The sequence below is a fragment of the Dendropsophus ebraccatus genome, chromosome 5 (genome assembly GCF_027789765.1).
Source record: "Dendropsophus ebraccatus isolate aDenEbr1 chromosome 5, aDenEbr1.pat, whole genome shotgun sequence".
NCBI classification, from domain to species: domain Eukaryota; kingdom Metazoa; phylum Chordata; class Amphibia; order Anura; family Hylidae; genus Dendropsophus; species Dendropsophus ebraccatus.
In genome coordinates, this window is record NC_091458.1 from 120245608 (window position 1) to 120299644 (window position 54037).

The window sequence follows — 54037 nt, forward strand, 5'->3', positions numbered from 1 at the left end:
TATTTGGAATTCCATCATACATGTTATGGTAAAATGAATGACGCCATTACAAAGTACAACTATTCCTGTAACAAATAAGCCCTTACATGGCCTGTAGATAAAAAACTGAAAGTGCTGGAGCTCTTAGAAGGGGAGGAGGGAAAAACGGAAACACTAAGATCAAAATTTGCGCGGTCCACTGGGTCATTTTGGGCCTGGTCCTCAAAGGGTTAATTGCAGGTAATAAATTCACTTTACCCCTTAGTGACTACCAAAACTCCTTTTTATAGCGGTCACTAAGGAGGCTTATTTCTACCTATTGACTATGATTGCTGTCTCATCCCCGGTACCATGCTGACTCTCTCATTGATGCCAGCTGCTACCCACACCAGAACAACACTAGTAGAGTGACCTGGTGTCTTTTGGTTGAAGAACTCCAGCTTCTACACCCTGAAGTGGAAAAAAAGGGTGAAAACCTAGAAGGTATTTAGACTGTACTTCTTGGTGTGGCTCAAAGCCAAACTATCAACAGCAAATCCAAATCCACTGCCTGTTACAATTGAAATGACCCAGATGTTATGTTATTTTTTTACTGCACACTGAATAGTGTACATTTAATATGCAAAAAAAGAAAACTAAACAGCATTTTTTCACTAGGCCCCCAAAAAAGGTTAATAAAAATTGGTCAATACGTTACATTAATAAAAAAAAAAATAATTTGTCCTTCAAAAAACAAGTCCTCTTATGCCAACAAAAATGAAGGCCCAAAATAGGCCAGTCCCTTAAGGGTGAAGGATAATGCTGCGTTTACACGGAACGACTATCGTTCGAATTTTCGCAATAACGATCGCATTTGAGTGATAATTGTTCCGTGTAAACACAGCAAACGATCTAGCGATGAGCGAAAAATCATTCATTTTGATCTTTCAACATGTTCTCAAATCGTCGTTCATGGTTTGCTAAAAATTTTAAAATCGTTTCGTGTAAACAGTCTTTCAAAGATTTACCCTATGTAAAAGATGGGCTTAAGCAATCGCATTAACGATTTTTCTTACAAATTTTCTTACGATTTTTCTAACGATTTATTCGTCTAAACGCTGATCGCTATAAAAACCAAATCGTTGCTTCAAAATCGGTAAGCGATTGATTGGGCAAATTATCGCTTCATGTAAACGCAGCATAAGGAGTTATTATTAATTTAAACCATCAGGGCAAAATATACATTGCAAGCAATTAATGTGTAGAGCAAATGTAATTGGAAACTAAGATTTGCCTAAATGGATACATTTTGTGTACTTATTACAGCTACCACTCCTGGTCTGACCACGTGATTAAAGGACAACTCCCGTGGGACCCCCCCCCCCCCCCAAAAAAAAAAACACAGACACACACAGACACCATACTCACCATCCCTCCGGTGACGATCGCCACTCCATTCTCCCGCCGTCCGCCTCACCGTCACCGCCGTCCGCTGTCCAACGATGTCTCTGATTTCCGGGTCCTGGGGATGGAAAAGGCTGCCAGTGCGCTTGCTTTTCATTGGCTGGAGCGCATCACATGACTTCCAGCAACCTCAGCCAATCAGGGCTGACGAAGCTGGAAGCCATGTGATGCGCTCCAGCCAATGAAAAGGCTGCTGGTGCGCATGTGCACCAGCAGCCTTTTCCGTCCCATTTACTCTCTATGAAGACGCCGAGGAGGAAGAAGACCCGGACCGCCCCCCGGCTCTGACGTCGTCGTCACCAGATGCCGCCCGGGAGAAGAGGACCGTGACGATCGTAATAGGTAATGTATATATTCTTTAACTTCTGGGCGGGGGGGTCGGGGGTCCGAAAGTGGGGGAAGGGGGCCAGACCGGGTATTTAACCACATTACACAGTTATATAACTTTGTAATGTGTGTTAAATAAGCTAAAAAAAAATTTCGTGGGAGTTGTCCTTTAAGGACCAAACTAATGGTGGACAGAGCCTTAAATGGCCTTAAGAACAGAGACAAATTTTATGAATATGACCAGTGTCACTTTATTCATTAATAACTTCGGCATGCTTTTACCTATCCGGACGATTCTGAGATTGTTTTCTCGTGACATATGGTACTTTACATTTCTGGTAAAATGGAGTCGATACTTATAACGAATCTTTATGAAAAACACCAAAATAACTTAAATAAAATAATAAATTGTGAAAAAATGCATTTTTCCAACTTTGAAACCTTTCTGCTTATACAGAAAATGGTTATACCACATAAATTATATATTAAATAGCATTAGCAACATGTCTACTGTATGTTGGTAGCTTTTATTAAACTATATTTCTTTTTTTTTTTGACAATAGAAAGCTTAAAACATTCGCAGCAATTTTCAAAATTTTCAGTAAAATTTCAAAATCAGATATTTTTAGGGACCTGTTCAGGTTTAAAGTGTATTTGAGGGGACTGTATGTTAGAAAGCCCCACAAAGCACCCCATTTCAGAAACTGCACCCCCCAAACTCTGCAAACGCACATCCAGAAAGTTTTTTAACCCTTTAGGGGAGTCACAGAAATAAAAGATAAGTGTGTAAGAAATTTGAAAATTTTTATTTTCTGTGCAGAGATTTTATTGTAATCCAATATCTTTCATAATGATAAACCTATTAGCACAGAAATGCACCCCAATATTGATTGCCCCGTTTCTGCAGTTTATAGATATACCCCATATGTGGCCCTATTGCGCTATTTGACGCAACCACAAGCCTCAGATATAAGGGAGCGCCTAGTGAATTTCAACGCCTCCGTTATATTTGGTCATTTTTGACTGTACCACTTCAGGTTGGCAGAGGTTCTGGGGTGCCAAAACCTAAAAAACACCCCTAAAGGGACACCATTTAGAAAACTACACCCCTCAAGGAAGGTAACAAGGGGTGCGGTGAGCATCTGGACCCCACAGGTGCTTCACAGATTTTCAGAACAATGTGGTGTAAAAAAGGAAAAATTTATTTTTTACACTAAAACGTTGTTCTAGCCTTCATTTTTCATTTTTACAAGGGGATAAAAGAAAAAAAAAACACCAAACGTGTAGCGCAGTTTCTCCCGAGTACAGAAATACCCCACATGTGGACATAAAGTGCCAAGCGGGCGCAGGACAAGCCTCCAAAGGGAAGGAGCGCCAATTGGCCTTTGCATATTGGATTTTACTGGAATGGATTTCAAGGGTCATGTCGCATTTACAGAGCCCTCGTGCTGCCAAAACACTGGAAACCCCCCACAAGTGACCCCATTCTGGAAACTACACCCCTCAAGGAATCTAACAAGGGGTGCAATGAGGATATGGACCCCACTGGTGATGGGCACAAATGTGGAACAATGTGGCGTGAAAGTGAAAATTTTCATTTTTTCACTTTCACGGCACAAATGTGCCCGTCATCAAGGGGTCCATATCCTCATTGCACCCCTTGTTAGATTCCTTGAGGGGTGTAGTTTCCAGAATGGGGTCACTTGTGGGGGGTTTCCAGTGTTTTGGCAGCACGAGGGCTCTGTAAATGCGACATGGCGTTCATCATTCATTCTGGCCAAATCCAACCTCCAAAATCCAAATGGCGCTCCTTCCCTTCGGAGGCTTGCCCTGCACAAACATGGCGCTTTATGTCCACATGTGGGGTATTTAAGGACTCGGGGGAAATTGCTCTACACATTTTGTGTGTTTTTTTCTCTTTTAACCTCTTGTGAAAACGAAAAATTTAAGACTAAACCAACATTATAGTGTAAAAAATGTAATATTTCATTTTCATGCCATATTGTTCCACATTTGTGCCCGTCACCAGTGGGGTCCATATGCTCACTACACCCCTTGTTACATTCCCTGAGGGGTGTAGTTTCCATAATGGGGTCACTTGTGGGGGGGTTCAACTGTCTTGGCAACACAGGGGCCTTTTGAATGCAACATGGCCCCTCAAAATCCATTCCAGCCAAATCCAGCCTCCAAAAGCCAAATGGCGCTCCTTCCTTTTGGAGGCTTTCCCTGCACCCGCATGGCGCTTTATGTCCACATGTGGGGTATTTCCGTACTCAGGGAAAATTGCTCTACACATTTAGTGTTTTTTTTATCTTTTAACCCCTTGTGAAAATGAAAAAATCAAGACAAGATCAATGATTTAGTGTAAAAATTAAAAAAATTTTACACTGTTAGTCTAGCCTTGACTTTTTCCTTTTCCACAAGGGGTTAAAAAAGAAAGCGAACACAAAACGTGTAGGGTAATTTCCCCTGAGTACGAAAATACCCCACATGTGGGCATAATGTGCCATATGGGCACAGGGCAAGCCACCAAAGGGACAGAGCGCCATTTAGAGGCTGGAATGGAAGCCATGTCGCAATTAAAAAGCTCCTGTGCTGCCAGGACAGTAGAAACCCCCCACAAGTGACCCTATTCTGGAAACTACACCCCAAAAGGAATCCAACAAGGGGTACAGTGAGCATATGGACCCCACTGGTGACGGGCACATATGTGGAACATGTGCCGTGAAAATAAAAAAATACAATTTTTTCATTTTCACGCCACAAATGTGCCCTTCACCAGGGGGCCATATTCCCGCTGCCCCCTCGTTAGATTCCTTAAGGGGTGTAGTTTCCAGAATGGGGTCACTTGTGGGGGGTTTCTACTGTCCTGGCCGCACAGAGGCTTTGTAATTGCATCATGTTACGCCACACTCTGCACTTCTTCTGGTGTCTTCTGTTTTCCAGTGTGGGGGACGTCACCTGGAAAATGTTTTCCTGGTGCGATACGGGGTCCTTCATATCCAGAAGTGCTGGGTACGCTCCATGGCTGCTAAATATTAGGGCTTTATTACTGCTTCTGATATTTTCGGATCGTGCCGCAAGCTACAGTAGCTCGGGCAGCGAGGGACCGGAAGAGGGGGTGCTGGTATAAAGGTTATAACCTTTATCCAGCAGTGGGAAGATCAGTTCCCAAATGATCTCCCCACTAACTCCGAGGATGGGGAGGGACATCTGGGGGCTGGATTCGGGTGTCCCTTCCTTCATACACTCTAAGGGTGGTATTACACGGAACGATAATCAGCCGAATTGGCCCGATTCAGCCGATTATCGCTCCGTGTAATAAATGCAACGATCAGCCGAGGACAACGATCATCGGCTGATCGTTGATATAGGTTAGAACCTATTTTCGTCGGGCGCCGACCGCGCACCACTGCGTGTAATAGCGGTGCGTGGCCAGCGACTAACGATATACATTACCCATCCACGTTCCAGGGCTGCTCCTGCCGTCCGCTTCTCCCTGCGTCCCGTGCGCGCTCTAGCGTCACAGAGGCCTGTCAGCTGATAGGCCGCTCAGCCAATCACAGGCCGCGGCGGTCCCGGCCTGTGATTGGCTGAGCGGCCTACCAGCTGACAGGCTGCTGTGACGCTAGAGAGCGCGCGACCCCCGGGAGAAGCTGACGCAGGAGCAGCCCTGGAACGTGGATGGGTAATGTATGGTAGTTTAGCAAGGGCTGCAAGGACATCGGTAACGATGTCCTTGCAGCTCTTGTCAAACGATTATCGGGCCGTGTAATAGGTCCAGTAAACGAGCAACGATCTAGCAGATCGCTGCTCGTTTACAGGTATTATCGGGCCCTGCTCGGCCCGTGTAATACCACCCTAAGGGTACGTGCACACTGCAGAATGGAGAAGGATAACCCTTTGTGCATTCCGCAGCTGGCACCCACCGGCGGACTGATGGAGGCGCGTGACTCCGTCCGTGTCATAGACTCCATTCTATGCACGGGCGGATTGCGCCCTCTGTCCAAAGAATGAACGTTTTCATTCTTTGGACGGACAACGGAATCCGCCCGTGCATAGAATGGAATCTATGACACAGGTGGAGACGCGCGCCTCCATCAGTCCGCCGGTGGGTGCCAGCTGCGGAATGCACAAAGGGTTATCCTTCGCCATTCCGCAGTGTGCACGTACCCTATATCTGTATGTGTACCCTGAGGTACGCTCACAGAGTTTGTAGAATTTCACGCCATACCATGATCTCTTATTGGGACGGTACTGGCGGAAAAGACGTGTCTGGGGGGCAGCGTATGCTACGCTACCCCCAGACACGTCACTGGATGATGAGGACGATGAGGATGAATGGAGGAACGAAGGATCCCCCCATTCATCCTCACTGGCTGCTTCGGTGTCGGAGGCAATAATAACGTATGCGTCCGACCCCGAAAACACCCTGGGGGCCATCTTTATACGGGGACTAGTATATGGGGTATGCAGAGAGGCGGGGCTTGACTATGGCAGAGTGAGGACGCGTCTCTCAGGAGCTCCGTGCCTGAACCCGCCAGACCGACATAAAAAACGAACTCGCATAAACAAACTATGCTCTCCAAGCACCAGGGGAACTCACCCGACACCCCGAGCGGACCGGTGACCCGATCAGCTGCCTCCACGCACAGCATAGACCGGTTCTTCCTCCCACAGACTCCGGCCTCACAGGCAGGGCAGAGCGGCAAGATGGCGCCGACGGTCCGCACCCAGGACAGAGCTGCACCACAGGACGCAGCGCCGAGAGCCGGGGTAAGTGTCACGGCCGCGGCGGCGTCCCGCGTTCCGGGCCGCCGCCGCGACCGCTTCCTGCCCCATGCAGCAGCCGGTGTCCATAGTCGGGGACCCGGCGCTGCTATCAACTCGGCCCCGGGGGGCGCCTCACCTCTCCACGCTCCTGTCTCCCGCTGTGCCGGCCGGCGCGCGCGTCCCCGCCTCCTAGGGCGCGCGCGCGCCGGCTGTCTCAGATTTAAAGGGGCAGTGCGCTCCTAATTGGTAGTTGCACCTAATCACTCCCCTATAAATCCCAGCATGCCCTGTCCCCTGTGTTGGAGCCTCTACATGCTTCCCATAGCGTTTGGCCCAGCTCCCTGTTGTTCCTGTGTCCTGTCCGTTACCTGGTCCCTAGTCCCTGTTCCTGGTTCCTGTTCCCCTGTCACTCCACCTGTTCCTGTGTCCAGCCTGTCACGTGCTCTCTCATCTGCAGACTATTGCCTGTGCCATCTCCTGCCACGCCTCGCCTGCCGACACCAGCAACCAAGCCAGGGGTAGCGACCTGGGGGTCGCCTGCCGCAGCAAGTCCATCCCGCCTTGCGGCGGGCTCTGGTGAAAACCAGCGGCCCCTTAGACTCCGCTCCCTGGTGAGGTTTGTGCCATCGCTGGTGCCGGTCCAGTGGATCCACTACTCCGGGCGTTACAGTAGGCTCCAACCATGGATCCCGGCGAGGTGCCTGATCTCCGTGATGTCGCCAGAGTGGTCACTCAGCAGGCGCAACAAATCCAGAAGCAGTCACAGCAGATCCAGCAACTCACTGCCGCCTTACAGCAGCAGACTACTGCCCAGCGCACACCACCTCCTGACGCTTCTTCTTCACTCCGACTGGCCCTCCCAAGCAAGTACTCTGGGGACTCTAAGTTGTGCAGAGGATTCTTGACTCAGTGCACCATGCACATTGAACTTTTGAGTAGTCAGTTTTCCACCGAGCGCTCTAAAGTGGCTTTCATCATCAGCCTATTAGAAGGTAGAGCCCTGGCCTGGGCCACGCCACTGTGGGACCGTGATGATCCAGTTGCTGCCAATCTCCGGGCCTTCCTATTTGAGTTTCGCTCCGTCTTTGAGGAACCTGCCCGTGCTTCTTCAGCCGAGACTGCTCTCCTCAACCTCTCTCAAGGCAGCTCCTCTGTTGGTGACTACGCCATCCAGTTCCGCACCCTGGCAGCCGAATTGGACTGGAACGAGGCCGCCCTATTGGCCACCTTCAAGAAGGGCCTGTCTAGTCGTGTGAGAGACGTGCTCGCTGCCCGAGACCTGCCTACCTCCCTGAACGAACTCATTCTACTGGCCACCCGAGTTGATACTCGTTTTTCGGAGAGGGAGGAGGAGGTTCGGCATGAACATTTACTAACCCGTTCCCGTCGCCATCCCCAGCTGGCGCCGGTTTTCCAGAATCCTGACCTTTCGATGTCCCAACCCTCTCCTGAGATTCCTATGCAGGTGGAACGGGCTCACCTGACGCCTGATGAAAGAATCCGGCGCCTGGAGCAGACTCTCTGTCTCTATTGCGGTGGTTCCGATCACTTCCGGCTGGGATGTCCCCTACGTCCCCAAACATCCGGAAAATGCTCGCACCTAGGTCCGGTGGGACAGGTGTCCCTAGGTGTGAATGCCACCATTCCAAGTCTGTCTATGCCAGTTTCCATCCGGACTCTCTCAGGACGAAATCATCAGACTACTGCCTTCCTCGATTCTGGGTCAGCAGGCAGTTTCATTGCGGCAATATTGGTCCAAAGATGGCGGCTACCCGTGACCCGACTAGCCAGGCCCCTGTCTATCTCCTCGGTCACAGGCGAAATTCTTACCGACCGTGTGTACTACCAGACCGCACCTTTAGTCCTCCAGGTGGGTCCTTTACATCAAGAAGAGATATCCTTCTACGTCCTGCCCCATTCTTCCCCCGCGGTCCTCCTGGGACTCCCGTGGCTGCAAGAACATGCCCCTCAACTGGACTGGAGAACCGGGGAGATTCTCAGTTGGGGTCAGGACTGTTCCAACCAGTGTCTCAGGTCACCTCAGACCAAGTGTACTATGTCGTTTCCTGTCCCAGCCAAGCCTCTACCCGACCTACCGGCAGAAGACCAAGACTCGGCGGATGCCTTCTCTGCCGAGGTGTACCCTCTCTCCGTACCCAAGACTAAGGTCGTGTCCTCTCACCACCGGGAGAACTTACAGAAGGTCCTCGTCCACAGACCCACAGTCCCTTGCCATGTTTTACCGCCTGATCGCCTAGCACCAGTCGTCACCTCCTCGCTTCAGAGAGTACCCCCCGGAAAGACTCATGTTCACCCTGCGCTTCGAAGAGGTATTTTGAAGTGGGGTCATTCCTCGTTGGAGGCCGGGCACCCTGGAGTCCGTAAGACCGGCCAACGGATCTCTCGCCACTACTGGTGGCCTAGTCTGTTTCAAGATGTCAAAGACTTTGTGGCTGCCTGTGCCATCTGCAGGCAAGAAAGAGGGGGAGGCCAAAGGGGGGGGGTACTGTCACGGCCGCGGCGGCGTCCCGCGTTCCGGGCCGCCGCCGCGACCGCTTCCTGCCCCATGCAGCAGCCGGTGTCCATAGTCGGGGACCCGGCGCTGCTATCAATTCGGCCCCGGGGGGCGCCTCACCTCTCCACGCTCCTGTCTCCCGCTGTGCCGGCCGGCGCGCGCGTCCCCGCCTCCTAGGGCGCGCGCGCGCCGGCTGTCTCAGATTTAAAGGGGCAGTGCGCTCCTAATTGGTAGTTGCACCTAATCACTCCCCTATAAATCCCAGCATGCCCTGTCCCCTGTGTTGGAGCCTCTACATGCTTCCCATAGCGTTTGGCCCAGCTCCCTGTTGTTCCTGTGTCCTGTCCGTTACCTGGTCCCTAGTCCCTGTTCCTGGTTCCTGTTCCCCTGTCACTCCACCTGTTCCTGTGTCCAGCCTGTCACGTGCTCTCTCATCTGCAGACTATTGCCTGTGCCATCTCCTGCCACGCCTCGCCTGCCGACACCAGCAACCAAGCCAGGGGTAGCGACCTGGGGGTCGCCTGCCGCAGCAAGTCCATCCCGCCTTGCGGCGGGCTCTGGTGAAAACCAGCGGCCCCTTAGACTCCGCTCCCTGGTGAGGTTTGTGCCATCGCTGGTGCCGGTCCAGTGGATCCACTACTCCGGGCGTTACAGTAAGTGACCGGACCCCGGTCTCACCCCTAAGAGACTTTCCACCTATTCTATGGGGCCCTGGACCGGCGAACCCCGGCACTGCATCCCAAGGGGACCCGCTGCCCTCAGCCACGCCATTGCTGGACTCCCCGGTGGCAGTAGTACAGAGCGAGCTGCAGCTCCTGAGGGGACTTATTCAGGCTCTGCCCTCTAAACAGGATCTGGACACGGTGGTCCAGAGGATTGAGGCGGCACAGCAGCAAGCCTTGGAGGCCGTGAGGGAGGATGTGACGGCCCTCACTACACGTGCTACCCATACAGAGGACGCCATTACTGCCCTCACCTCCCGGGTGATAAGCCTTGAGACAGAGTCAGCACGGTCCAGGCAGCATGTGCAGACTATGGCACTTCTCCTTGATGATCAGGAGAACCGGGGCCGTAGGAACAATATCCGACTGAAAGGTCTGCCTGAGAGAGGGGCCCAAGAGGACCTGCTGCACAGGGTCACCACCATCTTTAATCTGATCACACACAGGGCGGCTGATGCCACGTTTATGGTCGACCGGGTTCATAGGGTTTCCAGGGCGCAGACGATGCAGACAGGGGGACCCAGAGATGTGTTATGCAGACTGCACCTGTATGCTGATAAGGAACGTATACTAAGGGAGGCGAGGGACTGCGGTTCGCTTACCTTCGAAGATGCTGAAATCAGGCTGTTCCCCGATGTCTCAGCGCGCACCCTCTACATGAGGAGGCTAATGCAACCCTTATTGGTCTTGATCCGCGGCTGTGGAGCCACCTATAGATGGGGTCATCCGTTCCAGGTCATTGTGAGGAAGGAAGAACGCACGTTTTACCTTAAGACCCCCGAGGACTTGCCCAGTTTGTTTGCCTTTTTGGATGTCGTCCCTATCCAGGTCCCGAATTGGCTTGCTATGGACCGCATCCTTATACCGCCTGCCAGATCACGCCGCATCTCCACAGCGGGCCAAAGGAGATCTATCTCATCATCGCCCCGGAGGGCTCCGGATCTTTCAGTGGCGATGCCCGAGGTGGCCTAAGCAGGGCCGGACGTTGTTACTGCACCGGCTGTACAGGCGAGACTCTGAGACGTACAGGGGGAGTGCATGGCTATATATGGGATGGGATGGTGTAACACGGGCACAGTCTAAGGCCACAGCAACACAAAACACTCCTGCCCTTCTGTAAGGAGATGATCCCAGGAGGCACATTTATTTGTTGTTCCAGTTGATAACCAGTATGGGTGGTGTACTTTACTCGTACTGGAGGTATTAGGTTTCCTAGGCAGTCATCCCCTCATGTTGATAGTTATGCCTCCCTAGTATAGACGCATTCTACCTGAAGTGTTCTTCCCACACACCTGTATATTTACAGTTTTCTGAGTTCAGGGGTACTGGATTTTCCCCTGGTTGTACACGATACGTTAGTTCATGTGTTTTTCATTCATATAGTCCGAATTAAGTATGTTGCCCTGGAGGGTACCGGCGGTCACCCTCCCGACCAGTTCGGGGGAGCCCGTTGGGTGCTCTCTAGAGATTTACCTATGGTCTGGCGGGGGCTGGTTATGGGCCTCTTCCTTGGTCTTGCACACCTCCTTTTCTTTTCAGTCTCCCTGGGGGTGTCCCTGCGGGCCTCTCTGGGTGAGATTCTTCTGGGCATAGCCCTCCTACCCCCACTTTTTTCTTAGCTCACGCTATCTCTCTTTTTCTGTCCCCCCCTCCCCCTTCCCCCTTTTTTTTTTTTGTTGTCTGTTTGTTTGTTTGTTTAGTTTTGTTGTCTGTCTTTGTTGTCTGTGCAGCGGGTCAGGAATGTCGGTCCAACAAGCAGATCTACGCGTCGGGTCGCTCAATGTTAAGGGCCTCCATGACCCCGGGAAAAGGTCAATTCTCCGCAATTTTCTGAAAAAACAAAAACTCCATATAGCCTTTTTACAGGAGACCCATTTGCTAGAGTCTAACCTGATCACGTTATCTAACACTGTCTTTCCTTCCGTCTACCACAGTTACTCGTCAAATTCCAAATCTAGCGGTTCCTGCATTATGATCTCTAGGGATTTACCGTGGGAGCACATTGAGACTCGTACGGACGGAGAAGGTAGGATGGTCCTTCTGAAGGGCCGCTTTGCCTCACACCTGGTCACACTTGCATCACTCTATTTACCAACCACGGGTCAACATCAGTCTCTCTCTGCTCTCCTTGAGACCTTACACGAGTTTACTGAAGGCACCTTGGTGGTGGGGGGCGACTTCAATCTGGTGCTGAACCCAGCCTTGGACTCCTCCACAGGTACTTCTCACCTTAGTGCGGCCTCATTGCGTAGAATAGGTCGGACATTGAATGAACATAGACTGGTTGATGTCTGGCGGGTGTTACACGGGGGAGAACGGGACTATACGTTTTATTCCCAGGCCCATAATATGTACTCTAGGCTGGATTATTTCTTTCTACGGCAACGGGATCTCCCTCTAGTTCAGTCGGTGCGGATAGACAACATCACCTTCTCGGACCATGCCCTGATTGTAATGAGTATGACTATGCCCTCTCTCCAACGTTCACAATTTCAATGGCGTTTGAACGCCTCCCTATTGCAAGATGTGGTTGTACAGGGGAAAATAGAGTCTGTTATAACTAATTACTTTCAGACAAATGTAGCCCCGGATACTTCACCGCTCTCTGTATGGGAGGCGCACAAATGCGTCGTGCGGGGAGAACTGATCCAACATGGGGCACGGATAAAACGGGAACGGCTTTTAAAAACAACGCGGCTACTGGAACAACTTAGGGAATTAGAGGCGACCCATAAAAGGTCACCATCGGGGGACCTCACAGGAACCCTGATATTAAAACGGGAGGAACTGCGGACACATCTTCTGCATAATGCTAAAGCCACCCTGACAAAATGCAGGAGATATTACTATGAGCACGGACACAAACCGGGGAGGGCTCTGGCTAGAGCCCTGCGGACACAACAATTGCGTTCCTATATACCCACGGTAAAAACGACGCAGGACAGGTCGGTGCACACCCCGGCTGCCATCGCTGAGGCTTTTAAAGACTTCTATGCAGGTCTCTATTCCATTGACTCCTCCAACCCCCACACGGTGAATACTGAGTTCAGGACTCGCATCCAGCATTACTTGGAGAGTTCGGGTATGCCCAAGCTTGAGGAAAATGCACTGGAGGACTTAGAGCGACCTTTGTCAGAAGTAGAACTCTCCCTGGCGGTTAAAACTTCCCGGACGGGAAGAGCACCTGGACCAGATGGTTTCTCACTCGCCTATTACAAAACCTATCTGTCCCACTTAGGTCCCCACTTCATAACGGCGTTTAACTCCGTATCAACATCAGGTATACTGCCAGTGGATACCACGTGGTCCCACATCTCGGTGATTCCAAAGGAGGGTAAGGACGGCGCGCAGTGTTGCAATTACCGTCCCATTTCATTGTTGAATGTGGACCTGAAACTATTCACAAAAATTTTGGCCACACGGCTAGCGCCACTGTTGGGGGAGACCATTCACCCTGACCAGGTCGGGTTTATGCAGGGACGTGAGGCTAGGGACAATACAATTCGCGCCATCAACCTAATTCAGAAAGCCAAGATATCGGATGTGCCTCTGCTGCTTCTCTCTACCGACGCTGAAAAGGCGTTCGATAGGGTGAACTGGGCTTTCCTCTCCGAGACACTCCGCTATATTGGACTAGGCCCCAGCTTTCTGCACTGGGTGTCCGCCCTGTACCGCACTTCGATTGCCAGGGTGAGGGTGAATGGTCTCTTATCCGACGAATTCCACATATGGAATGGTACCAGGCAGGGCTGCCCACTGTCCCCGCTGATCTTTGTCCTTACCCTGGAACCACTGTTATGTAAAGTACGGTCAAATGTTGACGTAGGTGGGATACGAGTGCGAGATGTCAGCCATAAGGTAGCGGCCTACGCCGACGATTTGCTCTTTTTTGTATCGAACCCCCGGATATCGCTCCCCTCTCTGATGAAAGAATTGGAGGCGTATTCTCATCTTTCCAATTTTAAAATAAATTTTCTTAAATCAGAAGCTCTCGGTGTGGGCCTGCCGGATGATCTGACATCCGCACTTCGTTCTTCCTTTCGGTTTCGATGGGCTGCGACGGCGATTAAATACTTAGGCATCTCACTGCCGGCGGACCTGAAGAATCTGTACGTACTGAATTTCCCCCCCTTACTAGCCAAAATACAAACACAATGTGAGACCTGGTCCAGGGGCTATTTTTCATGGTTTGGGAGATGCTCCATATTTAAGATGACAATCCTTCCTAAGCTGCTGTACTCCTTTCAGTGCATTCCAACTAAGATTCCTCCATCATTTTTTAAAACAATCACGACTCTCCAAGTAAAGTTTATCTGGAATGATAAACCTCCCCGTATCCGTAGAACACTGCTTACCCGCCCGAAGAGGTGCGGCGGAGTGGGCTTACCAGACATCCGCCTGTATCACATGGCGGCCCTCCTCACTAGAGTGATAGATTGGTGCCGACACGAGAAGAGTAAAATGTGGGTAGGGATAGAACAATCCATGTCCTCAGTTCCTCTTACCTGCTTGCCGTGGCTTCACCCCTCTAATGTCCCGACCTTGCGAACCCATCCAACTATTGGCCCCACGTTGGCTGCATGTGCCAACCCCACTAGCCGGGCATACATCTTGCCTCACAGATCCGCTTGCTACCCGGTCCTGGGTAACCCAGCATTCCCTGCGAGTTTACAGGATCCGATATTCAGGGTATGGTCCAAAGCCGATAAATTTAGGGTGGGTACATCCTGGCTCACGTCTGCGTCTCTAGGGGCTATATCGGAACCTTCACCGTTGGGCACGTGGAGAATAATCCAGCTCCGCCATTATCTAAACTCCCTACCCTCCCCTTCTTCGTTCAACACTACGAGTACCTACTTTGAGGCCCTATGCCTTGATGAAGGCCCACTGCACCACTCTTTATCGTTGACGTATGCAGCTTTGCAGTCGCCACCTGACCAACCACCGCCGGACTATCTGCTCAAATGGGAGTCTGATCTCAACCTCTCATTGTCTCCCCGACAACAAGAGAAAATACTTATCCTTGCACACAAATCTTCAGTAAGCTCGTCCTTTCAGGAGACTGGTTATAAGATCATGACCCGTTGGTATAGAGTACCATCTAAGCTACACGTTATGTGGCCTGATGTGGACCCGGTGTGTTGGCGATGCGGTGCGGCAGAGGGAACACACCTCCACATATTCTGGTCCTGCTCAGTGCTCACCTCCTTCTGGGAGATGGTGCAACAGACTATCAGACAAGTGACCAATACCAATAGGGCCCTTACCCCCGCCCTGTTTCTTTTGCAACATTGTGGGATCCCCCTCCCTGCATATAAGAAATCCCTTCTTCGCTTTTTGATCATGGCCGCACGGGCCTGTATACCATTGTATTCAGGGCCGTCTTAACAGCATTATGGGCCCCTGGGCAGAGGTGCCAATTGGGCCCCCCCCCAACCGCCGCCATCAAATCCCCCACATCTTTGCATAAAGTGCCACACATAGTAGCCAATGCCCACATATAGTGCCCCCCATAGTAGCCAATCCCCCCATAGTAGCCAGTGCCCCACATAGTAGCCAGTGCCCCACATAGTAGCCAGTGCCCCCATAGTAGCCAGTACCCCCATATTAGACAGTGGCCCCCATAGTAGCCAGTGCCCCCATAGTAGCCAGTGCCCCCATAGAAGCCAGTGCCCCCATAGTAGCCAGTGTCCCCCATAGTAGCCAGTGCCCCCATAGTAGCCAGTGCCCCTCATAGTAGCCAGTGCCCCTCATAGTAGCCAGTGCCCCCATAGTAGCCAGTGCCCCCCATAGTAGCCAGTGCCCCCATAGAAGCCAGTGCCCCCCATAGAAGCCAGTGCCCCCCATAGTAGCCAGTGCCCCCCATAGAAGCCAGTGCCCCCCATAGTAGCCCATGCCCCCATAGTAGCCAGTGCCCCCCATAGTAGCCAGTGCCCCCCATAGTAGCCAGTGCCCCCCATAGTAGCCAGTGCCTCCCAAAACAACAAACCAGTTACCTGTCCGCCGGCCCCAGCAACTACTCTCCCGTCAGCGCGCCACTCCCGGCATTCTCCGGCACAGGCAGTCTCTCTGTACCCCGCTGCCTGTGCCGGAGAATGCCAGGAGTGGCGCGCTGACGGGAGAGGAGCTGCTGGGGCCGCCGGACAGGTGAGTTCCTGGACCGCCCGCCCCTTCTATCGCCGCTTAGCTGAGCCGATCAGAAGCCCAGAAAAGTGATGCTCATTGCACTTTCCTGGGCTTCTGATCGGCTCAGCTGAGAAGCGATAGAAGGGGCGGGCGGGGCGGGTCGCTCAGGGCCGCTCACTATGCATATGCACAGTGAGCGGCAATACAGGGGGGGGCGGGACGGCTTCCTTGCGGTGCTCAGCACTGCTTGGGAGCCGTCTTCACTTTATAGGACGCACTTAGTTTTATAAGTGCGTCTTATAAAGCAAAAAATACAGATCACAGAGGGCAGGGGCCCCCTAGGACACAAGGGCCCCCGGGCAGCCGCCTACCATGCCCAATGGGTAAGACAGCCCTGATTGTATTGGAAACGGACTGCTCCTCCGCCGATTTCCCTGTGGATCTCGAAGGTGAACGACATTATGCGAATGGAGGACCTGACCTCTTCATTGCATAATACCAATGACAAATTTAGGAAAACTTGGTTTGCCTGGATGACCTTTCAGTGAGACAAACTGATTCGCTGCGCTACCCCCCCTTCCTTTTCCCCCTTTTGTGTTCTGTGTCCGTTTTTGTGAGTGTATGTATATGTATCTATATGTTTACTATTACTTTTTACTACTTAGTTGATTTTACTTTGGTTTATATTTTACCCTTCCCCTTCCTTACTGCCCACAGATCCTACCCTTTCCTTTTTCTTTTTCTTAACCCTTACCTTTTGAGTTCTTCTCCTCTATTCTTTCTCTGTCTGTTGGACACCTTCTTGGTGTTGTTAGCGGCACCGTCTGGTGCGGCTTTGTTATGTTACATTGAAAAGTTGGATGACGGTGGGGGGGCCGGGGGACACTGGAATCCTCTGTATATAACTGGGGTGCATTGTCTGACGGGTTCATGACCGATTGGTCACTTGCTCTTACCTTGCAATGTTATTCTGACGATGTGTCATGTTTTACTTTTGCATCTGCACTTTCCGTTATTGTGAACTATATGCAGGAGGATTGGCGGGTGTGTTACCGTGCCACCTCCCTGTTGTCTTTAAAATAAAGAATTAAAAAAAAAAATATGGGGTATGCAAATGTGTAATGTAGTGTAGTGTAAAACTTTATTCCATGTAGTGTGGTGTAGTGTAGTGTTTTCTAGGTGTTTTTTTGACAGTAAGAAAAAATATCCCTATGCCAGGAAAGGATCTGCTGATAAATGCCGCACTTATGTGCGGCACTTATCAGCAGACAGTGGCGGTAAGATATAGGGGGGAAAAAACGCCCCAACGCCAAAAAGGAGGAGTTGCTGATCAGCGGCGCACTTATGTGCGATGCTGATCAGCACTTAGCGGCGTTAGGGCGCAAAAAAAAAATAATAATTTGGAAAAGAAAAATAAAAATCTTTTTAACCCAAAGCAACTGATCAGTGAATGATATTCACTGATCAGCCGCTAGGGGGCAGTAGAGCGACGCTGCCGGAGATTGGCGAGGCCCGCCGAACCCGAGCGTTTCCGAAGATTTCCGACGCTGGACGACCGAACCCGGAAGTGACCCGAAGAAGACGCGAGGACGGCGCGGACCGCAGATCGTCGCTCCGGATGCCCAGATCAGGTGAGTATGGTACACCTGCACCACACACACCTGTTCTGCACCCCTCAGCTACCTAGCTACCTACCTAGCCCGTTTGAGTTAAAGCCCACCCTGCGGGGGCGTATACTTACGCCCGATGTCATTAAGGGGTTAAAGCAATAATTCGCCAAATTGATTGTTTAATGATTTTGAAGGAACAATTTGGTTTTTATAATGATTAGCATTTAGACTAATAAATCGTTTGAAAAATTGTAAGAAAAATCGTTATAAGACAGCTTAAGCCCATCTCAGACATAGGGTGATTGTTATTGTGAAAATTCAAACGATACTCGTTTCGCGTAAACGCACCATTTCATACATAGATCCTGATGATGCTATTACTTTATTAGACCCGCAGATGAGTGCAAAAACGGGTGGGATTCAAACTTTTTTAAAACAGAAAATCAAATATACCAATTGTTAAGTAAGGTTAAGACACTGTCTTTACCATGTAAATCTATAGCTCTCAGTAGCCTGCAGGGCATGCTTGGAGGTTTTTTTTTTTACCCATTATTGAGTCAGACCTTACAAGTGAGCACAGCACTGATAGGATCCAGTTGGGCAGAATAAACATTCAGATAGCCATGGGGAATGCCTTCTCTGAAGTCTATTCTTTTCTTCTTCATTTGTTCAATTCAGAGTGTGCCACCTCAGCACCTTTTGGCTCCTCTATTCTAAAACAAGCTCCCCACAGTGCCACACACTGCCCCCCTAAAGAGAACACTTCCAGGCAATGTGTACCCTAAAAACAACAGTTTTTCACACCGTTCCCCTTGAATATGATGATGTTGTCACACACTCTACTTTGTTAATACGATACTGCCATATACTGTACCCTCCGGACACAGCTCCACTTGCTTTGCCACCCGGAATATAATGGTCTTACAAACTGCACCCATTGAAAACTATAACATCTCACGCTCTGTGCCCTGAAAATTGGGCCTCCTGAAATAATTTAAAAATAAGTAAATTGACAGTACAAACTAAGTTAATCATTTTGTTAATTCGGCAATCGTTTTATCAGCCGTCTGCCTTTGAAGTCTGCGCCGCTCCACCCTGGGTGTCTGGAAAAGCTGGATCTAGTCCTAAGAGAAGTTTCCTGGGGTGGAGCAACACGAAGCAGCATGGACTTCAAAAGCAGCAGGCTGATAAGCCGACTGCCGAACTAACAAAGCGATTTGCTTAATTTGTACTGTAAATTCCCTCATCTCTAATAAAAATATACCCCATAACCCAAAATTGGATAATATTACTCACTGTGCCCCCTGAAACTGAATATATTACACCCTGTTCACCTATATTACACATGGCTGGTGTCAACTAGAAATAAATTCAAAAGGAAAGGAAAATACAAAGGCTGATCTGATACTTTTCCTTTCTGATGAATTTACTTCTGGCTTTGGCTCAGACACTATTATCGCAGGTTTCCAGCCTATAGCAGGTAATATACACTGACTGTGCATCCAGAGGAAATATAAATATACTGACTTCATCACTTGCCTCTGGTAGCCAGGCCTAGCTCCTGTGGAGGGTTGCACACAGCATCATTAGCTACCTGCATTGTGTGCTTAAAAAATACATAGGATGTACTACCACTCATCTCAAGGCTGGCATGAGGTGACACTTGGAGATACAATGGCAGAAATACATTAGATTACAATCAATTCATAGATAGAAAGAGTCGGCACTACTACGGCTTCTAACACGTTAATAGCCTCACCAGCTGCGTGCATAGCAAGTATTCACTCATACATCCACCATCTCGTGTGGTGCAACGATCGGGCAAAGTTCAGTAGTAACTCATGAAGTACTAGGTAAGATAAGAAAAAATCCGAGTGCACTCACCGGTGGGTGAAGAAAAAGTTTCCTTTATTCGCGCATAGGAGCGCGGTGCGAATTCATGGGGAGAGGGACGCCAACACCTTCCACCAGGGATGACAGCTGTTTCATGCCTACTAATCGGCGCTTCTTCAGATCCCGCCCCTTCGGTCACGTCACTCCATATACTCTCATGGTGTGACGTGTCAGAATAGTGGGCGTTACAATGTGGTTTTTTTTAAAAAACAAGAAAATATCTCTGTTATACATACAAAAAGGTGATATATATACAAGACAGGTGATCATAGGAACATACTGAGGTCGGTGCGGTCATTTAGACCTATCTGCCCTTGTGCATTAGTCGCGAGTATCAGCCGCGATTCACATTGGAGTAACTGCCGATTTGCATCTCCGTACCCTTTTGGATGTATTCGTTTTAGTCCCAGGAACTTGAGATCTCTCACATCTCCTTTATGTTTTTCATTCATGTGGTCTACTAAACGTGGTGCCCCCTGTAGTGTACGTAATGACCTGACATGTTCACTGAACCGTTTGTTCATGGGACGGATGGTTTTTCCTATGTAGAAAAATCCACATGTACAGACTAAAGCGTACACTACGAATTTTGTTTTACAGCAGATCATGTCAGGTATATTACAAGTGTGGCCACCCAAATTTATCGTTTTACATTGTAGCAAATTCGAGCACCATTTACAGTTACCACATTTGTAATTGCCATGTAACATATTACCGAGCCAGTCATCTTTCTTTTTCATTTCTTTACTGGAGTATTTACTACGTACTATGATATCCTTGATATTCCTGGTACGTCTAAAGGTGATCATGGGTTTAGTGGTGTATAGCTCGGCATAAAGAGGATCGTGCCGAACGATATACCAATTATCCAAGATGGCCTTTCGTATCGTATCTGCTAGTGGGCTATATTTAAAAGAAAAAACAAAACGTGCCTTCTCATCTACCTTGTTTTTGTGTTTTTTATGACGTTTTTTAGGACCAAGTAAGTCTTTTTGTTGTTGTTTAAATGCCCTATTGTTGGCTTGTTGCAATATGTCTAGTGGATAACCTCGTCTATTGAGGCGTTCAGTTAGTTCATTTGCCTGTATTGAATACATCTCATCAGAGCTGTTAATTCTCCGAAGTCGGAGATATTGTCCGTATGGGACAGCTGTCTTAGTATGTGGGGGATGGTAACTAGAGTAGTGGAGGATAGCATTAGAAGCTGTGGGTTTTCGGTAACTGGTGGTGTTAATCTGATTATTATGTATGGTAACAAGTACATCCAAAAATTCTATCTGTGTGTTGTGATGTTTACTGGTGAATGTCATATTCATATTATTATTATTTAAGTACTGGATGAATGAGGTGAACTCCTCAGTGGTACCCGACCATATGACAAAAACGTCGTCCACAAATCTCTTGTATTTTCTAAGAACAATCCCTATCTGATATACTTGAATTGTTACAAGAGATTTGTGGACGACGTTTTTGTCATATGGTCGGGTACCACTGAGGAGTTCACCTCATTCATCCAGTACTTAAATAATAATAATATGAATATGACATTCACCAGTAAACATCACAACACACAGATAGAATTTTTGGATGTACTTGTTACCATACATAATAATCAGATTAACACCACCAGTTACCGAAAACCCACAGCTTCTAATGCTATCCTCCACTACTCTAGTTACCATCCCCCACATACTAAGACAGCTGTCCCATACGGACAATATCTCCGACTTCGGAGAATTAACAGCTCTGATGAGATGTATTCAATACAGGCAAATGAACTAACTGAACGCCTCAATAGACGAGGTTATCCACTAGACATATTGCAACAAGCCAACAATAGGGCATTTAAACAACAACAAAAAGACTTACTTGGTCCTAAAAAACGTCATAAAAAACACAAAAACAAGGTAGATGAGAAGGCACGTTTTGTTTTTTCTTTTAAATATAGCCCACTAGCAGATACGATACGAAAGGCCATCTTGGATAATTGGTATATCGTTCGGCACGATCCTCTTTATGCCGAGCTATACACCACTAAACCCATGATCACCTTTAGACGTACCAGGAATATCAAGGATATCATAGTACGTAGTAAATACTCCAGTAAAGAAATGAAAAAGAAAGATGACTGGCTCGGTAATATGTTACATGGCAATTACAAATGTGGTAACTGTAAATGGTGCTCGAATTTGCTACAATGTAAAACGATAAATTTGGGTGGCCACACTTGTAATATACCTGACATGATCTGCTGTAAAACAAAATTCGTAGTGTACGCTTTAGTCTGTACATGTGGATTTTTCTACATAGGAAAAACCATCCGTCCCATGAACAAACGGTTCAGTGAACATGTCAGGTCATTACGTACACTACAGGGGGCACCACGTTTAGTAGACCACATGAATGAAAAACATAAAGGAGATGTGAGAGATCTCAAGTTCCTGGGACTAAAACGAATACATCCAAAAGGGTACGGAGATGCAAATCGGCAGTTACTCCAATGTGAATCGCGGCTGATACTCGCGACTAATGCACAAGGGCAGATAGGTCTAAATGACCGCACCGACCTCAGTATGTTCCTATGATCACCTGTCTTGTATATATATCACCTTTTTGTATGTATAACAGTGATATTTTCTTGTTTTTAAAAAAAACCACATTGTAACGCCCACTATTCTGACACGTCACACCATGAGAGTATATGGAGTGACGTGACCGAAGGGGCGGGATCTGAAGAAGCGCCGATTAGTAGGCGTGAAACAGCTGTCATCCCTGGTGGAAGGTGTTGGCGTCCCTCTCCCCATGAATTCGCACCGCGCTCCTATGCGCGAATAAAGGAAACTTTTTCTTCACCCACCGGTGAGTGCACTCGGATTTTTTCTTATCTTACCTAGTACTACATTAGATTACATGTGCTGGGTATAATAACACGTACTTGCAATCAGGAGTGGTAATATGGAGAGAAAGCTACTGGATGTTTGTTTTATAATCATGGCAACCACAAGGCCTTAAAGGGAAATTATCAGCAGGTTTGTACATACAAACCTACTGATATGTACCTGTAGCGGCAGAACTGCAGATTCCAACACAGGTCTTATTTTCTTTCATGACACCATTTTTGAGAAGTTAGATCCAAAGTTAATCCATCTGGTGCAATGGGGGCGTCCCACCTGTCCGAAGTCTTGTAAGTCCCCTCTGCCGACTGCCGCTATGTCCAAACTCAAGTTTCTCTTTCTTTTATGGCAAAACCTGATACTCATGTACTGAATTATATGGTTACTGGGTTCTTTTTTCTGGCATGTTGTTTTATTGATGGTGTATAGAAGAACAGGAGATGGTGTATAGGAGACCAGGCAATGTTTAATATATTTGCTATATCGCTGTTTGCATTATTAGCAGAAACACGATATTTGTGCTTCTGTATTGTTGACAAAGCTGTTAGTCCTGTACTTTTATGTATCTACTGGAGTGTCATGTATTTCCTATTTTTGCTGTTACCATTTGTGTATTTTCCTATTGTTTACTTGTTGTCATGTGTATTTGTAACCATTCATGACCCATTGCGTAATAGTCACATGATCGGCCTTAAGGGTGTTAAATATAGATGATCTTTGACCATGTAGCCCAAATGTGTCAGATCTTTTCCGATGCATGTTTTAGGGATTTAATTTTTTTTAAAAAAATTATTCATTAAAGGAGAAGTCCGGAAAAATTTTTGTTAAAGTATCATATTGCCCCCCAAAAGTTATACATATCACCAATATACACTTATTACGGGAAATGCACAAAAAGTGCTTTTTTCCCCTGCACTTACTGATACATCAAGGCTTCACTTCCTGGATAAAATGGTGATGTCACGACCCGAGTCCCAGAGCAGTGCGGGCTGTGGCTGCTGGAGGGGATGATGGCAGAGGGATGCTCAGTGTCCCTCCAGTGCCCTGTGTCCCTCAGTGTCCCCCTGCCATCATCCTTTCCAGCAGCCACAGCCCGCACAGCTCTGGGAGTCGGGTCGTGACATCACCATGTTATCCAGGAAGTGAAGCTTTGATGCAGTAGTAAGTGCAGGGAAAGAAGCACTTTATAAGCATTTCCTGTAATAAGTGTATATTGGGGATTTGTATAACTTTGGGAGGAAATACAATACTTTAATAAAAAATATTGCCGGACTTCTCCTTTAATGTAATAATTTTTTATAGTCCTTGCTTTGTGCACTTACGCAGGGCAACATTTACCCCTAAGCAATGGTGGTCCAGTGCCTTACAGGGGGGCAGTACCATAGGGCAGGATGCAGGGGTGCAAGAACAAATACTAGGGAGGGGTAGGGGCAGCAGAATGGAGCAAGTGCAGAGCAGGACACTGGGTGGTTATATGAGACATCAACCTAACAGACCACTCAGCAGTGAACTCACCATCTACTGCTGATGTCTTATGGGGCTGTACAGCATCCTGTTCTGCTGTCATATGCGCCACTAAGTGAAAGGAAAATTCTGCCTCCCATATAATGCTTACCCTCTCCTATTCCTCCGGCGCACTTCTGCCTGCTTCTTTGGGTCCTGGCTCACTGACAGTCCGGTCAGCCAATCACCGACAGTGGTGGTACAGCGCAGTGATTGGCCGAGCAGGCTGTCAGCGAGTCAGGACCCGGAGAAGCAGACAGGAGTGCACTGTAGGAACAGGAGCAGGTAAGCATAGTGTCTTTATTATTTTTACCAGCCTGGCATAGAAGTAGCTAAAGAAAGTTGCCACTACACTCTCACAGCAGAATAATTAAAATCTGCTGCGAGAATGCAGGGCTCTAGACTCCAGTATCGAGTATTGTTGTGGATTTGATGTGATATGCGCAGCGTAAAATCCGCTGCGAGTTTGTTACATGTGAACGTACCCTAAGGTTATAGCCACACAGGGTAATGTGCTGAGATTTTTCCACAATAGAGCAGATATTCCATTCACAGCTGTTACGCAGAAATGCTGCAGATTTATTGAACATTTATTGGGGATGTCAAAATCCACAACAAATCTGCAGTTTTAGCTGTGGATTTTGGTGCATTTTGCTATGGAAATTCTGCAAAATGCAGTGAAATCCATAACTGTAATGTACCTGGGAAACACTGTGGGGAACATTTGTCAAGATTGGTATACTCGTCGTACGCCAGTCTTAAACAAAGCCCCACTCCCTTTCCGTGGCCAGACACCTTATAGTACAGCCGGCCCTCTGGTGAGCAGGGGATACGGCTGGCTTATGCCGGGGAAAAGGTAAGAATCTGCACCTTCTCCCTAACGAATGCCAAGGGTGCAATGATAATAAATCTCCCAGTGTGTTTCTGTTATGGAAACAACCTCTAATTTAGTCTTGGTGCCTATGTCAGAATAAGCAGTAAGTACACATGCTGGAACAATAGAGGGTCATTGCTAAAGGATGAAAGCTTATAAGTGTCCAAAATGTCTGAGTACCAAACAGCTAGCACAACATGGTCAGGCAGGTAACATTTTTCTGGCATTTACCAAACCAAGCCTTATCCATCAGACTGCCAGATATAGAAGTTTCCATCGCTCGGAGTCCAGTGGCAGCATGATTTACACCACCTCACCTGACGTTTGGCACTGTGCTTGGTTATGTAAGGCTTGCATGCAGCTGCTCGGCCATGGAAACCTATGTCATGTACCAGCTGCTGTGGTTCCTTAACAGCTCTACTTTTCAGTATTACCACTCACAGTTCAAGAGGAAAAAAGTGAAGCAACTTGTGGCAGTGATGGCATCCTATTGCAATACAACCCCGGAATTCAGTGAGCTCTTTAGAATGGCCAATGCATTACAAATGTACAACTGCATTGGTAGATGCTATACACCGGTGGTCAGGGCCAGCCTTAGGGGCCGGTGACTTGTGCAACGGAACAGGGCGCATCACCCCATCAATCAAAAGGGGGCGCCAGCAACCTGCCAACCCTGGGTAAGAGCCTGGCTACTGCCCTGACCCCAACAGCAAATTCTGCACAGGGTGACACATTCCCTGTGGTAACAGGATAATACAACACCTGGATTGATTAGGAGATGGGGCCCAATCCTTTTCTCCTGTGTTCTTGTCTGCCATTTGAAGACTTCTTGGCCATTCTGTTGCCCTGTCTAACATTTGAACACCAGGCCCTCGCCCTGCCAGCTAACATACAGAGGAATCTGATTCATTGACCCCAAACACAACGTGACTCCCAGTAGAGCCAGCAGGAGGTCACAGCCCAGTGACTGGAATACGGGTCTCATGACAAGTGAAGGCAACTTCCTGCTCTGCCCACTAGGCGGAGCTGTGGGCGGTGTTCTGTCGGAGCCCGTTAATAAGTAGCGTTCTCCTCATCTTCTTGCTTGCAGCATCTCTGTATACGTCCGCTGTACGGGCCGCTATGTCTTACGGACCCTTCTACAATCCGGTAAGTATAGCCAGACATGATACTGATAGGGAGATAGGGAGGGGAGCGGCTGCTGCGGGGACCTAGGACGGGGTTATGTCCATTACAGCCCGTTATATATGTATCTAGCTGGAGCCGCCTGATGTGTGTACAGGACATAGCGGTGTATATACTGTATACAGTGCTGTATGCGGTGCTGGGGACGGGGGGCGCATCTGGTTAGGGTCACGTGAGCTGTGCACTCCTTCCTCTTGCAGCTCAGTGAGTGTTACAGGGTCCTTTCCTGTTTTCCTGTTCTCAGCACAAGTGCAAACGTGTGTGTGTGTGTGTGTGTGTGTGTGTGTGTATATATATATATATAGAACAAGCCAAGGGAAGTGCACAGCTAAGTGCTTCTCCGCAGATTCTCCGCCATTTTCATCTTGTGGAGTGGGACAGACTCCATAGACTTATAATGGAACTTGTCTCCTGCAGTGAGCTGGAAATCTCAGGAAGCCAGAGAGAGAAGCACTCAGCCCTGCACTTCTCTCTGGTCATCTTAGAGATCAGTGTTGGTTTGAGCACCCAGACCCGACCATTTAAAACGTTTGACATGGTTCTGCAACACAAACAGTTTTTTCTAATGACGGGGACATTAGGAGATTCAAGGTAGAGGGCCTACTTATTGGATGGTTGAGAATATGACTCCCCCTTCAATCAGGTGATCAGTGGGAGTGATGGCAGACGGACCGCATCAGTCTGATACTGGTGGCCTATCCTGAGGTTACACATCACTAGGTTACAGATACTCTAAGCCCCAACAGTTAGGAACGGGTCTGCAAGTTTAAAAGTTGTTTTTTAGGACAATAACTGCATCACCTGCCGAATGGACCCCAGGACAGATCTTGGATTAAAAGCAGCTATCCGAAGGTACAAGCGGTTTGGGGGGGTCAGATTTTGGGTACAGAGTCGCTTTAAGCTCTGACAACTACCACCTCCCCTTCAAGGATTACAGAGATGTTCCTGATATTACAGCTGGGTTCCATACCCTTGAAAGGCCATCAGTATCAAAGTCTTGGAAACCATTAGGCTGATTTTAGAAAGACACTGTATTAGTTACTCACTGGTATACGGCGCTGTCCTGTATAATGCTGCATTTACACGGAACAATTATCGTGCGAATTCGAACGATTATCGTACGTGTAAACGCTGCGAACGATCAAACGACCAACGACAAATCGTTCATTTTGATCTTACAACATGTTCTAAAATCGTTGTTCATCAGTCGCAAAAAATTTGCAGATCGTTCCGTGTAAACAGTCGTTCACCGATTTAACAAATGTTTGAGATAGGCTTAAACGATCGCAAAACGAATTTCCGTATGATATATCGTACCGTCTAAACGCTGATCGCTATGAAAAAAAAATTGTTACTCCGACATTGTTAATCGAACGATTGGGCCAATTATCATTCCGTGTAAACGCAGCATTAGAACACTCAGTTACGCAGCCCTGTGTGCCGTGGAATAAAGCTCTCATCCATAGATGGCGGCTGATGGAGGGACATGTGACTATACTATGTCACCCTGCCTTCTTCTATGCACCTGTGCCTGTATCCTGAGCTCAGTGTACTGCAATGGAGGAGGCCGAGTGACATGTAAGTTACATGCCCCTTCATCAGCCACCATCTATGGACTGGAGCTCTGTACAATGTCACAGATAAGGGGAGCAGGGGGGATGGAGCTGCATAATGGAGCATTTCTGTGCAGAAGAGGCACTGTATATCACTAATACAGTGTTCTTTCTAAAATCCAGTTAAAGGTGGCCGACCCCTTTAAAGGAAACCTGTATCCCCCCGTGCTGTGGTGACAGGCTCCCGAGCCCCCTATACTTACTTCATTGCGCCGTGTCCCGCTTCCTGAGCCGGTCGGGTGACTGAGATTTCAGCGCCCGAAGCCCGGAGCGCGCTCACAGAAGAGTCCGATGCCCATAGAGAATGACGGAGCATCGGACTCACCATTCATTCTCTATGAGCATCAGACTCTTCTGTGAGCGCACGCGCCGGGCTTCGGGCGCTGAAATCTCAGTCACCCGACCGGCTCAGGAAGCGGGACCCGGCGCAATGACGTAAGTATAGGGGACTCTAACGGGGGGTCGGGAGCCTGTCACCCCGGCACAGGGGGTGACAGGTCCTCTTTAAGTCATAAGTTGTACTGGGAGGGGGGCATGACGTATACTTCCAATATATACTACTACTGTATAGGCAGAACATGACACATATAGTAACTTAGGGGGAGATTTATTAAGTCTGGCGTTTTTTGCGCCGGACTTAAAAATGCCCCCGCAGCTCCGGCCTCCGCCTCTACATAAATCCCGTGCTCGCCGGTGCGCACAGCCGGAAACCTACGCCAGCTGAGGACTGGAGTAGGTTTTCGGCGTAACTTTAACAGAAAAAGATAATGAACCGCCCCCGTTCCGTCCCCTCCCCACCCCCCTGGCGTACCCGGTGGAAAGCGCCGTTTTGCGACTATTTTATTCGCAAAATGGCCGTTTTGCGAATAAAATCGGCACTTTCCGCCGAAAATCAAAGATACGCCAAATGATACATGTCCCCCATAGTTTGTAAGGCTGAAAAAAGACATGCATCCATCCAGGTTAGCCTATTACTCTATAGTGTTGATCCAGAGGAAGGCAAAAAAAAAACCTTTGAGGTAGAAGCCAATTTTTCTCATTTTATGTTACAAAAAAACTCTTCCTAACTCCAAATCAGACAATCAGAATAAATTATATTATTTATATAAAAAATAATATTATTGCATTCCAGAATATGTCTAGGAACGTTTTGAACTCTTCTATGGAGTTCCTGAGTCTCCCTGCTATTACAGTATACAATGCCTTTCTGTGTCTAGAAATAATAATAATAATAATAGTGTAGAAATAATAAATAATTGTGTAGAAATAATAAATGTGTAGAAATAATAAATAATTGTGTAGAAATAGTAGTGTAGAAATAATAAATAATAGTGTAGAAATAATAATAGTGTAGAAATAATAAATGTGTAGAAATAATAATAAAAAATAGGGGGACAGAATAATAAGTATATAAGGCATAGACCCTTATTTTCAATATCATGTGACCCAAATTTATCTGGAACCAATCAACATCATCACAGTAAAGTCTGGTACTATGCTAGAGTATGGTTTTTGCACAAGGCATAAAATATTTAAGCAACATTTATCAAGGCATTTGTTCTGTTTTTGAACAGTTTGCGACGTCTGCGCCTTTTTAAAAATATTTTTGTTCACTCGGTGGGGGCTTGGTTTCATGTTAGCTACTTTTTAACATGTGCAATTTTTTATTTTTTATTTTAAAAAAAATGCACAGCACTATTCCCCCCCCTACCCTTGCGTAGTTTTTTTTAGCCAAAAAAATTGCACGAAGAAATGTGAAAGATTCATCAAGGCCTGTGGATGTAATGATACATTTTGAAGATGGTCTGTGAATTTTTGCACAGCACGGGAAAATATTGCACTGATGATAAATGTGTAAAGGATAACTCTGACAGGTTTCTGTTCACAACATGCTTGCACTGGCGTATACACTGTGCACACAATTTATACAGTGTTTGGCTATGTTCACACTGCGTAAAAGTACGGCTGTTGTTGCCATCGGCAACAACTGCTGTACTTTGTATGGTGTGGAACACTGCCTCATACGCTCTGGCCGGGATCCCATACGGCGCCGCAAATAACTGACATGTCAGTTTTCTGCGGCTGCAATTTAGTAAATTGCGGCCGTAGAAAGACCTGTCAGTTCACACAATGAACAAGTTCACACAATGGAGCCACTCGCTTCATTGTGTGCTATGGGGAGTTCTGATGTGGGCGCGCGCTGATGCGCCCGCATCAGAACACTGCGGGCGGAAAGATTATCCGGCAGGTACTGCACACGGAACAGCCCGTCTCTCACGTATTGTGAACATAGCCAAAGCGTGTATTACTGTTACATTCATCTTGGTCCTAATGTAACAGCTTTTCTCTTGGGCAGCTTTGTTACTTGTACTGACCAGTGTTTGGCAAGTACTGAATATTACTACATTTCTTTAGAAAAATAAAGTTGATCTCTATACTTTTTTACAGAAATGTAACCAAAATAATTTACCATACCTGTACATACTTAGAACTTAGGGCAACAGTTTATTAGACACTTTGCTTCCTAAAAGCTGAATGTATGTAATAGTAACTGGATATCCTTTATAATTGTGCTCTTTCCTTTCCAGCCTGTCCCATTCGTCACCCAGCTTTACAATGGCGCCTACGACGGCCTCCAGGTTGTTGTCAGTGGCATGGTCCTGCAGTCAGGCGAAAGGTCTGTAATTGTTTTAATATATTTTATGAAAAATTCTAGCAGACAGACATGCAAGGATAAAAGGGAAAAAAAATTGCCCTTGTTCTTGTCGGATTGCTGTGGCCATGGCTTCTTGTTGCTGACATGGAAATGCTGGTGCCCCTGTGATATACAAGCAGCAGTGTTGCTTTGCAGGTGTATTATGTATGGCTGTAGTTATAACAGGCCCAATTATTCAGTACAATGTGGTCATTTTTCTTAGCCTGTGCATGTCAAGTTTGTTTTTTTGCTTTTTAGCATGGCCAATATTTAGCATCAGTTTTTGGAAGCTTCAAACTAAAAGAGATGGTCTTTCCACAATATTAAACATACAATGGTGGTCCTGGAACCAGTTAACATTGTAACTTGATGGACAACTATATATTTTTTTCTCTTAGGTTTGCTGTGAATTTCCAGTGTGGACAAGGTGGAAACGATGATATTGCCTTCCATTTTAACCCACGTTTTGATGGATCATATATTGTTTGCAACACAATGGAACATAAAAATTGGGGGAAGGAAGAACGCAAGCACGAATTGCCGTTTCATAGAGGACAACCTTTTGAAATCCGGATCCTGGTAACAAACCACGAATACAAGGTAGGTTCATAAGCTGTGGACTAGTGATGTCACGATACCAGAATTTTGAGTTCGATACCAATACCAACATTTTTTTTTCAATGCTCGATACCAATTCGATACTTAATAAATGATATTTAAAAAAAAAAACAAAAAAAACTCAATATTAGAAATGCCCCCCACCCCAACTGTCAGGTCAGATGGAACCAATTTATGTTCCTTTAATTTTTTAACTTTATAAATAAAGTTGACATTATTTACATTAAGGGACATTACATTAAGGGCTCTTTCACACGTCCCATAAAATTGTCCGTGGTCGCGGATCAGCAACCACGGACAATTTTACGGCCCAGTAAAGTGAATGTGGCCATTCACACGATCCGTGCCGCGACCCGCGCCGCGAAAAAATAGGACATGTCGTAGTGCGGATCGCGGCACGGATCCCCCCCACCGCCACCCAGCCGCAGAGATGACAAGAGAGCATGATGTGCTCTCCTGTCATCTCATCTACTACTCACCTACTCCCTGTGCTGACCAGCTTCATCTTCACCAGAAGTGGCCTGGACTATGATACCTTCTCCTGGCAGCTTAGTCCCGGCCACTTCCAGGGAGCGCGTGTAGCCGGTCAGTGCAGGGAGTAGGTGAGTAGTAGATGAGATGACAGGAGAGCACATCATGCTCTCCTGTCATCTCTGCGGCTGGGTGGCAGGGGGGGAATCCGTGCCGGGTCAAGGCACAGATAGTATGAAAGAGGCCTAACACTTCATCTATCAGGGAGATGATGGGGGCTGTAGTCATGTAACACACACACCAGCTGTCAGGGTGATGATGGGAGCTGTAGTCATGTAACACACCAGTTATCAGGGGGATGATGGGAGCTGTAGTCATGTAACACACCAGTTATCAGGGGGATGATGGGAGCTGTAGTCATGTAACACATACCAGCTATCAGGGGGATGATGGGAGCTGTAGTCATGTAACACACCAGTTATCAGGGGGATGATGGGAGCTGTAGTCATGTAACACACCAGTTATCAGGGGGATGATGGGAGCTGTGGTCATGTAACACACCAGTTATCAGGGGGATGATGGGAGCTGTAGTCATGTAACACATACCAGCTATCAGGGGGATGATGGGAGCTGTAGTCATGTAACACACCAGTTATCAGGGGGATGATGGGAGCTGTAGTCATGTAACACATACCAGCTATCAGGGGGATGATGGGAGCTGTAGTCATGTAACACAACAGTTATCAGGGGGATGATGGGAGCTGTAGCCATGTAACACACACACCAGCTATCAGGGGGATAATGGGAGCCGTAGTCATGTAACACACCAGTTATCAGGGGGATGATGGGAGCTGTAGTCATTTAACACACACACCAGCTATCAGGGAGATGATGGGAGCTGTAGTCATGTAACACCCACACCAGCTATCAGGGGGATGATGGGAGCTGTAGTCATGTAACACACACACACCAGCTATCAGGGGGGATGATGGGAGCTGTAGTCATGTAACACACACACACCAGCTATCAGGGGGGATGATGGGAGCTGTAGTCATGTAACACACACACACACACCAGCTATCAGGGGGGATGATGGGAGCTGTAGTCATGTAACACACACACGCACACACACACACACCAGCTATCAGGGGGGATGATGGGAGCTGTAGTCATGTAACACACACACACCAGCTATCAGGGGGGATGATGGGAGCTGTAGTCATGTAACACACACACCAGCTATCAGGGGGATGATGGGAGCTGTAGTCATGTAACACACACACAGACACACACCAGCTATCGGGGATGATGGGAGCTGTAGTCATGTAACACACACACACAGACACACACCAGCTATCGGGGATGATGGGAGCTGTATTCCTGCTGTCAGGGCATGGTGACCACTGACCCAGCAGGGTGACCTGGATTTGGGCAGCAAGGTAAACTGCAGGCTGCAGACCCCCCTCCCCCATCCCAGTGAGAGCCAGGCCAACCCCCTCTTCACCTCTCTCACATAGCTGATGTCCGCCCCGGGAGTGTCTTGCCGGCCCCGGCCTGCCGCCCCCTCATAGTCCTGTGGCCCCCACCTTACAGTGTAGTGATGTAGTGGCTGCATCTCCTCCCCGCCCTCAGCCTTCTCTTCATGAAGCGCCGGCCGCTGTCCCTCTGCAGCCGCCGACCCTGCTCTGACCCTTTCACTAAAGGGTAAATGACTGCCGGCCGCAGTCATTAGTAGCGGGGGTCTGCTACACACAGTAGCCGACCCCTGCTACATAGGGAGCAGGTAAGGAGAGGGGGATAATGTTGCTGTCAGTGTGACAGCGGCATCTATACAGTTAAATAGCCGGCACATATGATCGCTGTGTGCCGGCTATTGGAAGTTAGCGCCGCCGGGAGCGGAAAGAGTGAGGGCGGGTGGACAGAGGAGGTGACACCAGGGGGGCCACGCAGAGCACATGGCAGGCACTCAGCTCACTGCCTGCCATGTCTTCTGCTGTGTACTTTATGATAAGCCGCACTGCTGCGCGGCTTATCATAAAGTTTCGAATACCAGGAAATCCTGGTATCGAACCGAAAATATGCCCCGAAAATCGATAGTAGAATAGATTTTTCGGTGCATCGTGCATCCCTACTGTGGACTAGCCCATCCACCCACAGTTGTTTCACATCTTTTATGCTATGCACAGTAATGGCAAGAAAGCTGGTTATCAGTAGTGTGTGTGGGGGTGGAGGCAGATGGGTGGGCCGCCACGTATGAATTGATGAATTCAGGGATTGCTCCACCGCACAGTGCTTAGATCACCATGCACCTGTTAAACTGTGTTTTTAAGAAAATGAGACCGCTGTAATCACACTGTCTGTCACTACCTTATGCTGTAGCCTAAACCTGCTGACAGATCTGCTTGAAAAGATAACACGTGAACATACTGCAGCCACTGGTTTCCTACCTAGGCTTACAGATACAGCCTTGACCATTTTATGTCCTGCACTTATGCCTCTTCCTCTATCTAAAATGGTCTTCTCTTGCAGGTTTCTGTGAATAGGAATCACTTTTTGGAGTACCATCACAGAATTCCTCTGCAACGAGTCAACACTATAAGTATAAATGGATGTATTAGTCTAACAAGTGTTGAAATACAAGGTCAAGGGGTAAGTGAGATTGTAAATAAGAATGTCACCATAAAACATTATTTCTCAGTAAATAACAATTTGTTTCTTTTTTAGGGTGGACACCACCATCACCATTTCCCAAGTGATCAAATGCAAAATGTAAGGTTCACAATTAACAAAATGGTTATTGCCAGTGCACCCCAAAATATTTCAGTATACTTTCTGTATGGTTATACAAACTCCTATTTGACAGGTGTCCATGTTTCAGTGTTTTTAATTCCTGGTGTGGCGGCCCAGGGGAGGGGTTATGGTTTTAACTACAGGCTGGCTGGGATGAGTGCTTCGCAGCCAAAGATGTCAATGTCACTTCATGGCAGTGAGGGCATTCACAGGGCAGTGGCTCTCCTACACTTCCCCTTTGAGAGCCAGTACAAATGCTAGAGGGTCTGCACTGAGGTGTTGATGGCATGGACTTGTCCCCTAGGGTAGACCCAATACTGGGTCTGGCCAGTGGTAGATGGTGGAATTGCCCCAGAATGATGTTTGTGTGATGTAAACCTGACACAGACTAGGAGGAAGGTGGTGCAAAGGACCTTTTACTAAGAATCTTGAAACACTTTAAGCAGGTTACAACCCAGTCCTTTTAAGCTTTCAATCCAGTTGGCGTTGAATAGGTTACCTGTGTGGGTGTCAGTTGCAGTACGTTGATGAGTTTGGTTAAAATTTCATCAAGTACGCTGCTACTGTAGATTACAATGGGTTAGGGACTTGCCAATTCAGTATACCAAGTCCAGTATGTAAGGGACAAATCACACCATAACCACTGCCATTGCCACCATGTTAGTAACCTAAATCCTATACTATACCTCACTAAACAGTGACCCTATATTGGTATGTATCAGTTTAGCCCTGGCTCTGCACACTGTACAACTGATGACTCTTAACATATCAGGTGACTAAAGGGGGTGTCTTCTCTGGTTGGAGTTGGTCCCTTTTTTTTCCTTTTCCTTCTGGCCCAGGCCATGGCTATTTTCTGCAAAATCTTCCAGAGAAACATTTTAGTTTCCTTAAACCAGCACATATTGTGTTAGGCCCCTCTGTGCCACCATATAGTATTTAGGTCTCCTCTATGTCCCCATATAGTGGTTAGGCCCCTCTATGCTCATTAGGTCTCCTATATTTTATATATATATAGGAGCAGTCCAATTAGGTATGTTGTACCTCCATGTAGGCAGTTCCCTCCAGTAGGTAGTATCCTTCGTGTAAGCATTCCCCCTCAATAGTGTAAACAAAACACCCATTATCGCTGTACATTTCATCATAGTTTCCTCTTCCTGTCCACTCTGCAAGCACTCGATTGGTATTGCTTAAGTGTCAGTGCACAGGGGAAGAAAGCAGTCTCTTCTTCAGGAATAATGCTGCTTGTGGCCACAACAGTGATTGGCAGGACTAGAAACCAATGGCTGACACTTAACTGTAAGCACTCATTAGCTAAACACAACACCCAGCATCCGAGTGGGCTACCCCCAGGGTTTAATGCCTCATAATGGGAAGAAAAAGCACTATTCTTATACTAGGAAAAGAACACATCCAAACATTTAGTTGTAGTTGCCAACAAAATGCTGTCTTTAGTTTAGTTTTACACATTTTTTGCCTGTTTTTATTTTGCTCAGTGACTTAACAATGGCTTGGGAAATGTAACTTTTCTTTCCTTTTAGCCAGCATATCCACCTCAGCCAGGATTTCCAGGACAGCCAGGATACTCCCCTCAGTTTCCGCAAGGTGCTGGATGCAATGTAAGCTCTTAGTAGACAACCATTTGTTAACTCTAAAACTAACTGGCCTTGTGCACCAAACCACCTCATTTGCATAGGGAATAAACTACAAATTTTACAAAAATGGCACTGAGGATTAAGGTAAGGAAAACTATCTTCATCCTCAGCACCCTGTGCGCTATAGGGACATAACGGCAGGTTAAATGCATCTGTAATTTTGAGTCACAAAATTTTCCTTTAGTCCAAAGCAGCAGCATCAATGCGGAAGATCAGGTGTACTTTATAACAATTTTTTGGTGGGAAATATATATGGGCTGTCTCTCTCCTTTGGACTAAAGTTAAGAGAAATTATGTTGAGTCAATATTACACTTCCCTTAGTGTCCAAAGCAGCACTAATGGGGAGTTAGCACTCTACTGAAAGCTGGTTATCTGGATTCTCCGATATCCATCCTGTAGTACTTCACAAATATGGGAGACAAAAACCAAAGAGCAGTACCACAAGTCTGGTCAGAAGGGATACCTTATTTTTCCATCTAAGAAATAGACACTCCTGTGAATGAATTACCTATTCTTGGTTGTGGTGCTTGTAACCCAGTTTGCGTAGAGCAGATAGAAATTGACACCCTTAACCAGGTGAATAAAGCAGCTTAGATACGTTAAGAACTTTGTTAGAAAAAAATGTTCTGACTTTCTTATCTCTTTGGTGCACTCCACATCAGTGTTTAGGGCTCTGACTAAATTCATAGGGTATAGTCTCTTAGGCTCTTTAGTAGAGAGATCATGAAAGAAATCTCATGGATTCAGTCTCGTGGTTAATGTTATTGAAGGAGAGCACCTTGCGAGTGAATGGGATTAAAATTCTCGTAAGTAGGTAAGATAAATGGCTGCTAAAGCCTGGGCCTCACTAATGCACTTGGCAAAAGTTTATGGAAAGTAGTCCTTGAATGATAATTGTTTTACCTCAGAATAAGCTTAATGAGACTTTACAGAGTTGGCCTAGCAAGGGTCCCATTTAGGAACTGGAGTAAATCATAAAAAATCTGCCTTTAGGGTACAAACCCACTTGACGTATTTTCTGCGTGAATCAGTCTTAAAAATAAGCAGGCAAAACGCAGGTTGGCTTTATATGATTGTTCTGCGTTAAAATACGCAATTGCGTATTTTTGAAGCGTGAAGCTTGTTGTTAGCAAAGCATCAGTTGTTAAAATACGCAATTGCGTATTTTTGAAGCGTGAAGCTACATGCGTTTTTCGCACAGGTTGTTAACAACTGATGCTTTGCTAACAACAAGCTTCACGCTTCAAAAATACGCGATTGTACCCTAAGTCTCGTTGGCTCCTGCAAAAAAACTTTACAAATGTGTTTTCTTTACAGCAACCTCCATTTAACCCTGGCCAGTTCCCAACAGCAAATTATGTAAGTATACAATGTAGGGCTATGTTCAGACTACGCATGAGAATGGCAGTGTGTGCACTGACAGGGTGTTCTGCATCCGGGTCACAGAACGGCCGGTCTCTGAAAAGATCATCCCGGCCAGTACTGCAGTAAAGGCCGGATGATCTTTAGGGCCGCTAAGTTCTGATGCGGGTGCATCCATGCGCATCCGCATCAGAACTCCCCATTGCACACAATGGATTGAGCGGCGCCGCTCGCTCCACTGTGTGTGCTCTGACAGGGTTTTCTGCGGCCGCTATTCAATGAAATCTATGTGTATACATTCTGGCCGGGATTCCCTCAGAAGGAAGCATTACGTAAGTTCCATGGAAATCATGGTCGTTGTAACAACAGCTGTGATTCCCACTGAACCTACGTTGTGTGAACATAGCCTAGCGCTGTAGCCATTCCTAGCCTGATCAGTTTTAGTAAATCTGAAAACTTTATATGAATATTTGTTTTATTTACTGTGACTAGAGTCTACCACCTACTGTTTATTTTGCCTGCAGTATTACGGAACAAGGAACTTTCTACTTGGTCTAGATCTCTTGGCCTGCTTTGCAAATCTCTTTTTTTTTTTTTAAACTCCGTAGGGTTTTATCACCTTTATCTATCACCACTAGTACTTTCAAATATATGTTAATTTAAGGGCTTTTTCCCATGTTCTGTACACACTTCATATATATTATACGGATGGTGTGCTGCAGAGCAGATTATTGGAACTCTTGGCATCACGCATAATTATGTTGCCAAGAGCTCTGAAACTATTTAAATCTTCACTGTACTGATACAGCAGCATGGCTGAAAAAACATTGAGGCCAACTCACCACTTTGATTGACAATGGACACAAGTCCACATCCCAGTTAGGTGCAGTATGTACAAGAAGACTCATTATGAACTCTGTGATCCATTAGAAGCAGTATATCCATGTTTTTTGAGACTTCTAAAATAAACACCTTGTTATTACTGTAAATTCGCTCATCCCTAGTTATCTCCATCTCCCAATGTTTGAGCTTTTCTCAGTACCATTTTATAATAAATTTCTGTTAGAATTAAATACGGAGACTTTGAAGGACATCCTAAGCTTACTACCTACTTTACTTTCTGTGCAGGCAATCCCATACCAGACTAACATCTATGGAGGCCTGTTTCCATCTAAGGTGATTGTCATCAGGGGAGCTGTTGCTGCACACCACCCAAAAAGGTATTCATTTTGTGTTACTCATATAGAACTGGTAGGATTCTAAAGTGATGTCACTCACATCTGTTACAGTAGAACCCATAAATAAATTTCCACGTTAATCCACATATTGATGCAGATTTAATATAAATCCTTTCAATGTGTTGTTGGAGTCTGGAAAGAAACTGGAGAACCTAGAGGAAACCCACGCAAACATGTGGGAACATACAAATTCATTAGTAGATTGGTTTACTTTGTTAAACAGCCCATAAAAATATATATTTTTTCAATATAAGCATTGCTTTTAAGAGTCATTGTCATTAAAATAATTTTTGTCATGTCATCAGCAGTGAGACCCTCTGCGATCAGGAGTAGAGATGAGCGAACCTGCCGAGGTTCAGGTTCGTTTGAACCTCAACTCTCGGCGTCTGATTCCCGCTGTCTGCAGTCTCCGTGAAGAAGGTGGATACAGCCGGAGGACCGCCTGGAAAACTGGGATACAGCCATAGCCATAGGCTGTGTCTAAGTTTTCCAGGCGGTCCTCCGGCTGTATCCACCCTCTTCACGGAGTGGGCAGACAGCGGGAATCAGACGCCGAGAGTTCAGGTTCGCTCATCTCTAATCAGGAGATATAGCTGGGGAGAGAGCGCAGTGGCTGTGTGATCCACTGCCCGGCTGCTTACTAATGCCGACACTTTAGCCTCATTATAGTCTAGTATATAGTATCAGAGAGTGCACTGCCATATAACTGTGACCAGGGATTGGCTATGCTGGCAGGAGAACAAGAAGTGCAGTTCCCTGAGACACTTTTTTTCAATCCAAAAAGCCACAAATGTGTGAAGTTGTGTACTGATATATTAGAGATGAGCGAATCTACAGTGGAAATAAAGCAAAGCATTTCTTTCCTATCTGTATTCCGCTCATCAGGCTGCAGGCTTTATAGTTTTGCTCTGCTCCGTGCCGCTCCTCTTTTCCCAGCACCCGGGGAGGAGCGGCACTGAGCAGGGCAGACTTCAAAGCCCGCAGCCTGATGAGCGGAATACAGATAGGAACGAAACATAGATTCGCTCTATATATATCTATATTTATGTGTATGTATACATAACTTCTATAGAACTAAATAATCCTTAGCCCTTTAGTAAACTCCTGACTTTTCATTGTGGTTCCTGCAGGCAGCAATATTCTGTATGGCGGTAATTGTATTCACATACTTTTTGAAAACCTATCCACAGATTCCACGTCAACCTGAGGTTTGGTGGGGGAATTGCCTTCCATTTCAATCCAAGGTTTGATGAACAAACAATAGTCCGAAACAGTTGTCTAAATGACAGCTGGGGAAGCGAGGAGCGGCAGTTGAATTGTGGAATGTGTTTTGCACCTGGGCAGAACTTTGTGGTAAGTTGTAGTTACTTGTGAAAAACTATCTAAAGGGCCATATTATCCATAAGGCTGATGCCATCATACGTAGTGGTGCCCAATATTGTATTTTTTTTCTGAGGCTCTGGGAGTACCACTCTCTTAGTACTGTATAGAAACCCATTCATTTGTTGAGAGAATTTGTTAACATGTTTGATCATAGTTCTTGTGATTAATCAGTTTATTGTAAGGGTAAATTCATACATCCTTATTAATCAGTTTATTGTAAGGGTAAATTCATACATCCTTAATCTGCCATGTAATCATTAAAATAAAAACACCCCACACCTTTTTGTTTTGACCATTTTATTAAAATAAAATCAATATAGTCCACCTAATTTAATGAGTATCTGAAAAAAAAAAGGAAAAATAACTTCAAGTCAAAGTCTCTTCTGTAGTTCACAAGTGCAGCTTGGAAAAGCGCAAATTACATAAACACACTGTGGGAATGGGAGAGATAACTGATGGCTGAATGATCGTTTCTGCCGTCAGTTATTGATGAGGACCTTAAATGAGCACTGTCGTTATAGCTTTAAAAAAGAGTAAAGCATGTAAATCTCTTCCTATAAAGATATATATTAATCTACTCACCTGCTTCTGTTCTATAACATGATGCTTGTAACCTTTTCATGGTGACAGGTTCCCTTTAATAAAGTTATATAACTTTGTAATATAACTTCTAGAGATGAGCGAACCTGGAGCATGCTCGAGTCGATCCGAACCCGATCGTTCGGCATTTGATTAGCGGTGGCTGCTGAAGTTGGATAAAGCCCTAAGGCTATGTGGAAAACATGGATATAGTCATTAGCTGTATCCATGTTTTCCAGACAACCTTAGAGCTTTATCCAAGTTTCCACCTTTTTAGACATTTTACCCAAGTGCACTTCTGCAAGAGTATTACTGACATGAAACTATGGAATTCATAATTTTCTCTAATCTCTCTCTTTCTGTAATCTGAGAACATGGCTATGTGTAAACGTGCTGTATAAGGCTTCAATCACACCATGATTTTAAACGGCCGTTATATGATACTCAATTTTGAGTATCAAATAACGGCCGTTGTTTAACATACTTTGGTAGCCGTCATTACAATGATGGCCGAATGTACATTATTCTAGTTGAGGTTAATGATGAACGGCCGAGAAATAAAGACACAAACATTAATTTGATGACCGCTGCAAACAGTGGCTGTTATTTTATACATTGTGTGAGCTAACAGCCATTGTTTCCATATACTTCAGTAGAAATCATTAAAGACTAAAAACAACGGGTGTTATTTTAAATTAAAATGGCGGACATTATTTTACATGTGTGAACATGGCCTAAGGCTGGGTTCACACGCTGTAACTGTGCGGCTGTATTTTTTATGCGGCTGTAAATGTGCGGGTGAAACTCCGGCCGTGGGAAAAAATAGACATGCGGCTCAAAACATACGGTCATTTACTTGGAAATCTGGTTCAACTAAAAATAACAAATAAAATGTTAAGAAAGTGATGGAAACACCTCTGGATTCATCTGGGAAAGCAGGGAACACAGTTTACATGAATCGCTATTACCGGGGTTTGCGATCCTCTGCACTATAGCCGATGTGTCTCATGGTTAATATATTGAATTAATAAAACACATTTTCTGTCTAATAAAGTCCCTTTCATTGTTCAATAATTAAATGTAAACGATTCCATCATTTTGCAATTAAATATACTGTTAAAATAAATATATATATAAATAAATGTATATTTATATATATATTTATTTTTTGACAGTATATTTAATTGCACAATGATGGATTCGTTAGAATTAAATTATTGACCAACGAAACTGAATTTATTTAAACGAAAATGTGTTTTCTTAATTAAATATTAATTAGTACAGGAAGCTCCATAAGCCGGTAATTCATATGCCGGCAATAGAGCATTCTGTACTAATCATCACTTAACTTTAATGAAAACATCAAATGTTTCTTCTAATTATGTTATGACAATAGCATTATTAGAAGAAACATTTAGAATTATATGTGCGCTCAGCTGATTGGCTGATCGGCTGAGCGCACATATAATAAGCCGGTCCGCAGCACAGTGACTTCATTGTGCTGCGGACCAGCGAAGAGACAACATCGGGGTGAGTATAGAGCTCTCCCCACCCCCTCCCCAGCACTGCACCCCTCCCAGCAAGGAAGGGGGGTCACTTAACCCCTTCCTTGCTGGGATGGGTGCAGTCTGACATCAGTCTGGCCCCCAGGGGGTTAAGGGGGATGCAATACATCCTCCCTTAACCCCTTGGGGGTCAGACTGTAAGCAGCGATCTGTAAAGATGCTGCATACTGTAAGGTGCACAACACCGCTCACAATGATGGGTGTTGTGCTCCTGTTTGTGTGTTTTTTGTGTGTTTGTCCCTTTTTGTTTTTCAGATATCGGTATCCTGGGGATTACGTCGGATTCCGTGGACTATGACTATGTCAATGACCAGCGTTTTTTTAATGTTTTTTTTAATAAAATGGTCAATGAGGGGTGTGGGGGTGTTTTTATTTGAATAAAAAAATTTGTAAACTTGTGTCTTGTCTTTATTTCTTTACTTTATAGACTTAGTAGTGGAAGCCGTCTAATAGACGGAATCCATTACTAAGTCGGGGCCTAGTGTTAGCCGGTATAAAATGGCTAACACTAACCCCCTATTATTACCCCAGTACCCAATGCCACCAGGGGTACTGGGAAGAGCCGGGTGCCAGTGGTCCCGGAGCGTCAAAATTGGCGCTCCTGGACCGGGCAGCAGCAGGCTGGTAAGATTTAGGCTGGGGAGGGCCTAAACCAATGGCTCTTCCCACCCTGGTGTTACCAGGCTGCTGTCGTTTGGTTTTTAACCCGGCTGGTTATAAAAATAGGGGGGACCCCATGCGTTTTTTTTTAATTATTTATTTATTTAAAAAAAAACCCGCATAGGGTCCCCCCTATTTTTATAACCAGCCGGGTTAAAAACCAAGCGACAGCAGCCTGGTAACACCAGGGTGGGAAGAGCCATTGGTTTAGGCCCTCCCCAGCCTAAATCTTACCAGCCTGCTGCCGCCCGGTCCAGGAGCGCCAATTTTGACGCTCCGGGACCACTGGCACCCGGCTCTTCCCAGTACCCCTGGTGGCATTGGGTACTGGGGTAATAATGGGGGGTTAGTGTTAGCCATTTTATACCGGCTAACACTAGGCCCCGACTTAGTAATGGATTCCGTCTATTAGACGGCTTCCACTACTAAGTCTATAAAGTAAAGAAATAAAGACAAGACACAAGTTTACAAATTTTTTTATTCAAATAAAAACACCCCCACACCCCTCATTGACCATTTTATTAAAAAAAACATTAAAAAAACGCTGGTCATCGACGTAGTCCACGGAATCCGACGTAATCCCCAGGATACCGATATGTGAAAAACAAAAAGGGAGAAACACACAAAAACACACAAACAGGAGCACAACACCCATCATTGTGAGCGGTGTTGTGCTCCTTACAGTATGCAGCATCTTTACAGATCGCTGCTTACAGTCTGGCCCCCAAGGGGTTAAGGGAGGATGTATTGCATCCCCCTTAACCCCCTGGGGGCCAGACTGATGTCAGACTGCACCCATCCCAGCAAGGAAGGGGTTAAGTGACCCCCCTTCCTTGCTGGGAGGGGTGCAGTGCCGGGGAGGGGGTGGGGAGAGCTCTATACTCACCCCGATGCGTCCTCTTCGCTGGTCCGCAGCACAATGAAGTCACTGTACTGCGGACCGGCTTATTATATGTGCGCTCAGCCGAACAGCCAATCAGCTGAGCGCACATATAATTCTAAATGTTTCTTCTAATAATGCTATTGTCATAACATAATTAGAAGAAACATTTGATGTTTTCATTAAAGTAAAGTGATGATTAGTACAGAATGCTCTATTGCCGGCATATGAATTAACGGCTTATAGAGCTTCCTGTACTAATTAATATTTAATTAAAAAAACACATTTTCGTTGAAATAAATACAGTTTCGTTGGTCAATAATTTATTTCTAACGAATCCATCATTGTGCAATTCAATATACTGTCAAAAAATAAATATATAGATAAATATACATTTATTTATATATCAATTTTTTTTAACAGTATATTTAATTGCAAAATGATGGATTCGTTAGAAATAAATTATTGATCAACGAAAGTGTCTTGATTACAAAGAAAATGTGTTTGATTAATTTAATATATTAACTATTAGAGGCATCGGCATTCGGCATCATTGCCGGCTATTTTTGAAGTACTCCGTACGGACCGCCTGTCAATCCACGGCCGCATATTCAGCCGCAAACAATGGTCTTGTTCATTTTTTACGGGTCCGTTTACGATAGGGCCGTAGATTCATACATAGTGTGCACTGTGCAGCCGCATATCCTATACTTCCCAGCATACACACGAACCACCAAAAATACCGCCGCACAATTACAGCCGCAAATACAGCCGCACTCTTACAACGTGTGAACCTGGCCTAATACTGTAAGATGGGCTGTACTGAATTTAAAGATATGTTAAACTAAATACCTGACATATCCATTTTTTTTTTTTACAGATTGAGATAGTTTGTGAGCACCATCATTTTAGAGTGAACGTGAACGGAAACCATGTGTGTAACTATAATCACCGTGTGCCACATCTCCAACAAATAGACACCCTGCAAGTTGACGGCGATGTTGTTCTGCAACATGTTCAGATATAGATTTAGCCTATCCTCGTGTTACTGCAATTACAGCTTTTCTAATTGGTTAAAGCTTTACTACATTTAAATATTTAGTATACCTTATGTAATAAACTAAATCCTTATGTATAGGATATAATGGTTTTATGTAAAATTTTCTATGCATAATTAAAAGATAAATCCATTTTATAACATACAAACCAATTTGAATAAAATTGCTAACTTTTGGCTAACATGTGTTTTGCCTTTTTATTAATCTAAAATTCTTTTTTTTTTTGTGTGATACTAAAACCTACAGCTTCCAGCAATCTCGTTCTAGCTTTCCCAGAGTAGCTGCTGTTGCATCTAGGGACAGGCTTGAATACAAAGTGAGACTAAGGCCAACCACCCCCAAACAATGTTACCTGTGACCTGCAAACCACCTTACTTGTGATTTCTGACATGTTGACATAGAAGGTGGGGGGGGATGGCCTTTTGCCTGCTCCACACAAAGATACCACTTTCACTGATTTTGGGGGGGGGGGCAGAGGAGGCGTAGAGAGGGAGTGTAGCAGACAGTAAGGCAGAGTTCAAAGGCAGCTGACTGATAGGTCGACTGCCGAGCTAATAAACGATTTGCATCGGTAATACAGTACATTTGCTCATTTCTATCTGATTTTGTGTAATTTAGGGGAAAAAAAAGTAATCTCTTTTTTTCTTTGTAAAGGTAAATAAAGGTAAATTTGCCATTTGAATATTCCCATATGTAACTCTTAATTCTTACAGATATATTGGATATGTATACTCCTGGTGCACTAGGGTTTATGTCTATGTCTATAGGTAGGATACAGATACTGGTGTTTTTTGTGTTAATTTAAAAAAGAAATACTGCATTCATCCAGTCTGCTAGGCTACAGACTTCTGCTCGAGTGATTATTACAATAGATGTTGTTTCTGTTTCATATTACACAGGTTAATTGGATAATGCAAGCATTGTGCTGTCACATTTCTGAGTTCTAGCTGGGCTGATATGGGTGGACACTGGACACATACTCCTTCAAGTCAGTTTGCATGTGTTTTATCAGATGCTGCAAACCTCCCTTCTAATTTCATGGTTATAAATAGAGAGAGCCTGTAGAAGAAAACCAAAGTTTGATTTCTTTTAAATGCAAATTGCAGTGTGCACTGTATCTGCTACATTATTCTCCTGCTGATATTAATCATGCAAAAAGCAGCTTTGGGCTATGTTCACACACAGTATTTTTGCTGGCTGCCATTCAATGGCAAATAGGGGTCATTATTTTAAAACAACGGCTATTATTTGCATTAAATTATGCTATTTTAGCAGTTTCATCGATCTTCTATTTAGGAAAAAGCACCAAAGTACATAAAATGGACATAATAATATAAATCAGTAATCAGATCATGTTTATGGGGGCACTGCAGCACATAGAAGAAGGGCCCCTGACTGCCCATCTAACCCCTGTGTTGTGTTCCTTCCAGGCCACGGCCGGGTTCACACTACGGAATCCGCGCAGATAAATTCCGGCGGATTCCGTAGCTCGTACCCATTCATAGTCGCGAGTCTCTCCGACTGTGCCACAGACACTATTCTATGCATGTCGATTCTTTCGGCGAATAGCGAAATTGGCCCGCCCATAGAACGGTGTCGGCAGAAAGGCACAGGCCATGAGCACATACTAGCGACGGAATCCGCCAGAATTTATCTGCGCGGATTCCGTAGTGTCAATCTCTCATGGCTGTTTTTTCTTTGTTTTATTGAAGGTTAGATCCTTCTTTTATTCCCTGTTCTGTTTTTCCTTTCCCTAGTGGCACTCCAACCATTCTTCCCATTTCAGCAGTACTATAATGTGCTAAGCACTTGTCTCTCCCCATGTTTCTATTTAAAAATAACGCTGTGATCTACTCAAATCGATAAAAAATTCAGTCACCTGTCTCTTTGGGAAGAGTATATTGCAGGTTTCACACATTGCAGTTTTTTTGGAAAACTTCCACTACAATTTTTGAGCCAAAGCCAGGAGACCTATAAATGCTTCCTTTGTTTTATCTATTACTTTGAATCCACTTCTGGTTTTGGCAATGGTGCAATGGCGGTTTTCCAAAAAACTGTCATGTGTAATACCGGCATATATGGTATAATCTTTGGTTTTATGTTTAGAGATGTTCACAGATTCTTTGGAAAATGAAAGGTGGAATCTGGTTGCTAGGGGCAACTAAGACAATTCTACTTCTACATCAGCTTGATAAATGACCCCCTATATGTTTTTAAAGGGAACCTGTCACCCCCCGTACCGGGGTGACAGGCTCCCGACCCCCCGTTAGAGACCCCTATACTTACCTCATCCCGCCGGGTCCCGCTTCTGGATTCGGTCGGGTCCCGGAGATCTCAGCCGCTGCAGCCCGGCGCGCGCGCTGAGAGATGAGTCCAACACCCATAGAGAATGACAGGAGAGTCCAGCGCTCCGTCATTCTCTATGAGCGTTGGACTCATCTGTCAGCGCGCGCGCCGGGCTGCAGCGGCTGAGATCTCCGGGACCCGACCGAATCAAGAAGCGGGACCCGGCGGGATGAGGTAAGTATAGGGGTCTCTAACGGGGGTCGGGAGCCTGTCACCCCGGCACGGGGGGTGACAGGTTCCCTTTAAATGGCCGCACAATCAATAAAGCAATAGTGCAGCCCGACCATGCCATTGATAGTACCTAGTAAAGACAGTGCAAGTGAGCACCTCTCTCTCTGATCAGCCAGAGTCTGCTAGTTTTGCCATGTGACCGCAAAAAGGCGATCCGTGCTTGTGGCCACCCAAACTATTAAATTATGGGATTCCTGATCCCACATGGTAAATAGCGTAAGAGCAAAAAATAGCGCCAAAATGCAGAATTTTTGGTCACATAATTTTAAACACATATAGTTTTTTTCTTTAAGTTTAAATTTTTTTAATTTAAATTAAAAAAACATTAAGCAGTTAGGCATATCATTGTTATCGTACTGACTGGAGGAACATAGATACATGTCAGTTTTACGTCATAAACTTGAACATCGTAAACTTGAACCCCCCCCAAAATGAAAACAAAATTGCTTAACAGGGGCCCCAATTTCACAGCACAAATATTTGTTTTTCCGGTTTCACAGCATACTTTGTTGAAAAATGCAGTTTGTCATTGCAAAGTACAATCGATTTCGTAAAAAATAAGGGCTCATGTGGGTCTGTAGGTATAGGGTTTTTTTTTCTGTAGCTTCTTTTAGGCTTCTCTAAAGAACTTTGAAAGCACAAGGAAAAGTATATGTCAAATATTTAAAATAAAACAGACCATCAAAAATGCTGGTGAAAATGCTATGAAAAAATTGCTGATATTTACAACTATACAATTTCCTGTTTTTGTCTTGGTTTGTTATAGCATCCTGTAAGATATGACTGAGCTAACACCTCTGCCAAGAAGACAAAATAAATTGGCTGTAAAACAAGAAAAGTTCACAAGTATCTGTAGCTGCAATTTATTTATACCACCCAGTTTGTTACATTTAAGTGTCACTATCGTTTTAAGAAACTTTTGACATGTCTAAAGTTTTGATCGGTCTGTGTCCAGACCAGTACTGATTGGAAGAACGAGTCAAGAGAAAACCACAGAGTCTTCTGTGTGATCCTCTCCTGCCTCTGCGTCATGTAATGAGCCAGGCTCCTAATGTAAGTCTATGGAGCCAACCATGCTACGGCGCGGTTCTCTCCCCGCGCAGTCTTACGATTGGTGTGGGTCTGACATGTATTTATGACATGGCAAAAAAATTTCAAACGACAGTCTATGTCCCTACAGTGTAAAATAAAAGTGCCAATTATGGCCGTTGATTATGATAATTAATAACGGACGTTGTTCTGCAACAACAGCTGTTATTTGCTCTTAGTTTTGAATTGTGGGAACATAGCATTAAAAGAGTATCCCCATCAACTAAATTTTTGTTTGGTAAAGAGTGGTCTACTTTGTCATCTACTCTGTTACAGGTCACAATATGAATATATTGCCAAGAACCCAAAAGAGGCTCACCTAAACAAAATATCCTAAAATATAACTCAAAAAATTATATTTATTGGCACTAAGCAAACAATTGTTTGTGCTTGGAAGAACTGAACTTCTTGGAAATAAAGAGGCAATAGGCACATGATAAACTAAAATGTAATGGTCACATGCATCTTCTGTATCGATGAAATGCGCCAGATTCCCGAAGGACATAGCCAATTTGATACATATGTTCTGGGGCTGTAGACTGTAAGGGCCCTATTCCACCAGACGATTACCGTTTGCATAATCGTTAACGATTAACAATCTCAAACGACCTCTATTGTGAAAGGCCTGAAAACGTTCACTCATTTCCATGGAACGATAATCGTTACTTATGATCGTAATTGCGAACGTTTTGCGAACTAGCAACGATAAAAATAGGTCCAGGTCTTATAAAGCGATCAACGATTTCTCGTTCGGTCGTTAATCGTTAACTGCATTTCAACCGAACAATTATCGTTTAGATTCGAACGGTTTAACGATAATCTGAACGATAATCGTCCGGTGTAATAGGGCCCTTAGGGGTCCTGTGGTCCAACATCAGAGATCTTATTTTAATAGACCACTTTTCCCCAAAGTATGGGCACTGGCTATGTGGAAGAACATTTTAGAGAGGACAGTGAAACGATGGCAGTGGCATAAGTATTATACCATGTACATTAAGCAATTTCTAAACACTGTCTTTTTTAGCCACTAAGCAAACAGTTGTCTATGATTGAAAAAAAAGGGAAATAAACTTTTTGGAAATAAAAAAAACAATAAAACAGGTACATAACATACTAAAAGTAATGGTCGCTGTTCTGTTCCTTGTGAATGTCTGTCTGATTTTATGTAAATGTTTTGCATTTTAACTTTTCTATTATAAAGATTGCATAGCTTATAAATAATATTGTAAATAAACCCCCCACAAATGACATATATACAGGGGCAGATTAACTTTACCATAGGCCCGGGCTGTTCACCAAGCCTGCCCCCCCCCACTCTAATTATGGCAGCACTAGCGCAGTGCTCATACTACAGAATAGATAATGTGATGATGCCCTGGTTTGTGCACAATTGAGGTTAAAAAGCAGCTATTGTTTACAAATCATAGCAGAACTGTAGCCATGGACAGTACATCACTGAAAGTATGCCTGTTTGGGTGGCCATGGGCCCCCCAAAAGCTCAGGGCTCGGGCTACCGCCTGAAAAGGACCTATTATAATCCACTACTGCATATATACTCTTTAGTATACTCTTTAGCATATATGCTCTTTATATACCTGTAGTATATAGTTGGTGGAGGTCCTGTTTACCTGTAGTGTATAGTTCTGGGGTCCTGTACAACTGTAGTGTAAAGTTTGCCGCTGACTGCAGCCCATTCAGCCTCACTGAATTCAGTGAACCCTAGCTACACCCCTGGGTCCACGTTATGTCTTCTGGTCATGTGTTTATTAACTTGCTAAAATCTTGTACCATTATTAGATCTTTAGCTATTTTTAGCTAATGCCATCGTAAAGCTCATACAAAATGAAATATTTTGTACTGTTATAAAACTATTAGGATTTAATATCTGAACCCTAAAAACAGAAATTCAGGGATAAATAAAATCTATGAACCATTGTTGGGGTATATATAAACTGTACATCATTTATTAGATATAGCAATTTACAGCAGTCATCTTTATAGTAAAACAATTTGTTAAGTTTAGTTGGGAAGAATAAAAGATATTACAAGGTCAGATTATTTCCACATCGTCATACTCATTTTCATCCTCAAGCACTTCCAAATATTCCCGGTCTTTAGAAGAGTCTGTAAAGGAAAAACATTTGTAGATAAAATAAATTGTAAACTCATATACAGCAGACAATTACACATCAGCCTATAGCCATAGTATGTGTGCCTACTGTTTGTCAGTGTTTGTAATGGAAGATGTTAGGATTTTATGATACTGTATCCATGTTCACACTAAGTAAGTACCGTAGTAATCACGGCCGGTGTTACCAATTTGCAACAATGGCCGTGATTTCTAGAGTACTTACGTAGTAGTGAACTGAGGGAATCCCAGCTGGAGTCTATACACATAGGGGGAGATTTATCAAACATAAACATGGTGTAAAGGGAAACTGGCTCAGTTGCCCCTAGCAACCAATCAGATTCCACCTTTCATTTTCCAAAGAGTCTGTGAGGAATGAAAGGTGGAATCTGATTGGTTGCTAGAGGCAACTAAGCCAGTTTCACTTTACACCATGTTTAATAAATCTCACCCATAGTATACACCCTGGCAGGGATTCCCATCAGCGCCGCAAGAAACTGACATGTCAGTTTTCTGAGGCCGCTATTCTTTGAATAGTGGGTGCAGAAAACCTGTCAGTTCACACAATAGAACGTGCGGCTCCCCAGAAAGAGACACATTGTTTTCTTTCTTCTATATCTCCTTCCTTTCCAGGTTTAGTGTCCTTTTATTTGCCTCAACTGCATTACAGGGAATTTTGGAATATAGGAAAAAACAACAAACAACAGTTTCTGGTGTCAGCTCGGCATGACATTGGTCCAGTGATGGGTGGCGGACCAAAGGACCAGCAATTCTACATACGTTGGTGATTTATAGGGTACAAACACACACACCGTATACGCAGCAGATACGCAGCAGATTTGGTGGTGCAGATTTGATGCTGTGTTCAGTTATTTAGATCTAATCTGCTGCGTATTTGTTGCATATTTGCTGCGTATCGCAGCAGTAAATACGCTGCGTATATGGTGTGTGTGTTTATACCCTAAAGGTTAGAGGCTGCCTGTTTTTTTTTTTGTAATGACAAAGGCAGCTACCAGAAAACCTTGTAATAAGAAGACATGCTTACATGAAAAACATTCATCATCACAGCAATAAAGTTGTATAACTTACTTTCTGTATCCACATTTATGTAATTATTGTCCGTGCTGTGTCCAACAGAATCATAAGATGCAGAAGAATATCTGTCATTTAGGTTGGGTATGTATAAATCATATCTGTGGACGTTATTTTCAGAAACTGTGAAAACAAAAATACATATTGAGATGATTCAGGTAACTTTTCGGAATGTCAGGAGCTGGGTGTAATTAATGTGAATGGAGCTAAGTGCACCACAGGCCGCATGAGGGAGTGTAGCGTAGCACTGAGAATGCACAATGACAGGACTAGGGTGGAGTCCTGAGTACTGAGAGAAGGGGATAGAAGGAAAAGACTACAGTACATCCGTATCAATCTTTTTGCACCATTATTTTCGTTAAAAAGGTGTTTTTGCGCATGGCATATATTTTTAATTTTTTTTTGTAAATTTTTGTGCTATTTTTGAGCAGTTTATGTAGAGGGGGCATGGTTCATATTGGCTATTTTTAAACAGATTTATTGTGTAATTTTTTTTTATTTTGCACAAAAATATTTACATATTTATATATTTATATTCACAGCAGTACTCCAGTCAGACCCTGACGTAGTTTGTTAACTTTGCAAAGTTTATCCAGGCTCGTGCTCCTATTGATAAATATTCCCTTAAACAAGCATGATACAAACACATTTCAGTGCCCATATTACAGCTTCAAGCCCCTGCGTGACTGCGTGACCATGACTAACCGCAGCATAGGGATCTTGTTTCACAAACAAAAAGGAGAAGCATTGTTGTCTTCCTGTTTTACTTGCCATTCCCTTCTGGGTTTAAAGGGAATGTGTCATCAGAAAATGACCTATTGTTTCAACCCATTTTTTAAAATGTTAAAGAGGTATTCCATGAAAAATTTACTTTTCCCTATAGGATAGGGGAAAAGTAGGATATCGTGAGGGTCCGGCCTCTGTATCACCTGGCGATCTCCGGATCGGGCTCTGCCAGCTCTGTTATGACTAGGGCCGCAGGTCTATTCATGCATGACCAGCAGCTCTATTCATTTCTGTGAAGCCGATGGAAAGAGTCAAGTACATCGCTCTTCCAGCATACTCGGCTCTTTCCATCGCTCCGTAGGAATGCCGTACCGGGGCTCTACTCATAACAGAGCTGGCGGAGCCCAATACAGAGATCACGGAGGGCACAGAAATTGGACCACCGCAATATCCTACTTTTCCCCTATCCTGTTGAAAGGGGAAAAGTTATTTTTCATGGAATACCCCTTTAAACATATTTTTAAGACTTTTTGGTGATTTCTTTTCTATTTTCCATTCTATTATCTATATTCTCAAATAGCCTTGAAATCTTGAAGTTTTCAATCTTACCAATAGGTCTAAGGGTCCTATTAGATAAGGCCATTTTTCTTTTTAGTGAACAATTAACATTCTGTGCAATAGGGCCTTTAAACTAAGCTGAGACTCTCTTTTCTGTACGTGGTGATAAGAGGAGGCTGCTGTTAAGTGAGCTATGCAGCATTACAGAGACATGTGACAACAGTAGGTAATCTAAATATTGTATCGGGAGCCCTTCGACAGCTTGCCGTGGCCACCCTGATCCTCCCTGCTCGATGTCTGTGCGTTTAATAGCGCAGACAGCAAGCAAGGAATGAGGAGGAATCGATCAATGATCTGAAAGGTCGGCGCTCTCTTCCTCCTGTAGATCGGGCCTAAGAGGAGGGGATCCTGCTCTTCTATGTCCCAATACACACCCTAAAAAGCAACAGCAGCATGGAGGGCGTAGTAGAACAGTAGTGTACCATTTACGCTGTGGGGTTAAATCTAATTACCTTTAGCTCTTTTGTAGTCTCTTTACAATCTCTCTGTCTCTGCCTCTGCTCTCTGAACTCTATTCCTCACCATCTCCTTCCTCACCCCTCCCCATAGACTTGTATCATCCTTTCAGAAGAAGGGAACACTGGGCCAATTAGGACTGGATCATCCAAGTAAGCAAGGACTGTGGCAAGTGGTGAGAGCAGGATTGCACTGATCACTACCTAACATGATGGAATTATTCCTTTTTTTTTTTTATTCCTTCAGAGTGAATAAAAATGTAAGATAAGGAAGAAGCTTAATAAGAGGAAGAAAAAGATATATCACAAAATTAAAATTAGCATGTTTGTAAAGATCAAGGTAACGTTTAGGCCATGTTCACACAGCGTATGACACCGGCCGTTCTGTGACCCGGCCGTGTCACAGTATGGCCAGTGTCAGTGAAAATAATCCCGGACGATACTGCAGTACCGGCCAGATGATCTTCATTTGTACTGGTGAATACTGCATCCTAATTCACCATAGCCAACAATGAAGAGTGTGTCTGGAGCCGCACTCTCCATTGTGTGTATTGTCAGGCTTGTGCGATCGCTATTCAATGAATAGCAGCCGCACAAAACTGACATGTCAGTTTTTCGTGCGGCAGGTAGGAATCCTGGCCGGAGTGTATACTATGTGTTTTCTCTCTCCACCCGGGATTCCCTTCAGACTGCAGTGCACGTAAGTTTTTTTATTAATCACGGCCATTGTTGCAAATCGGAAACAACGGCAGTGATTAATATACAACTTACGTTGTGTGAATATGGCCTTAAGGTATAAATAAATGTTCTCTTGCAATCATAATAGTATAATACTCACATATTCCTTTTTTCTGAGGAATGACAACCTCTTTTTTAACAATAGCATACAATTGGGGGCTTGTAATAACTTTTTCTGCAATGATATGAGGACAAAAACAGAATA

General features: G+C 45.2%; 1 protein-coding gene across 1 annotated transcript; it reads left to right on the forward strand.

Moving 5' to 3' along the window:
- Nucleotides 1-25684: 25684 nt before the first annotated feature.
- LOC138793774 (galectin-9-like) lies at nt 25685-44543 on the forward strand. The gene is made up of 10 exons (XM_069972464.1): nt 25685-25808; nt 30046-30134; nt 30551-30752; nt 33771-33890; nt 33966-34010; nt 35570-35647; nt 37002-37043; nt 38175-38266; nt 39475-39637; nt 44232-44543. The coding sequence occupies exons 1-10, from the start codon at nt 25782-25784 to the stop codon at nt 44376-44378; spliced, it is 1005 nt and encodes a 334-aa protein (XP_069828565.1). The 5' UTR covers nt 25685-25781; the 3' UTR covers nt 44379-44543.
- Nucleotides 44544-54037: the final 9494 nt, after the last annotated feature.

Coding starts and splice junctions, on each gene's coding strand:
- LOC138793774 (XM_069972464.1), top strand. CDS start 25,782: ATGTCTTACGGACCCTTCTACAATCCG. Junction 30,753..33,770: donor TAACAAACCACGAATACAAG/GTAGGTTCATAA, acceptor CTTCTCTTGCAG/GTTTCTGTGAATAGGAATCA. Junction 35,648..37,001: donor CGCAAGGTGCTGGATGCAAT/GTAAGCTCTTAG, acceptor TTTTCTTTACAG/CAACCTCCATTTAACCCTGG.